The sequence below is a fragment of the Oncorhynchus tshawytscha genome, linkage group LG04 (genome assembly GCF_018296145.1).
Source record: "Oncorhynchus tshawytscha isolate Ot180627B linkage group LG04, Otsh_v2.0, whole genome shotgun sequence".
NCBI classification, from domain to species: Eukaryota; Metazoa; Chordata; class Actinopteri; order Salmoniformes; family Salmonidae; genus Oncorhynchus; species Oncorhynchus tshawytscha.
In genome coordinates this window covers 74,800,327-74,868,455 of record NC_056432.1, presented here as the reverse complement: position 1 = coordinate 74,868,455, position 68,129 = coordinate 74,800,327, and the positions used below count along the sequence as shown (strand labels likewise).

The window sequence follows — 68,129 nt, the reverse complement described above, 5'->3', positions numbered from 1 at the left end:
ATGACCAAGGCCTTTGGGACAAGGCATCTAACATTCAAAAGCTTCACAACACCAACCTTATGTATGGCCTTTTATCTAATAGAGTATGTTTGTTTTGTTCACACTACCTGCCTGTTAAGCATTGCTATAAACTGGTTGGTTCCAGCCCTGAATGCTGATTGGCTGACAGCCATGGTATATCAGACGGTATACCATGGGTATGACAAAACATTTATTTTTACTGCTCTGGATGCTGTTTACGTGCGTAAGCTGCTAGTTATATAAATAAAGTCTCATTTGAGATGGTTATTATCGGTGCATTCACCCTGGGCCGTGAAAGACGCTGCTGTGTTGAGCGTTTCTGTCGTTATAAAGCAGTGTCCCGGTGTCATTGCATTACTTATTAGTAGTGGGGAATGACAAAGCTGTCTGCTTTTTATGGCTCGGTGTTTCAGATGTAATAAACACTCAGACAGGGTATCCTTGCCTCTTCCTGATGAATGACAAATAAGAAGCAGAATGCCGGAAGGAAAATGGCTGCCAAGCTTGATGTATAGGTGAGGTATCTGCAGCGATTGGCATTGCTACAGCAAGCACCTGTCAGGGGAGAGGATGATAAATGTCACTCTGGATGGCTGGCTCACAACTACTGTGCTGTACATCATTAGTGTGGGGGAGAAGAAAACTCCTCACTGCATCATTACTGTTGGTGAGGGGGAAGAGGGTGTAGGGTGTAGGGTTAAAGTTAGAGTTAGAGTTAGGGGTAGGGGGTAGGGCTAGGGCGAGGGTAGGGCTAGGGCTAGGGGTAGGGCTAGGGGTAGGGCTAGGGTTAGGGGTAGGGGTAGGGCTAGGGTTAGGGCTAGGGCTAGGGCTAGGGCTAGGAGGGCTAGGGGTAGGGCTAGGGGTAGGGCTAGGGGTAGGGGTAGGGCTAGGGGGTAGGGCTAGGGGTAGGGGTAGGGTTAGGCATTGAGTATACAACCAACGCAACCCTGAAGTCCCTTGATGGAAAGTCAACTATCCCTCTCAATCTTAAATGACATGGAAAAGGTTCATGTTTCATGCATTATAGTGGTCTTCAGCTGGGACAAGTACTGATCATCTAGACCCTTCTATAAAACACAAGGCCAGTGAAGACAAAATACAAATACTGGTAATGGATACATGCATTATAATCAGAAAGAATTCCAAGAAAGGCTTGTAGTAAGAGAGAGAGAGAGAGAGAGAGAGAGAGACACGGAGACACACAGAGAGATAAACACAGAGAGAGACACACACAGAGAAACACAGAGAGAGTCACAGAGAGAGACACACAGAGAGACAGGGAGAGACATGGAGAGAGAGACAGAGAGAGACACACAGCGAGACAGGGAGAGAGAGAGAGAGACACACAAACAGAGGGAACCAGGTGGGTTCTGTGGACTGTGAGACCCACGGTGTCTGCCTACACCGTAAATGAATGTGTGTGTGTGTGCATGCGCTTATGTGTGTGTGTTGGTGTCCAAGCGTGCATCAGTGTGTGTGTTTTATGTGACGTGTGATAACCTGACTGCACACACCTCACCACTGCTCTTTGTCCAACCATTGATCTAACGTGATGAGCTGAGCTGTGGGAACACCAGGCTTTTAAGGAAGGGAGAGAGACAGCGAGACAGAGAGACATACATTACATGCTCGTCGAACATCTCATTCCAAAATCATGGGCATTCAAATGGATTTTCTCTGTTTGCTGCTTAAACAGCCTCCATTCTTCTGGGAAGGATTTCCACTAGATGTTGGAACATTGCTGCGGAGAGCATTAGAGCATTAGTGAGGTCGGGCACTGATTTGGGGCGATTAGGCTTGGCTCGCAGATGGTGTTTCAATTCATCTCAAAGGTGTTCGATGGGGTTGAGGTCAGGGCTCTGTGCAGGCCAGTTAAAATCTTCCACACCGATCTCAGAAAACCATTCCTGTATTAACCTCACTTTGTTCACAGGGGCATTGTCAAGCTGAAACAGGAAAGTGTTGCCACAAAGTTGGAAGCACAGAATAATCTAGAACGTCATTGTATGCTGTAGTTTCCCTTCACTGGAACTAAGGGGCCTAGACCAAACCATAAAAAGCCCCAGACCATTATTCCTCCTCCACCAAACTTTACGGTTGGCACTAATTCAGGCAGGTGTTCTCCTTGTATCCTCCAAACCCAGATTCGTCCATTGGACTGCCAGATGGTGAAGCGTGATACATTACTCCAGAGGACGCATTCCCACTGCTCCAGATTCCAATGGCGGCGAGTTTTACACTACTCCAGTCGTCGCTTGGCATTGCGTATGGTGATCTCAGGATTGTGTGCGGCTGCTCAGCCATGGAAACCCATTTCATGTAGCTCCCGACAAACAATTTTTGTGCTGACATTGTTTCCAGAGGCAGTTTGGAACTCAGTAGTGAGTGTTGCAATCGAGGATAGACGATTTTTACATGCTACTCACTTCAGCACTCGGCGGTCCTGTTCTGTGAGCTTGTGTGGCCTACCACTTCGCGGCAGAACCATTGTTGCTCCTCGACATTTCTACTTCACAATAACAGCACTTAAAATTGACCAGGGCAGCTTTATGAACTGACTTGTTGGAAAGGTGGCATCCTATGCCGGTGCCACGTTGAAAGTCACTGAGCAATTCAGTATGGGCCATTCCACTGCCAATGTTAACTATGGAGATTGCATGGCTGTGTGCTCGATTTTATACACCTGTCAGCAATGGGTGTGACTGAAATGGCAGAATCCACAAATTGAAAGTGCTTGTTGGCTACCTAGCCTACAATACAAACACAATATGTACAGAACAACCTGAACATTATCAGAGGGAAAACCAGTAAACTGAACACTATCTTGTAAACTGAACATTATCTTGGCAAGAACAGTAAACTGAACATTCTCTTGGCAGAGGAAAACCAGTAAACTGAACATTCTCTTGGCAGAGGAAAACCAGTAAACTGAAGATTATCTTGGCAGAGGAAAACCTGATTCTCTTGGCAGCAGTAAACTGAACATTATCTTGGCAGAGGAAAACCACTAACATTCTCTTGAAAACCAGTAAATGAAGATTCTCTTGGCATTCTCTTGGAGGAAAACCAGTAAACTGAGTAAACTGAACATTCTCTTGGCAGAGGAAAACCAATAAACTGAACATTCTCTTAAACTGAACATTATCTTTCTGAAGATTATCTTGGCAGAGGAAAACCAGTAAACTGAACATTCTCTTGGCAGAGGAAAACCAGTAAACTGAAAATATCTTGGCAGAGGAAAACCAGTAAACTGAACAGCTCTTGGCAGAGGAAAACCAGTAAACTGAAGATTATCTTGGCAGAGGAAAACCAGTAAACTGAACATTCTCTTGGCAGAGGAAAACCAGTAAACTGAACATTCTCTTGGCAGAGGAAAACCAGTAAATTCTCTGAAAACCAATAAACTGAACATTCTCTTGGCAGAGGAAAACCAGTAAACTGAACATTATCTTGGCAGAGGAAAACCAGTAAACTTGAGGCATTCTCTTGGCAGAGGAAAACCAGTAAACTGAACATTCTCTTGGCAGAAAATATCTTGGGAAAACCAGTAAACTGAACATTCTCTTGGCAGAGGAAAACCAGTAAACTGACCATTCTCTTGGCAGAGGAAAACCAGTAAACTGACCATTCTCTTGGCAGAGAGGAAAACCAGTAAACTGACCATTCTCTTGGCAGAAAACCAGTAAACTGAACATTCTCTTGGCAGAGGAAAACCAGTAAACTGAACATTCTCTTCATTCTCAAAGAAAAGCTCAGCAAAGTGAGTCGAAGGCAATAAGGATAAAGCTTATGTAGTACAGCCTCTTGGCTTTCATTCCTCTCAGATACAATATACACAGTCCAGTGGAACTGAAGGGGAGAGAGAGAGGTGAGAGAGGTGAGAGGGAAGAGAGGGGTGAGAGGGGAACAGAGGGAGGAGGGGGAGAGAGGTGAGATGGTTGAGAGGGAGGAGGGTGAGAGAGGTGAGAGGAGAGAGAGAGAGGTTGAGAGGCAGGGAAGAGACAGTTGATCTGAAGGCCAGAAAGGGAGGTGAGAGGCAGGGGAGAGGGGTGAGCTAAAGGGGAGATAGATGGGGTGTGAGAGAGAGGAGAATGGGTGAAAGGACGAGAGCAAGAGGACAATGGGGTGAGCTTGAAAAGAAAGTTGCAAGATGTGGAGGTATTGCACATAATAGTCAAACATAAACAACATAATTAATATCCAGTATATCATACCACATCACACCCAAAACCATCCTTTGAGCGTCACTGTCTTCCTCCAAAGTATAGTTTTGCAAGTTCAACGCGTATGAATGGCTTGAAAATCGAGAGTAATGATGATCATATTATGGTCCATCTGCTGAGAAAACGGCAAGAAGATTTAAACACACAGACATTTGATTTATTGCTGGTTTCCCTGGTGGAGATGAAGACCCATGCCCCTATACTGATGAGGCTGGTTACCCTATCTATTTTAAATGGCCCCTTCCTGTACAGCGGACCAGTGAACAACTTTCCTGTAGCTATGTCTAAATAACTACATAGCACCCAAAGTAGAGCACACTAAAACCAGAACTGACCACAAACCATTAAACCTTAATCCCTTAACCCCAACTCACCTCTCTCACTCAATGGCTTGTTCACTTTCTCTCTATTTCAATCCCTCTTTCTCTCAGCCCATTCTTTCTCTCTCAACCCCTCTCTCTGTGTCTTCGTCTCGCTCTCTCCGTCTCTCTCTCTCTCTTTCCCCTCCCTCATCTCTATCTGCGTCTCTCTCCCCATCTCCTGCTGCCATCAGAGGCTGTTGCTGAATAACAACAGCTATGCGCTCATCACACACTATCTGTCACACACACACACACACACACATTACGAGTGATAGCTGGAAAGTGTGTTAGGCTGCCTTCAGAGAGTCAGTCTGTACCATACAGTGATGTGTAAATAAATCTCCTACAACTGTCACATAGATGTCAACGTACATACGCAGATGTTGAGACAGAGCGAGAGAGAGAGAGAGAGGATGGGCTGGGCTGATTTACAGTCTTATTTTCCCCCAGGCCTCCTCTTTCCTTCATTAATATAAACCCCAAATTGTCACACCCACAAACACACACAGTCTTGAATAACTGGCCTTCTGGAGACACAATTCACAGTCCCATTCAAAAACCTATTTTCCTAACCGTAACCTGTAACCTTAAACCAAAAACCTAAACCTAACCCTAGCTCCCTAACCTTAACCCTAATTCTAACCCTAACACTAATTCTAACCTTAACCCTAAACCCCGTAGAAATATAATTTGACCTTGTGGGGACCAACAAAATGTCTCCAGTTGGTCAAAAATCCCCCCACCACACACACACACAGTGATGAAATATTAAAGTGCACGGGCCAGCAGGAGACAACTACAATGTTGAAGGAGAGATAACACACTCACTGATCATACTAATGATGAACCATATACAGTACAGCTGTGTGTGTGTGTGTGTGTGTGTGTGTGTGTGTGTGTGTGTGTGTGTGTGTGTGTGTGTGTGTGTGTGTGTGTGCGCGCACTTGTGTGCGTGTATTCTAGATGTTGATGACCTCCAGTGTACTAGCACTGTCCATAGGTAGGCTATAGGGATGAACACACAGCTCGTTGTAGTAGCATGGTGCATCAGCATGGTGATATACAGTGCATTCAGAAGGTATTCAGGCCCCTTTACTTTTTCCACATTTGTTACGTCACAGCCTTACTCTAAAATTGTTTAAATCCATATGTTTCCTCATCAATCTACACAATACCCCATAATGACAAACCAAAAACAGGTTTCCATTGATCATACTTGAGATGTTTCTATTGGAGTCCATCTGTTGTAAATTCAATTGATTGGACATGATTAGGAAAGGCACGCACCTGTCTATATAAGGTCCCACAGTTGACAGTGCAAGACAGAGCAAAAATCATGCCATGAGGTCGAAGGAAATGTCTGTAGAGCTCCAAGACATGATTGTGTCTAGGCAGAGATCTGGGGAAGGTACCAAAACATTTCTGCAACATTGAAGGTCCCCAAGAACACAGTGTCCTCCATCATTCTTAAATGGAAGAAGTTTGAAAAGACTCCTCTTAGAGCCACCCAGTCAAACTCAGCAATCGGAGGAGAAAGGCCTTGGTCAGGGAGGTGACCAAGAACCCGATGGTCTCTGTGACAGAGTTCCTGTGTGGAGGCCAGGAGAACCTTCCAGAAGGATAACCATCTCTGCAGCACTCCACCAATCAGGCCTTTATGGTAGAGTGGCCAGACGAAAGCATCTCCCAGTAAAGGCACATGACAGCCCATTTGGAGATTGCCAGGCACCTAAAGGACTCAGACCATGAGAAACAAGATTCTCTGGTCTGTTGACATCAAGATTGAACTCTTTGGCCTGAATGCCAAGCGTCAAGTCTGTGCCGGAAACGTGGCACCATTCCTACGGTGAAGCATGGTGCTGAAAGCATCATGCTGTGGGGATCATTTTTTCAGCGGCAGGGACTGGGAGACTAGTCAGGATTGAGGGAAAGATGAACGGAGACAAAGTACAGAGATCCTTGATGAAAGCTGCTCCAGAGTGCTCAGGACCTCAGACTGGGCGAAGGTTCACCTTCAACAGGTCAATGACCCCTAAGAACACAGCCAAGACAACACAGGAGTGGCTTCAGGACAGGTCTCTGAATGTCCCAGACTTTAACCCCATCATTACATCTCTTGGAGAGACCTGAGAAATAGCTGTGCACTGACACTCCCCATCCAACCTGACAGAGCTGGAGAGGATCTGCAGAGAAGAATGGGAGAAACTCCCAAATACAGGTGTGCCAAGCTTGTAGAGTCATACCCAAGACTTCGAGGCTGTAATCGCTGCCAAAGGTGCTTTCAACAAAGTGCTGGTAAAGGGTCTGAATACTTATGTAAATGTCCTTAATGAAGTTATTAGGTTTGTATAAATTAGTAAAATGTCTAAAATACTATTTTTGCGATGTCATTATGCGGTATTATTATTGCAGGTTATTGATTTATTTGTATTTTTAGCCATTTTAGAATAAGGCTGTAATGTAACAAAATGTGGAAAAAAATCAAGGGGTCTGAATACTTTACGAAGGCACTGTTTACCTGTAGCTCACCATATTTGATAATAACACAAGGTTCTTACCTCCCCTCTCCACAGCTGAGTTGGGAGAGAAGAGCAATGTTAATATGTATACGTAATTGGGAGTGGCTCTGTTGCATAAGACGCCGTTGCTCTTTCCAGTTCCATCATATCAGTTTTGCAGTGATATTATACTGCCATCTACAGGACGGATCTCTCATAGCAGGCTCTGGGTTTCTCTTGTAGCCAAGTTTAAAAGTTTAAACATATGGGCTGAACATGACATTTTCATTTTTTAAAAAGTATTCTGCAAGCAATAATTTTCCATTTTTATTATTAATCATTGACCCTAAGAAAGAACCAGCCAGAAGGACACACACAGAGTTAGAGATTCATTATGTTCTGGGCTGTGGACTGTGAATTTTGAATAATCACTACAGTTGTATGACAATAGTCTTTATTTTAACTGGCTGAAAAAAAAATGAAATGTGTGGCAGTGTATAAAGATGTGTAAAGTTCTAATCTACAATTTTTAAAGGCCCGATGCAGACATTTTTATATAAATATGAAATAATTGGGTAACAATTGGTACCAGACTGTAATAGTTGTCCATTAAATGGTTAAAAAAAAGAACTTAAATAGCTTTTAGCAGCAAAAAAGATTCTCAAGCAGAATTTTGCTAGGACTGTCTGGGAGTGGCATGAGTGGGGGAACTGAAAACTAGCCTTTATTGGCTGAGAGGTTTGGAACTCTCATTGTTATTGGTCTATTAACTCATTTACAACCTGAAACTCCATGTTTGCAAAACCTGCTGATTAAGAAGGTCCTGTAAGTTGTATTTTCAACCAGCAACTATCAGGAATAACATTGATGTTTTTCTCACACACTTGTGTGTTAGTTCCATCAGCTGTTTAACAATATGATACAAAACACAGGCAAAACTGAATTTTGAATGCACTGGGCCTTTAATAATTCTGTGATACTTGCAATTGTATTTTTATCTCCTCAGTAAGTGCACACTTTATTGACTTTGATGTTAATTATTTTGATGTTGGGTGGGAATTGAAGGCATATTATGGTGCTTACTAAACTTTGATAACCGACCCTGCCACAGGACACATGACTGAAATGGATAGGTTACTCAAGTCATGTGATGCATTGGTTGTGAAACTCACGCGGAAGTATGGCGCTGTGTTCTGTTGCTTTTATTCTTGCTTTTTGCATTTAGCCAATTTAACACCCTTGTTTTACCTGAAGGTAAAGCATAACTCCCCTAATCTGTTTGTTGTTCATATCCCGCATCCCCTTTGGACGCACACATCGATGTGTGGAGGAAGATACAAACTGAAAGCCAAGTGCAACAAGCCATGCAGTGCACTGCAGATGAAAGCAAAAGGTTTGTGTAGTTTCAAATTATCTGGATCTGGACAGTTGAACAGACTGTATTTAATAAAGCCTAATGAAAAAGAGCAAGATCATGAATTAGTCTACCAAAGAATGAATAGCCTCCTAGCCCGTCACCCGTTTAACTATACAATTCATGTACATACTACCTAGAGTGGAGACTGACCAGCCAATTGCTCCTGCACATTCGCTAACCGGGCGATGCATTGTGTCCCGCCACCCCCAAACCCTCTTTTATGCTACTGTTACTCTCTGTTCATCATATATGCATAGTCACTTTAACCACATCTACATGTACATACTACCTCAATCAGTCTGACTAACCGGTGTCTGTGTGTAGCCTCGCTACTTTTATAGCCTCGCTACTGTTACAGCCTCGCTACTGTATATAGCCTGTCTTTTAACTGTTGTTTATTTCATTACTTTCCAATTGTTCACCTAACACCTTTTTGCACTATTGGTTAGAGCCTGTAAGTAAACATTTCACTGTAAGGTCTGTTGTATTCGGTGACTTGACAAATAAACTTTGATTTGATTTATAGCGTATTACATTGCATAATACATGCAGCAGTGAAACAACAGTGACACATGCTATATCCCTAAAATGTTGCCATTGCACAGAAAAAGTGACCGTTTCAAACTTGTAACAATGTGACCATCAAAATCATAGGTCTAACTGATCATGTTTGTGTTTTATTCTTTTTTTAATGTATTCTTTTTAAAGAGGAATATCACTTCAAACACTGGATGTTACAGGTATGTGAAACTGTAAAGGCTACAATGTAAATCTGTCACGTGTTATTTTTAGGAAAGCAGATGACATACAGTAGCCTACATACCAGAGTTACTGGACACAGTCATCTTGTTCCTTCCTGTAATAAATGAAAGCAGTAGGCCAAGACCTTCCTCAAATGTATTTGCTTGTCAGTATGAGGTTGTCATCTTTAGTTGACTGCCTGCCTATACCTGTTTTTGTTATTACAGTATAATAAAGTCTATGCTCTGGAGGAGTACCACCATAGGCTATGCCTGAACATCTTCACTGGGCATAAGAGGAGAATCCACTATCATAATGCAGTTTCTGACATGTTGTAACTTTCCTTTTCCCAGTGGGACTGAATCACACGTTCTTTCAACTGTATGGCTACTGCATTTATTTATTTTTAACTATTTGTCCATTTCAGTTTTCCTGTTTTCCCAGTTTTCTCACAACTTTTAGTCTCCAGTTTTCAATGTACTTTCCTTTTCCCATAATAGTTTTCTGACATGTTGTAACTTTCCTTTTCCCAGTGGGACTGAATCAGTTTTCTGACATGTTGTAACTTTCCTTTTCCCAGTGGGACTGAATCAGTTTTCTGACATGTTGTAACTTTCCTTTTCCCAGTGGGACTGAATCAGTTTTCTGACATGTTGTAACTTTCCTTTTCCCAGTGGGACTGAATCAGTTTTCTGACATGAGCTTTGCAGAGTTTCGGAAGACTTTCCTCCTGACTGAACCTCAGGTACAGCTGTGAAATGTAATTACTAAAATGTGATCCTGTAGTTAACCCCAATTATAAGTCTACGAGCTTCCCTGATATAAGATAGCCTAATCAATAGTAATTGTTCTTACATTTATCTTCATCAGAACTGCTCTGCCACCAAATGGAGTCACATCAGCAGCCATGGGCCATATCCTGGTTCTGTGGACTGGAGAGAGAAGGGAAACTATGTGTCACCTGTCAAATATCAGGTACTACATTTCCCTCATAGGCTAAATATACTGAGTGTACAAAACATTAAGAACACCTTCCTAATATTGAGTTGCACCCCCCCCCTGTTTTGCCCTCTGAACAGCCTCAATTCATCTGGGCATGGACTCTACAAGGTGTCAAAAGCATTCCATAGGGATGCTGGCCCATGTTGACTCCAATGCTTTCCACAGTTGTGTCAAGCTGGCTGGATGTCCTTTGGGTGGTGGACCATTCTTGATACACACGGAAACTGTTGAGCGTGACACAAACTGCTCCTGGCACCTAATACCATACCCTGTTCAAAGGAACTTAAATCTTTTGTTTTGCCAATTCACCTTCCGAATGGCACACACACAATCCATGTCTCAAGGCTTAAAAATCCATCTTTAACTGGTCTCCTGCCCTTTATCTACACTGATTGAAGTGGATTTTACAAGTGACATCAATAAGGGATCAAAGTTTTGACCTGGATTCACCTGGTCAGTCTGTCATGGAAAGAGCAGGTGTTCATAATGTTTGTACTGTAGTGTATATTCACAACAACATGACCAAGTCATTTTCCGATGGATTGGCTGATTGCGGGTGAGTGAAAAAGATAAAAGAAGCTGTACATTTATGACTGTGCTGTGTTGATATCATGTTGAGTGAATGTGCTATTGTTGTGTCTAAGGGTCATTGTGGAAGCTACTGGACCTTCTCCACTACCGGCTGTCTTGAGTCTGTTACCGCTATAGCTACTGGAAAACTCCCACTTCTGGTGAGAACTAGCCCTATTTCTCTTGTATTATCTACGGTTCCACACTATGTTTCACACTGTTTTTGGCAGTCAACCTACTATGTTCCCCTGTATGGTTTCATATGAAGCGGTATAATAGAAAGACTGTAGTTGAATTGGTTGTTGAATGGTTGTTGGTAATAGCCTTATCTGTGAGTTATCGTTCTATATTTTCCAGTCTGAGCAGCAACTGGTGGACTGTGCTCAAGACTTCAACAATCACGGATGTATGGGGTTGGTAGCCTACAGTACCATCTTAAAATCACATGAGCTTATCATTTGTCCTGCATGTGACTTCTATGCCTCCTGATACATAATGTAGCTATCTGTCTGCAAAAACATCATTCAGATACTGTAATGTATTGGTTTCAGGGGACTCCCAAGCCAGGCGTTTGAGTATGTTAAATACAACAATGGACTCATGACCGAAGATGACTATCCTTACATGGGATGTATTTATGTATTTATAAATTATTCTTAGTGTAAAAAGGAAAATGTTAATAACACAAGTAACAGTGTTATACTAGTATTCAATCCTTATGACTCACTTGTTTGGATTACTCACTATATACTTCTTTACCCCCATTACTTTTTTTAGGATGGCTCTTGCAATTTCAAGCCCGAGTTGGCAGCTGCCTTCGTGAAAGATGTTGTCAACATAACAAGTGTGAGAGACTAAAACTAAATGTTTTACAACCTCTGCATCTGTTCTAAACATTGTTTTCTTGGTCAGCAATTGATATGTTGTTCTGTCTTCCGCCCTATAACAGTATGACGAAAAGGGCATGGTTGATGCTGTGGCCAGACTAAAACCCAGTCAGCTTTGGATATGAAGTGACTGATTTCCTCCACTACAAAGATGGTGTGTACAGCAGGTGAGAGTAAGCCCAGTACACTCAGTTGTTCCTTATCACTCCCACTTGACAATAAATGTTGGGTGGCAGGATTAAAGAGCTTTGTGGGAATTGAATTGTGAACCTCCAAATCTTATCAAATAATGTGTGGAAGGTAGAAGACTGTTCTTATGAGCCATACAATGTTGCAGTAGAAGACTTTCATGAACTGTAAAGCTCCTTGCCGTTCACATAAGGTATACAAACTGCACATTTGACCCTCTATTACAATGAATTAACATGTCCTCCATGTGTTTTACAAAGTATTCTTTGTTTGTATTAGCACTACGTGTAAGAACACTACAGACAATGTGAACCATGCTGTACTGGCAGTGGGATATGGTGAAAGAATAGCACTCCATATTGGATCGTGAAAAACTCCTGGGGCACCAACTGGGGAATGGATGGGTAAATACATACAAAATATTCAGTGCTGTTGAACTTCCTTTTTTACTAATGATAACTATATAGATGCTTCATGAACACAGATCAGCTATTGAACACCCAGACATTGTAGGACACGTATACGGCAAGATAGCTGACTGACTAGCTCCTTTTAGGGTGAAATTATACTGAACAAAAGTATAAACACAACATGCAACAATTTCTATGTTTTTACTGAGTTACAGTTCATAGTAAGAAATAAGTCAATTGAAATAAATTCATTAGGCCCTAATCTATGGATTTCACATGGGCAGGGGTGCAGATTTCACACTGGGCAGGGGTGCAGCCTCGGAGGGCATAGGTCACCAATTTGGCAGCCAGGCGCACCCAGCCAATCATAATGTTACAGACAGATATACATTACATAGACATTGCTGCAGTTAGCATGCCAATTGCACGCTCCCTAAAAAATATTACACTGAACAAAAATTCACAATTTTAAAAGTGGCCTTTTATTGTCCCCAGCACAAGGTGCACCTGTGTAATGATCATGCTGTTTAATAATTTTCTTGATATGCCACACTTGTCAGGTGAATGGATTATCTTGGCAAATGAGAAATTCTCACTAACAGGGATATAAACAAATTTGTGCACAGAATTTGAGAGAAATAAGCTTTTTGTGCATATGGAACATTTCTGGGATTTTTTACTTCATCTTATGAAACACGGGACCAACACTTTACATGATAAGTTTATTATTTTTTTTATTATTATTTTTTTACCCCTTTTTCGTGGTATCCAATTGGTAGTTAGTCTTGTCTCATTACTGCAACTCCCGTACGGACTCGGGAGAGGCGAAGGTTGAGAGCCGCGAGAACCCAACCAAGCCGCACTGCTTCTTGACACAATGCCCACTTAACCTGGAAGCCAGCTGCAAAATGTGTCGGAGGAAACACCATACACCTGGCGACCGTGTCAGCGTGCACTGCTCCAGGCCCGCCGCAGGAGTCGCTAGTGCGCGATGGGACAAGGACATCCCTGCCGGCCAAACCCTCCCCTAACCCGGACGATGCTGGGCCAACTGTGCGCCGCCCCATGGGTCTCCCGTTCGCTGCCAGCTGTGACAGAGCCTGGACTCGAACCCAGAATCTCTAGATCTCTAGATGCGTTTGTATTTTTGCTCAGTGTAATAGTTTTGAGGGAACATGCAATTGGCATGCTGACTGCAGGAATGTCCACCAGAGCTGTTGCCAGAGAATTGAATGTTCATTTCGCTATCATAAACCGCATCCATCATCATTTTAGAGAATGGTGTGTATGGTGTTGTGTGGGCGGTTTGCTGATGTCAGCGTGAACAGAGTGCCACATGGTGGCGGTGGGGTTATGGTATGGGCAGGCTTAAGCTACGGACAACAAATACTATTGAATTTTATCAATGGTAATTTGAATGCACAGAAATACCGTGACGAAATCCTGATGCCCATTCAGCCGCCGCCATCAACTCATGTTTCAGCATGATAATGCATGACCCCATGTCGCAGGGATCTGTACACAATTCCTGGAAATGTCCCAGTTCTTCCATGGCCTGCATACTCACCAGACATGTCACCTATTGAGCTGTTTGGGATGCTCTGGATCGACGTGTACGACAGCTTGTTCCAGTTCCCACCAATATCCAGCAACTTCACACAGCCATTGTAGAGGAGTAGGACAACATTCCACAGGCCACAATCAACATCTGATCAACTCTATGCGAATGAGATGTGTCGCGCTGCATGATGCAAATGTTGGTCACACCAGATACCAGATTTCTGATCCACACCCCTACTTTTTTTAGGTATCTGTGACCTACAGATGCATATCTGTATTCCCAGTCATGTGAAATCCATAGATTAGGGCCTAATGAATTTATTTGAAGTTGATTGATTTCCATATGAGTTTTTGAAAATGTATGTTGTGTTTATATTTGTTTGGTATACAGTGCCTTGCGAAAGTATTCGGCCCCTTGAACTTTGCGACCTTTTGCCACATTTCAGGCTTCAAACATAAAGATATAAAACTGTATTTTTTGTGAAGAATCAACAACAAGTGGGACACAATCATGAAGTGGAATGACATTTATTGATATTTCAAACTTTTTTAACAAATCAAAAACTGAAAAATTGTGCGTGCAGAATTATTCAGCCCCCTTAACTTAATACTTTGTAGCGCCACCTTTGCTGCGATTACAGCTGTAAGTCGCTTGGGGTATGTCTCTATCAGTTTTGCACATCGAGAGACTGAAATTTTTTCCCATTCCTCCTTGCAAAACAGCTCGAGCTCAGTGAGGTTGGATGGGGAGCATTTGTGAACAGCAGTTTTCAGTTCTTTCCACAGATTCTCGATTGGATTCAGGTCTGGACTTTGACTTGGCCATTCTAACACCTGGATATGTTTATTTTTGAACCATTCCATTGTAGATTTTGCTTTATGTTTTGGATCATTGTCTTGTTGGAAGACAAATCTCCGTCCCAGTCTCAGGTCTTTTGCAGACTCCATCAGGTTTTCTTCCAGAATGGTCCTGTATTTGGCTCCATCCATCTTCCCATCAATTTTAACCATCTTCCCTGTCCCTGCTGAAGAAAAGCAGGCCCAAACCATGATACTGCCAACACCATGTTTGACAGTGGGGATGGTGTGTTCAGGGTGATGAGCTGTGTTGCTTTACGCCAAACATAACGTTTTGCATTGTTGCAAAAAAGTTCAATTTTGGTTTCATCTGACCAGAGCACCTTCTTCCACATGTTTGGTGTGTCTCCCAGGTGGCTTGTGGCAAACTTTAAACAACACTTTTTATGGATATCTTTAAGAAATGGCTTTCTTCTTGCCACTCTTCCATAAAGGCCAGATTTGTGCAATATACGACTGATTGTTGTCCTATGGACAGAGTCTCCCACCTCAGCTGTAGATCTCTGCAGTTCATCTAGAGTGATCATGGGCCTCTTGGCTGCATCTCTGATCAGTCTTCTCCTTGTATGAGCTGAAAGTTTAGAGGGACGGCCAGGTCTTGGTAGATTTGCAGTGGTCTGATACTCCTTCCATTTCAATATTATCGCTTGCACAGTGCTCCTTGGGATGTTTAAAGCTTGGGAAATCTTTTTGTATCCAAATCCGGCTTTAAACTTCTTCACAACAGTATCTCGGACCTGCCTGGTGTGTTCCTTGTTCTTCATGATGCTCTCTGCGCTTTTAACGGACCTCTGAGACTATCACAGTGCAGGTGCATTTATACGGAGACTTGATTACACACAGGTGGATTGTATTTATCATCATTAGTCATTTAGGTCAACATTGGATCATTCAGAGATCCTCACTGAACTTCTGGAGAGAGTTTGCTGCACTGAAAGTAAAGGGGCTGAATAATTTTGCACGCCCAATTTTTCAGTTTTTGATTTGTTAAAAAAGTTTGAAATATCCAATAAATGTCGTTCCACTTCATGATTGTGTCCCACTTGTTGTTGATTCTTAACAAAAAAATACAGTTTTATATCTTTATGTTTGAAGCCTCAAATGTGGCAAAAGGTCGCAAAGTTCAAGGGGGGCGAATACTTTCCAAGGCACTGTAGCTTACAAAATATATTTTGTTTTGTATTTCCTCCTCAGATATTTCCTAATAGAATGAGGGAGGAACATGTGTGGACTGGCAGCCTGCTCCTCTTGTCCTCTCCCCCCGGTGTGATGTAACGGGAACTCAGAAGAGAAGAAGAGAACGCCACAGTCAATCTTCAGCTACAGTATGAGAACTCAGGAAAAACAGGATACATTTTCTCATTCAGAGGAAGGGAGTGGGCATCTCTTATTTGCATGGACATGTTTTTAAGAACTGTAGTTATACTGTTACAATGTGAGTTCGACATTTTACAAGTTACTTATTTTAAATGAATTATAACTGGATCGTATTATGAAGGTTTGTACGGTATATGGTAAGTGGCTGGTCATGGTTAAGTTAGTAGGCAACGACTGGGTAGTGAGAGTCTTTGAATCGTGTGCTTATGTAGCCACATATTGCTTCAGTTGAATGTGTAAGAGATCCTAGTTAGTACTAGGAAGCATCACCAATATTTTAGCTTCTCTTGATTTGACATTTTGGTTAGTGTTTAGAGGTTTGTACTAGGCATATTTTGTGTATATTAGACTGATGCTGCTGAGGGTTACTTTTTTTGCATGTAGTTTTGTAAAAAATAAAAATATAGTACTAGTCTGTATAAACACACACCTACCCATATCTTTATTTGTACTATTTTTTACATTGTAGAATAATGGTGAAGACAAACTATGAAATAACACATATGGAATAATATAGTAACCAAAAAAAGTGTTAAACAAATCAAAATATATTTTAGATTCTTCAAAGTAGCAACCCTTTGCCTTGATAACAGCTTTGCACACTCTTGGCATTCTCTCAACCAGCTTCATGACGTAATCATCTGGAATGCTTTTCCAACAGTCTGCGCAAAGCAGATGGGATGGCATATTGCTGTGGTAGCCATGCTGGTTAAGTGTGCATTGAATTCAAAATAAGTCACAGACAGTGTCACCAGCAAAGCACCCCTACACCATCACACCTCATCCTCCATGCTTCACAGTGGGAACCACACATGGGGAGATCATCCATTCACCTACTCTGCGTCTCACAAAGACACGGCGGTTGGATCCAAAAATCTTCAATTTGGACTTGTCAGAACAACGGACAGATTTCCACCGGTCTAATGTCCATTGCTCGTGTTTCTTGGCCCGATCAAGTGTCTTCTTATTGATGTACGTTAGTAGTGGTTTCTTTGTAGCAATTTGACCACGGAGGCATTATTCACGCAGTCTCATATGAACAGTTGATGTTTACTTGAACTCTGTGAAGCATTTATTTATTTGGGCTGCAATCTGAGGTGCAGTTAATTGCCGATTTCTGAGGCTGGTAACTAATGAACTTATCCTCTGCAGCAGAAGTAACTCTGGGTCTTCATTTCCTGTGGCAGTCCTCATGAGAGTCAGTTTCATCATAGTGCTTGATGGTTTTTGAGACTGCACTTTCAGGGTTGACTGACATTCATGTTTTAAAGTAATGATGGACTGTTGTTTCTCTTTGCTTATTTGAGCTGTTCTTGCCATAATATGGACTTGGTCTTTTACAAAATAGGGCACCCATACCTTGTCACAACACAACTGATTGGCTCAAATGCATTAAGAAGGAAAGAAATTCCACAAATGAACTTTTAAGAAGGCATACCTGTTAATTGAAATGCATTGCAGGTACCTCATGAAGCTGGTTGAGAGAATGCCAAGAGTGTGCAAAGGGTGGCTACTTTGAAGAATCTCATATATTTTGATTTGTTTAACACTATTTTGGTTACTACATGATTCCATGTTTTATTTTATATATATATATATATATATATATATATATATATATTCCTAAAGCTATACCCCCAAAGCCATTGGCACATGAAAAGCAAAATTAGAATGATCCCTGGTTAATTTGTTATAAACAAATGTGCCCCAAGCGATGTGTCTTCCTGTTATAAAAATATAGTAACCAATCAGCTGCTGTGAATTATCTTGCACAACAAAGGGAGGGGTTTATTTACAAAACACCATCGTGGCGGGAAAGGGTTTTTCCTGTGGTGCAGGATACATCAACTAGGTTATTCAAGAAAACAAACAGCTTTTCGGACCTAGCTTGCAAGCTAAATATCTGCGACTCGGTTTGCCTGATGGTTTCGGAAGAACCAAATCTTCCGAACGCGTTTGTGAAATTGTACTACATATTGCAGGTAAGATTAAGGACCATCGCATAGAACTATCCATATACAACTACCCATGAAATATTGCTAGTGAGTCACAAGTTATGTTTCCATTAACTTGTCCAGTGATATTTTTTGTTAACATTTAGAGCTCGTGTAGAAAATAGATGCGACAATTGCCTGCTAGGGTGTCGACTAAAACAGCTGAACGTAATGACGTCACGTCTGTCGAATAAAAATGTAGTTTTTGAAGCGTTTCCATTGCCCATTTAGGCAAATTGCGCAGACAGCCTGTATGCCCTCCCATCTATCTGTTTCATGTCCCAGGTAGCCAGTGGTGGAAAAAGTACTAAATTGTCATGAGTAAAAGCAAATATACCTTAATAGAAAATGACCCAAGTGAATGTCAAAGTATTTGGTTTTAAATATACTTAAGTGTCGATGTAATTGCTAAGATGTACTTAAGTATAAATAGTAAATGTATAAATCATTTCTACTTCAACCTTTGACGGATACCAAGGGCACACACTCACACAATTTACAAACGTAGCATTTGTGTTTAGTGAGTGCCAGACCAGAGTGGATGACCAGGGATGTTCATTTTGATAAGTGTGAATTTGACCATTTTCCTGTTAAAATGTAACGAGAGTACTTTTGGGTATGGAGTAAAAAGTACACCTTTTCTTTAGGAATGTAGTTAGGTAAAAGTTGCCAAAAATACAAATAGTTAAGTACAGATACCCCAAACTACTTTAAATGTATTTTTACTTAAGTACTTTACACAACTGCAGGTAGCCCGCAAAAACCAACATGGATTGAATGCAATAATTGACTAATATTTGCCATATTCTAATACATCTCATGTGCCAACGTATCGCCATGGTCCGTGCCATGGTGAAACTTGCACTCATGTAGATCTGAAATAATTGGATGGTAAAACTTGCCAGCCAAACAGAAAAGCAAAGGCGAATCAATTCAGCCATTCTTGAAAGGCAGGAAAACGCCGCTTCCATCAGATCTGTTGCAATAAAGAAAGTTTGACAGATTAAATCACAGTCCAATGGATACAAATAATGTTTAGATAATGTCTCCATCTTCCGTTTCCATTACACTTTTTTGTTGCGACATATTGCTTTTTGTCAAATACCTAGGTCAATGTTAAACCTACTTAGCTACTGATATAACTAGCTACCCCATTCAGAGGTAACTGATTTAGCGCCTATTGATGATAGTAGTATCTTCGGACAGGGGGTGTTTTGTTAAGAGCCCCAGCACTTGCTCTAAACATTAACTCATCGCTTGCGGTACGTTTTTGAAAACACAAGGAACGTATATTTCATATCGGCAAGAAAAAATAAATAATACAATTTAAATTATAACACACCTTCAAAGGGTTAGTGTTCCCACACAGCCATATGTCCATGTTACATCATTTATGGGAGACACAGGTGGCCACCTGTTCTAATTAACTATCTCGTGTTCGAGTTTAACTGGAGGGGACGTGTAGTTTGTCAACTAGAGGCACACAGCTTGTGGATCTGTTCCAAACTGCTACAGTAAGGTGTGTATTTTTCATGAGACGCTTTCTCGCTTCACGAAAGATAAGGCGCATATGTTCCGAAAACCGTTTTGAGCTAAGATTATTGAAGTTTCTAAACAATAAAACATAACATCAGCATTGTAGTTTGGATGTAGCCAACAGTGGGCGAATGTAACGGCTGAAAACACTACACACAGAAGGGTTTGCAAGAGCTAATATATAGCAGCTATCTATTGCAAACCCTTCAGTATGTTTTCAGCGGTTACATTCGAATATATCGTTAAAAGGCGCTACAGTATATCTTACCCCATTCATAGACGCAAACGTTAGTTAGTGACAAGCAATCATAACTTAATTTTACAAACATTGGGTTAGTTATGCATGGACTGGTGCCCTGGGTGAGTGGAGATCAATGAAATGGTAGGTTGCAATGACAGTAATGTACCATAACCACTAAAACGAGACCTAGGACCAGCATGCGTTGTCTTATCTAACTTATCTCTCTTCAAAAGACATCGAGAAGCAGCTGACTAGCGCCAAAGATGATCTATCGCTGACTATTTGGGTTTCCACTCTCAATCTTATTTTAAACCTAACATTAGCAGCAATGCTAACCTTAAAAACAATAAGCGATTATTATTAATTATTTTCACGGTTTTACCAATTCTGACTGCTATCTAGATGGCAGTCAGAATTGGTAAAACCGTGAAAATAATGAATAATAATCGCTTATTGTTTTTAAGGTTAGCATTGCTGCTAATGTTAGGTTTAAAATAAGATTTTAAAGGTCGACTTTGGGCACGAAAAACCATCTACCTGCCCTTTACTCAATTTGTAACAGAAATGGGGTTTGCCTTTGGTGGTTCATCGATGTCATGTGCGCAGCGACCGTAGCTAGTTCGTTAGCTATGCTAGACAGTGCAGTTAGCCAGTAACTCAGTATTTGTTTACGTCATTTCACATCAGTTGTTTTTGGATGTAAACTGTAGAGATCGATAAGAAATAACAATTCCGTAGCCGAATATCTTATTCATATGTGTTTTGTTTTTAAGCATTAAATGACCTGAATTGATGGTGAATTGACCTTTGTGGCTGTAGTAACTACTGACGACCGTCTATTCGCCCATCCGTGGTTTCCACTAGCTTCTTTAGCCACAAAGTTCCAGTCAGGATCCACAGCCACATTCAAAATTGGCTACAAAAAATGTGCTTTCAGTCATTAATTTTAAGATTAGGTATGAGGTTAGCAGTCCATGGTTAAGGTTAGTTTTAAAATCAAAATTTAAAAAGATAAATTGTAGAAATGGTCAGATATTATAACTTTGGTTATAGAAGCTAGTGATGCCCCATCTTCGTCTCTGCTAGCGCTCATGCGAGATATGTTTCCGGGTTCTGAAATTACTTTTTATGCTGTCACATTACTGTAGTGTTGTAAATTCCTCGCCCATGTGCACCTAAAGTTTCCTTGGGCACCTAACTAGCATTCTTCCCCGGACCTCCAGCATTGTCGGAGCTAGCTATCTATCTAGCTGAAGATACCACTGTGCTAAGTTTATGATAAATTATAAACCCGTTTAAGTCATTACCAAATTGAAATGCATCCCAACATTAATTGCAGGAAATGAAGCCAGCGAACACCAAGAATGGTGTCCCTGTACTCCATTCAGCAAAAGATGGGTGCAAACCCAAGAAATTCACCCCAGATGAAGTACTGGTACCAAATCCCAGCTTCAAAGAAAATCAAGGAACGAAAAGAAAGGTAAGTGTGTCCACCCATATGATGACCACTGATCCATGATGCAATTCCAAAGTGCAAGTTCAGTGAATGTATGCATGCATGATCGTTTGGCTCAATTGTGTGTATTATGGGCTATAACTGGGCAATGCTAGTACTTCACAATTAAATGCAATTTGTCTCAGAGAAAAACACTTCCTTTGAAAGTGGAAGAAATAATTGAAAAAGTCAAAGACCAGAAGGAAGACAAAGATGTAAGTGTTCATTACACACAGTATTTAGGCCAAATAACCTAGGTGTCATGTTTCATTAGGCACCAAACGAGAGACTGATTGTATAATATTGGAAACAGGGAGAGACTACCTCAAGTTGTCCAATAAAAAAATGCTTGTTTTCTTTTCGTTCGCAGGAAATGTTTGCTATAGGCGTATGTGTAAGAGGACATGAGTCGGTTATGGTTGCTCAAGGTCAGGTGATGAGTAGCCCCTCCCTGCGAGTTCAATCTATTTCAGTCTTCAGGCCAATGGGATTTCCTCTTGGTCTAACGGCTCTTATCACCAACGGGCGGCCTGATCTGTCGTGGGGCAGGAGATCAAGGGGTGACTGTAGCGGACTTGAGTCGGTCATGGTTGCTCATGGTCACGTGATCGGTAGCCCCACCTGCGACTTCAAAATCAGTCTGTTCTAGTGGCAATAGAAATTTCCTCTTGATCTAATGGTAAAGATGTTGGTTTCTTCCGTGGTAGACCCAGGTTCATATGTTACATGTGGACTAATGCAGAGGTTTTTAAACATCTCTTCGGCGACCCCAGGTATTCACGTATTTGAACTATTCCTGGGGCTGGCACCCGGTTCAACTTGTCAACAAATAATCAAGCCAATGGTCATGTTCCCCTGCTCAGACGTTGCATGCATCAACCAATGGTTGTGTGCCACGCCATCGGCTGCTGTCGGACACCAGATAGCTATAACATCATTACGTTGTTAGGTGATATGTAAAATACCGATCCAAGTGTTGTGGCATCATCATCAACATCTGAGCAGAGGCACAACCTTTGTTTAGGCAATCAGGTGAGCTAGTTCAGGGCTATAACAATACTGTGAAACGTCTGTGGATCCAAGAGGAGACATTTGAAAACTGCACAAATGAATACAATCCTGTTGGTGATCTCACTTTACTCTTTGTTTTACATTTCAGATGCAACCTGAAGTTTATCGATATATGAATTGGAACGGTTGGAAAATATCAGACAAAACCAAGTGTTCCTGTCCTCCATAAAACTGCTTGAGGTTAGTTTGTTGAAGAACAGAGTTTAAATGGTATCTACTTATGCATATTTTACTGAAACTCCTTGTGTGGTGAAATGAATAACATATATTATTGTTTCCTCAATAGGCCAAGCAGGATTTGAAACCAGAAAAAACACAGCGAGGTCTCAAGAGACAGAACAAGTAATGACAGATTCAACATCTGTACCAATGACTGAAAATATTTACTTCAATGTTTCCATGTATGTGCTTACATTGGTCAGTCGAATTAGGTCTCCGTACAAAGTGAATGAGCTTCCGTTATACATACTCAATCCCTTTAGGACATAAGGCCCATATGAGCTTCTGTAGCGTATGGCATACAGAATGTATTTATTATGGCCAGCTTGGATAGAGAATGTCAGTGTGACTCGTTTCTGTTTCTAACACAATGTAACTAATGTCTTGGCTCACTACAGTAAGGTAGCCTGGACAGAGATACTGCCTCCTCGCACCAAGTCCTTGAGAATCCAGAAGAAGGAAGCAGAGCGACTCCCCCTGCCCCTGGAACCACACAGGATTTATTATGAAGTCGAACGAGTAAGTGACTGATCAATAGCAAAATGCGACGTGAGTAACTGACCATAGGATATGCTCTTATGTTAAGAAATTGTACTTAACTACACAGAAAAGCCTACTTCTCACATTTGTTCGATTTTAATCTTGAAACAATAGTTTATTTCTCATGATAATGGTTTGTTTATGTTGATGTGTATTTACTAAAGATTGAACATGCCAGGAAGCCAGAGGGTCCAATTAGTATGGAGCCAATCAACATGGAGGAGGATAGTTCACTGCCACCTGAACTTCTCAAGCTGTGGACAGAGGTTGCACATTTGTTCACCATGACCTACTTTTCTCTAGCACAGTCCCAGATCTGTTTGTGTGATCTAGCCAACTCATTTGGCATGAAAATGACCATAACATTTGGCAAGACCACACAAACAGATCTGGACAACTAACTCTTCAGTCCTATGTTCAGCATAACTGTTTGCAGCTTTGCTGTTCTTTTACAGTTTCATTTTATTACACAGGATTTAATCAAAGAAGAAAAGGAGGAGTTGAGTCTGGAAGAGTGAGTTTCATTTTGAATGTTAAGGAATTTGGCCTTTTTTCTTAACGTTCTGTGACAAATGTATATATTTGTAGTATTTGATGGACATCCTGTATTGATTTGAATGTATAGATGTGTAAAACCCTAACCTGTGCCAGGCTGACATTACATTGGATATGTTTCCAGGTACCGTAGTACTCTGAAGAGCATGGAGCTGAGTGAGATTGGAGGAGTAGCTAAGGTGGTGAAGAGTCGTATCTTCTCTGTTGCCTTCCACCCGTGTAGCAGTCGTCTGCTCATGGCTGCTGGGGACAAGTTGGGTGGAGTGGGGCTGTGGAACCTCGTGAGTACATACAGTGAAACTGGATGCCGTAGAGTTAATGTGTGACTGGGCTTTTTTGGGTTTTGTTGTTCTTTCAGGAATCTGGTATGGGTGATGTCGTGCTGCCGTTTGTTGTTTTCTCAGGACTCTTGCTGTGTTCAAAACAACTGGAAACTCAGGAAAAAATAAGTCCAAATCATGACATCAGTGATCTTCAGGTCGGAGCTCGAGAAAGAGGCCGGAGTTGGATGATCGTTCAAATCAACAACAAAAAAATCAGTCTGATCAGTTGTTTTGAACGCGCTGAAGTCGGAGGTTTCCGAGTTCCCAGTTGTTGTGAATACGACAACGGCGTGCTGCTGTTTGTTTCCTCGGGACTCTGATATGGGGGATGAGGGCGTGCTGCTGTTTGTTTCCTCGGGACTCTGATATGGGGAGATGAGGGCGTGCTGCTATTTGAGCCACACGTCCAGCCGGTGGCGTGCTGCATGGCCTTCTCCAGGTCACATCCTACAGACCTGTTGACCCTCAGCTATCAGTTGTTTGACGGGACGCTACGGAGCACAGACGTGGAAAGCTGTTTTTGATGAGGTACCATGCATAATTCAGTGATGATAATATATGGCATTTAGCAAGCTTTTCCAAAACAACATAAAACGATGAATGTATTTTCATGTGACCCCAGTGGGAATTGAACACACATATCAGACTTTAGATTGCCTGTTTGGTCTTTGTTACGTTATCTCTGTCCTTTCTCCAACTAGGTGTATCGGATCAAGGATGGCTTGAGAACCTTTGACTTCCTGTCACATGACTGTTCGCTACGCTGGTCACCGGGGGACTGGTACGGAGACGTTGCCATCGTTGACAGGCGGACTCCAGGGTAAAAGTAATGTCATTTTGATTTTCTGTCTGTACAAGTCAAAGCTTATTGCTAATGCCCTATTAATGTTGGTCTGTCTCGTTTTACTCAGAACCTCTCATGAGTCCCTCCATAGCCTGGATACCAAGACGGTTCGCTGTGTTCACGTCCACCCTGTTCAGAAGCAGTACATCATGGTGGCTGAGAACAGGTACAAAATGGGAATCAGTGCTTTGATGTGCAATATGTCAATCTCTATACAAGCCTATAGACAATCCTATGGTTTAATAAGTTGATTGATGTATTTTGTCAAGTTTGCAAAATTATTACTTATAGTATAGTCGCATTACGGAAATCCACTTTCTATTTCATTGATCTTTTATGTTGCTAAAACTGATATTGATGTGTTGATTTTTCTCTAGTATTGTGAGCATTTACGATGCTCGATGTTTGAAGGCGTCGTCAAGAGAGCCAGTCTCCCAGCTCTATGGTCACTCAAAGAGCATCTCAAGTGCCTACTTCTCTCCTGGCACTGGCAACAGAGTAGTGACCACCTGCCTAGACAACAACATCAGGTGAGTCTGCATGCCACCGTAAGATGTTAGTACATTAAAATATGTAAAGAGATAAAAATGTTAAATGACTGAAGTTCAAATAAATAATTTGCTTATGTGCTACGATAAGGGTTTTAAAAGTTGCACTAAGCTTATTGTCCAATACTTGAAACATGAAATGTTTAGCAATTAAATATACTTTGTTTTTCAGGATTTATGACACCTCGGAACTAACCTCCAGAGCTCCGCTACTGACCTCCATCCAGTAAATTCATTATACTATCACATTTAGAAAGTGAAACTGACCAGGTCTTTTTGACAAATAGTTTTTATCTCATGGCAAAATAAAGATGAAATAAAAAAACATTGGAAAGATCCTGCAACCTCTGTTTGCATTGGTTTACTCTCCAATGCCAGTGTTATTTCTAGTATGTGTGCTTTATACCAATAGACATCAGCCAGCAAATCCAGAAGTATTTGTAATAGTGTCTTTGTATAATGTTGATGAATCCATTTCCTTTGTCCCTCTTTGCAGACAGAACTTGTACACAGGGCGCTGGCTGTCCAAGCTGCAGGCGATGTGGGACCCCAAGAGGGACGACTGCTTCGTTGTGGGCAGCATGCAGCGGCCTCGCAGAGTCCAGGTATAAGCACTCCTTTGTTCCCACGTCTATCATCGAACCTCAACAACAATAAGTAAGATCTGAGGTCGTGTTACTATTCCCCATAACAGAATGTGTAAGGTCAGTGTGCAAGTTATATGGCTATGCATGGTATGGGTAACATTTTGTATACAGGGGCACTGTGTCCAAGACAATTTTCTCCTCTGGGACAATAAAGTATATCATTTTCTATCCAGGTGTTCCATGAGAGTGGGCAGCTCCAGCACTCCTTCCAGGACCCAGAGATGACCACTGTGCTCTCAGTCACAGCCTTCCACCCCACCAGGAACGCTCTACTGGGGGTAGCGCCTCCCGGGCGGCTGTACGTCTTCACTGACTGAGAGCAGGATGCCTGTATGTGTTCGCTGCCTGAGAGGAGAAACCTGGGCCATTGTTCACAAAACATCTGAGTAAGAGTCCTGATCTAGGATCAGGTACCCTCCCTATTATTCATTATGATCTGGAAGGCTAAACTGATCGTAGATCAGCACTCCTACTCAAATGTTTCATGATACGGGCCCAGAACACATGCTTAGAATAAAAAACTTAGTTGTTTGGTTTTTTTCCGTTTTTCTGCAAGCTGCCTTTGCTATTGTTGCACATTGTTTTCTATCAAATTGTTGATGTTTTGTTAGTTTCTATATTTAGCTGAAGTTGTGCTTTTCATGTAGTTTAGTTCTTTCATTGGCTGTATTGTACCCGCAGTGAATTTTGTGATTGACGGTTTTAATCTTTCAAATAAAAACTACCAGAATTCAGTGGCTACAGCCCTACAATCAATAAAATCATGGCTAAATACCAGTGTGTTGAAAATGTGTCCTATGTCAGGCAACTCACTCTTCTGTGTCTAGGCTAATTATTTTCTGCAGTTTTTCCTCATCACCAAAAATAACATTACAATGTAACCCAACTCATGTGTAGGCCTACCTTACTAAGCTATGCTATTAGACTAGTAGGTTTCTGTGTTATGGTTTTAGTGAGAAGTGTTATGTATGTTAGGCTGTTGGGGAAATTTCAGAAATAGTTTTCAAAATGATAAAGCAATAATCTTTGTTAATAATATGACCACCCTACCTTCAGTTATTGGGCTTAAATTACTGTAATCATGTATTCTGTACTGGCTAATTTGTTTTAATTACATTTGTACTTTGATTTGAATCATCTTTGTTCTACATCAGCCCTGAAAATGTCACGCCAATTGAGCACCATCTTTAGATATTTGATAAAACTTGTTGAATTAAGACAGGTGATTTGGACAGTTCTACAATGGCACCAAACACCTAAGGAGTGGCCTTTTTAACCTTTCCCATCACTTACTGAGATCTCAGCAATGGTAAGGCCTGTCCTCGTGAAATAAAGTGTGTGTTCCTGAGAAGCGTCTCTATCATTTTATTTAAAATGGTCTGAGAAGAACAATGCTTGCAGAGCCCTGCCAACGCAAGGTCAATATTCGTTGATAAGGGACCATTTGAAATTGACTAGGGTGGGGTGGTCCAAAATAGGAGAGGGTTGTAAAAACTTTGGGGGAGGGATATGTTTTTTAATTGCCACAGGGAAGGTTAGTTTATTTTTATTATATACACTTCTGGTCAAAAGATTTAGAACACCTACTCAAGGGTGTTTATTTTTTTAAACTATTTTCTACATTGTAGAGTAATATTGAATACAACTATGAAATAACACATGGAATCATGTAGTACCCCAAAAAAGTTAAACAAATCAAAGTTTTATTTATATTTTGACATTCTTCAAAGTAGCCACCCTTTACCTTGATGACAGATTTGCACACTTGGCATTCTCTCAACCAACTTCACCTGGAATGCTTTTCCAACAGTTGAATGAGTTCCCACATATGCTGAGAACTTGTTGGCTGCTTTTCCTTCACACTGCGGTCCAACTCATCCCAAACCATCTCAATTGGGTTGAGGTCGGGTGATTGTGAAGGCCAGGTTATCTGATGCAGCACTTCATTACTCTCCTTAGTAAAATAGGCCTTACACAGTCTGGAGTAGCATTGGGTCATTGTCCTGTTGAAAAACAAATGATAGTCCCGCTAAGTACAAACCAGATGGGATGGCGTATCGCTGTGGTAGCCATGCTGATTAAGTGTGCCTTGAATTCTAAATAAATCCCAGACCGTCACCAGCAAAGCACCCCCACACCATCGCACCTCTTCCATGCTTTACGGTGGGAATCACACATGCAGAGGTCATGTGTTCACCCACACCTCGTCTCATAAAGACACGGCGGTTGGAACCAAAAATCTCCCATTTGGACTGCAGAACAAAGGACAGATTTCCACCGGTCTAATATCCATTGCTTGTCAAGTCTCTTCTTATTATCGGTGACCTTCAGTAGTGGTTTCTTTGCAGCAATTAGACTATGAAAAACAGATTCACAGTCTCCTCTGAACAGTTGATGTTGAGATGCGTCTGTTACTTGAACTCTGTGAAACATTTATTTGGGCTGCAATTTCTGAGGCTGGTAACTAATGAATTTATCCTCTGCAGCAGAGTAACTCTGGGTCTTCCTTTCCTGTGGTGGTCCTTATGAGAGCCAGTTTCATCATAGCGCCTGATGTTTTTTGCGACTCCACTTGAAGAAACGTTCAAAGTTCTTGAAATGTCCCTATTGACTGACCTTCATGTATTAAAGTAATGATGGACTGTCGTTTCTCTTTGCTTATTTGAGCTGTTATTGCCATAATATGGACTTGGTCTTTTACCAAATAGGGCTATCTTCTGTATACTATGTTCTACCTTGTCACAACACAACTGATTGGCTCAAATTCCACAAATTAACTTTTAAAGAAGGCACACCTGTTAATTGAAATGCATTCCAGGTGACTACCTGATAAAGCTGGTTGATAGAATGCCAAGTGTGTACAAAGCTGTCATCAAGGCAAAGTGTGGTTATTTGAAGAATCTCAAATATAAAATATATTTCGATTTGTTCAACACTTTTTTGGTTACTACATGATTCCATATGTGTTATTTCATAGTTTTGATGTCTTCACTATTATTCTACAATGTAGACAATAGGAAAAATAAAGAAAAACCCTTTGAATGACTACGTGTTCTAAAACTTTTGACCGGTAGTGTGAATATATATATTTATTTATTTATATATATTTATATATTCACAGTGCGTTCAGGAAAGTATTCAGACCCCTTGACCTTTTTCCAAATGTTGTTAGGTTACAGTTATATTCTAAAATGTATTACATCGTTTTTTCCCCTCATCAATCTACACACAATACCCCATAATTACAAAGCATAAACCAGATTCTGGAAAAAATAAAATAACATTTACACAAGTATTCAGACCCTTTACTCAGTACCTTGAAGCACCTTTGGCAGCAATTACTGCTTAGAGTCTTCTTGGGTATGACGCTACAAGCTTGGCACACCTGTATTTGGGGAGTTTCTCCCATTCTTCTCTACAGATCTTCTCAAGCTCTGTCAGGTATGATGGGGAGTGTTGCTGCACAGCTATTTTCAGGTCTCTCCAGAGATGTTCAATCGGGTTTAAGTCTGGGCCCTGGCTGGGCCACTCAAGGACATTCTGGGCCACTTCACCCCAGTTTGAGGTCCTGAGTGCTCGGGAGCAGGTTTTCAACAAGAATCTCTATGTACTTTGTTCCGTTCATCTTTGCCTTGATTCTGACTAGTCTCCCAGTCCCTGCCACTGAAAAACATCCCCACATCATGATGCTGCCACCACCCTGGTGCCATGGTGCCAGGTTTCCTCCAGTCGTGATGCTTAGCATTCAGGCCAAATAGTTAAATCTTGGTTTCATCAGACCAGAGAATCTTGTTTCTCATGGTCTGAGAGTCTTTAGGTGCCTTTGGCAAACTCCAAATGGGCTGTCATGTGCCTTTTACTGAGGAGTGGATTCCGTCTGGTCACTACCATAAAGGCCTGATTGGTGGAGTGCTGCAGAGCTGGTTGTCCTTCTGGAAGTTTCTCCATTCTCCACAGAGGAACTCTGGAGCTGTGTCAGAGTGACCATTGAGTTCTTGGTCCCCTCGCTGACCAATGCCCCTCTCCTCCGATTGCTCAGTTTGGCCGCATGGCCAGCTCTAGGAAGAGTCTTGGTGGTTCCAAATTTATTCAATTTAAGCATGATGGAGGCCACTGTGTTCTTGGGAACATTCAATGCTGTAGAGAAATTTTGGTACCCTTCCCAGATCTGTGCCTTGACACAATCCTGTCTCTGAGCTCTACGGACAATTGCTTGACCTTATTGCTTAGTTTTGCTCTGACATGCACTGTCAACTGTGGGACCTTATATAGACAGGTGTGTGTGTGCTTTTCCAAACCATGTCCAATCAATTGAATTTACCACAGGTAGACTCCAATCAAGTTGTAGAAACATCACAAGGATGATCAATGGAAACAGAATGCACCTGAGCTCAATTTCCAGTTTCATAGCAAAGGGTTTGAATACTTATGTGAAAAAGGTATTTCTGTTTTTTATTTTTAATACATTTGCAACATTTTCTAGAAACCTGGTTTTGCTTTGTCATAATGTGCAGATAAGGCGGGGGGAGATTTTAATAAATTTAAAAATAAGGCTGTAACATAACAAAATGTGGAAAAAGTGAAGGGGTCTGAATACTTTGGTCGATGACCCTTCGCCCCCAGTCTGAGGTCCTGGACGCTCTGGAGCAGGTTTTCATCAATTATCTCTTTGTACTTTGCACTGTATATAGATAGATAATTGACTTTTATACAATTTCATTAATTGTCGCAGTCGACAAGACTGAGTTATGCAGAATGCACAGTTGTTTTGCGCTGAGACTCAGCAATATGACGTTGCGTTGTACAGCAGGAGGAACCATAGATATTTCAGATGAGCGTTATTCAAGACGATTCCCTCACAGAGTATCTGCATGTGCTCCAGTACACTTCACTGCTGCGGTGTGATAGCTACAGGACAACAACGGCAGAGAAGTTTAGCATTGCGCTTTGTACTCTAGGCTAACTACACCGCTCACGTCGCGTGTGCGAGCGTTGCAAAATAAATGTAGAAATCTATATTATTCAATTATTGCACCCACACTGCTCACACACGCCAACGAGCATCTGCGTTGCCGAGGGATTAAATAGAAGTCAGTTCTATTTATGACGCAGATGGCGCTGCAAGTCCTGCCTCTCCCATCTCCTCATTAGTTATACCCACGTGGGTGACTGAAGGACGAACGAAGTCAGTGGTGGTAATGCACCTAATTTATGAAAGTAGCCAATCGCAATATAAAGCCAAGAGAAGAAAACGCGTTTTATGTGTGGATTAATTGTCGGAGTTGTCACGTTCTGACCTTAGTTCTTTTGTTATGTCTTTGTTTTAGGGCGTGAATTGGGTGGGTTGTCTATGTTCTTTTTCTATGATTTGGGATTTCTGTGTTTGGCCTGGTATGGTTCTCAATTAGAGGCAGCTGTCAATCGTTGTCCCTGATTGAGAACCATACTCAGGTAGCCTGGTTTCACTTTTGAGTTGTGGGTGCTTATTTCCTGTTTAGTGTTTTTGTCTTTCACCTTACGGGACTGTTTGTTTGTTATGTATTGTTTTGTTCAGTGTTCTAGTACGTCATTAAAAGCTATGAACACTTACCACGCTGCGCATTGGTCCTCCTCTCTTTCTCCCAACGACGAACGTTACAGGAGTAGAGGACCTTGTGCATTTCAGGTAAAATAACAACTCAATGTTTATATCCCAGGACAAATTAGCTAGCAACAGCAAGCTAGCTAAAAATGACAAATTAAGCTAGCTAGCTAAATTGCCATAAATAAAAATAAACATTTATGGCAATTTAGCTAGCTAGCTTGCACTAATTTGTCATTTTAGCTAGCTTGCAGTTGCTAGCTAATTTGTCCTGGGATATAAACATTGAGTTTTACCTGAAATGCACAAGATCCTTTACTCTGCCAATTAATCCACACATAAAACGGTCAACCAAATCATTTCTAGTCATCTCTCCTCCTTCCAGGTTTTGGCAACTTTCATAAATTAGGTGCATTACCGCCACTGACCTTATTCTTCTTTCAGTCACCCACGTGGGTATAATCATTATTTAACTAGGCAAGTCAGTTAAGAACAAATTCTTATTTTCAATGACAGCCTATGAACAGTGGGTTAACCGCCTGTTCAGGGGCAGAACGACAGATTTGTACCTTGTCAGCTCGGGATATGAACTTGCAACCTTTCAGTTACTAGTGCAATGCTCTAACCACTAGGCTATCCTGCTGTCCATGAAGAGATGGCACGTGGGTATCTGCTTCTACAAACCAATGAGAAGAGGCAGGACTTGCAGTGCAATCTGCGTCAGAAATAGAACTGACTTCTATTTTAGCTCTTGGCACCACAGACACTCGTTGGCGCGCGCAAGCAGTGTGGGTGCAATAATTGAATAACATATATTTCTAAATGTATTTTGCACCGCTCGCGCATGCGACACATGCAGTGTAGTCAGTCTGTAAGTTGTGGAAGTCAACCCATACTGCTGTTTACTTGTGCATTGCTGACTCTACCATCAAGACATTACTTTACAAACACAACCCAAGAAACGACATACACTTGAAAGGGTCTTGGCTTATAATAATTTCAGCTTAAAAGTCCCATTTAGTTAGAGTCTGATGGTATGTAGCACATTTATTCATCATCATGAGCAAATCTTCTACTGTATGTTCAGAGCTGTTTACAGTTCACTCTTCTCACTGATCATTTACTGTTATTTATTTTATTCCACAGGATTCAATCGAAGAAGAAAAGGAGGAGTTGGATCTGAAAGAGTGAGTTTATTGCTTGCCATATTTGCACTTTTGCTTTTCATTAGGGAGGTTAGGCATTTAGCCTTTTTCTAAGTGTTCTGTGACAAACTACATTATTGTATTAGTATTTAATGGACGTCCTGTATTGATTTGAATGTATAGATGTGTAAAACCCTAACCTGTGTCAGGTTGACATTACATTGGGTACGTTTCCAGGTATGGTAGTACTCTGAAGAGCATGGAGCTGAGTGAGATTGGAGGAGTAGCTAAGGTGGTGAAGAGTCGTATCTTCTCTGTTGCCTTCCACCCGTGTAGCAGTCGACTGCTGATGGCTGCTGGGGACAAGTTGGGTGGAGTTGGGCTGTGGAACTTTGAGCGTAGTATCTCACGCAGCCACACAGCTTTGTTTTTGTGAATTTCCAGGACTTATTGGAGAGTAAAAATGTGTTCTTATTCAAAATCATAACTTTAACCTTAACCCGAAACCTTGTCAGGACATTCTGGTGACTTATCAGAACATTGTGGCCCTGATCCAGGCTGTATCACATTTGCCTATAGCAAAAGTGCCTATGATTGAGAGTTTCGTCGGGGTAGGCCGTCATTGGTTGTTTTTATGTTGTATGTTTTATCTCCAAGACACTTTTGCTATTGTTTTGTAAGTAAATAAAGTTATAGCTGAAGTTGCACTTTTCATATAGTTTATTATTTTTCAGTACAGAGGCTGAGGCAGACAAGTCATGTTATTATAATGTTGTCTAATGAGAGCCATACAAAACCCCCAAGTGAAGATCTAGTGCCAGTGTTTCACCTCTAGATGACAGTGTTGTAATACATTCACAACAACTACACTGAAGTCATACTAGCACTGGTTAAGGAAAGGGGGATGATACCTAGTCAGTTGTACAACTGAATGCCTTCAACTGAAATGTGTCTTCAGCATTTAACCCAACCCCTCTGAATCAGAGCCTTAATCGACATCCAATTCTTCAGCGCCCGGGGAACAGTGGGTTAACTGCCTTGCTCAGGGGCAGAACGACAGATTTTTACCTTGTCATTTCGGGGTATCGATCGAACAACCTTTAGGTTACTGGCCCAATGCTCTAACCCTTAAGGCGTCCGCAAACATAGATTTGGTTTGCTCCTAGCAGAACTTGGCTGGCCGAAGCGAACGTCTGTGCTCGCACATTCCCTAAAAAAAAAGCGGCAATATTACTGTTTGTCCTCTTGAGCCACCGTAGCAACAACATAGCCAGGAAAATAGATGGATAGAGGAGACGTCTTTATATCTGTGCCATCATAGTGTCTGTGCCAGCATGGGCTGCACCATTGAGGCTACAACCATACAAATCCCCACCTAGTTGACTACTTTGACTATTTTTTAAATGCTGGAAGAGCTCAATGGCCCTTCACTGGTATACTATTATTTCCAAAGCCACTTTGGGTTTACTAACATTTTATTTGGCCATTTTTATTGTTTAGAAATGTGGTGGGTACTCTCTTCATTCGCAGGACTTTATCCTGCTAACTGTTCCAAACGTCTGAACTGAATTTGGTAAAAGGGCTTCTATGTACTCTGCTCCATCAGCTTGGAACGCCTTACAAAATACTTTTAAACTGGAAGAACTTGTCCTGATTGGTGTTTTTAAATCACTGATGATGGATTTTGAGGCTGATTCCCTGATCTCTCAATCTTTTAATTCGCTGTTTTATGATTTTGTTATACTCCTGTGAATTCTATGGTTTTTACTAGATTATTTGTAGTTTTTCATGTCTGTCTTTAATTGTGAAAATACTTGGTGCTGCCTATCATGGCCAGGATGCCCTTGAAAAAGAGATTTCAAATCTCAATGAGCCCTTGCTGGTTAAATAAAGGTTAAATAAATAAAATGGCTCTGCCCAGGCTAAAACTGCCTTTTGACCACTAGAGGTCTCTCCGCTGCCAGAAACAGTTCTTTAAAATAGTCCAAATTAATCTAAAATCATGAAATCTGTCATAAATGTATGTTTTTGCCGAGGTCTTATTCGCGTAAATGTACATCTAACTAACCTTTTTGGTGCTGTATTTCTCAAGTGAAAATATATGCATGAAAACGAGTCGTCTCTCGTTCAATGAAAACAACCACTTAATTGAAGAATCCCGTCCATATTGTTGACAAATCATTGACGAAGGGAGTAGACTTCGGCTACCGAACTTGGATTTGCATGGAAAAAATATTTCTCAAACAGCTGAAAAAAATACCTGCCCGAACAACAAAGCAAAGTCACAAAATTGTCACAATATACAGAACCAGCCAAAAGTTGGACATACCTACTCATTCCAGGTTTTTTACAACGTAGAATTATAAAGACATCAAACTATGAAATAACACATGGAATCATGTAGTAACCAAAAAAGTGTTAAACAAATCTAAATATATTTTATATTTGAGATTCTTTATAGTAGCCACCTTGATAACAGCCGCTTGATGACAGCTTTGCACACGCTTGGCATTCTCTCAACCATCTTCATGAGGTAGTCACCTGGAATGCATTTCAATTAACAGGTGTGCCTTCTTAAAAGTTGAATTGTAGAACATCTTTCCTTAAGGTGTTTGAGCCAATCAGTTGTGTTGTGACAAGGTAGGGGTGGTATACAGAAGATGGTCTTTTACCAAATAGGGCTAAGTCCATATTCTGGCAAGAACAGCTCAAATAAGCAAAGAAAAACAACAGTAAATTATTTCTTTAAGACATGAAGGTCAGTCGATCCGTAAAATGTCAAGAACTTTGAAAGTGTCTTCAAGTGCAGTTGCCAAAACCATCACGCACTATGATGAAACTGGCTCTCATGAGGACTGCCACAGGAAAGGAAGACCCAGAGTTACCTCTGCTGCAGAGTACAAGTTCATTAGAGTTAACTGCACCTCAGATTGCAGCCCAAACAAATGCTTCACAGAGTTCAAGTAACAGACACATCTCAACATCAACTGTTCAGAGGAGACTGCGTGAATCAGGCCTTCATGGTCGAGAGACTGAAAAACAGCTTCTATCTCAAGGCCATCAGACTGTTAAACAGCCACCACTAACATTGAGTGGCTACTGCCAACACATTGTCAATGACACTGACTCTACTCCAGCCACTTTAATCATGGGAATTGATGGGAAATGATGTAAATATATCACTAGCCACTTTAAACAATGCTACCTTATATAATGTTACTTACCCTACATTGTTCATCTCATATGCATACGTTGATACTGTACTCTATATCATCGACTGCATCCTTATGTAATACATGTATCACTAGCCACTTTAACTATGCCACTTGGTTTACATACTTATCTCATATGTATATACTGTACTCGATATCATCTACTGTATCTTGCCTATGCTGCTCTGTACCATCACTCATTCATATATCCTTATGTACATATTCTTTATCCCCTTACACTGTGTATGACAGTAGTTGTGGAATTGTTAGTTAGATTACTTGCTCGTTATTACTGCATTGTCGGAACTAGAAGCACAAGCATTTCGCTACACTCGCATTAACATCTGCTAACCATGTGTATGTGACAAATAAAATTGGATTTGATTTGATTTGAATTGCTGCAAAGAAACCACTACTAAAGGACATCAATAAGAACAAAAGAAAAACATGAGCAATGGACAATAGACCGGTGGATATCTGTGCTTTGGTCTGATGAGTCCAAATGTTAGATTTTTGGATCCAACCGTGAGACGCAGAGTAGGCAAACAGATGATCTCCGCATGTGTGGTTCCCATAGTGAAGCATGGAGGAGGAGGTGCGATGGAGTGGGGGTGCTTTGCTTGTGACACTGTCTGCGATTTATTTAGAACTCAAGGCACACTTAACCAGCTTGGCTACCACAGCATTGTGCAGCGATACGCCATCCCATCTGGTTTGTGCTTAGTGGGACTATCATTTGTTTTTCAACAGGACAATGACTCAAAACATACCTCCAGGCTGTGTAAGGGCTATTTTACCAATGAGAGTGATGGAGTGCTGCATCGGATGACCTGGCCTCCACAATCCCCCGACCTCAAACCCAATTGAGATGGTTTGGGATGAGTTGGACCGTAGAGTGAAGGAAAAGCAGCCAGCACGTTCTCATTATATGTGGGAACTCCTTCAAGACTGTTGGAAAAGCATCATGAAGCTGGTTGAGAGAATGCCAAGAGTGTGCAAAGCTGTCACCAAGGCAAAGGGTGGCTACTTTGAAGAATCTAACATATATTTTTATGTTTTATTATTCCATATGTGTTATTTCACAGTTTTGATGTCGTCACTATTATTCTACAATGTAGAAAATAGTAAAAAATAAAGAAAAACCCTTGAATGAGTAGGTGTGTCTAAACTTATGAATGGTACTGTATGTGCAAACTGTTTAGACTGGGAAGCATATGGTAAGGTTTACAAGGAACCATCAGAAATAACAAATATTGTATAGTATTTTATACTGTTAGAAAATAAGTGTTACAATGGTTGAGATGGTATGAGTAAAACTCACGAGGTGAAGGATACGGCACACACATTTAAGAATAAATTATATTTATTGATAAATTAATCATTAAATACACCAGTCTTCATTCTGTGATAAAAATATTCAGTCTTAATTGGGAGTAACAACAGAAATACAGAAGACATGCTTACAGAGACCGATCCATATGCATGGCCATGAGACAGTAAGGGAGCTAACAGAAGGACATTGCAGAGGCTGTCTGTGTGTTCCTAACACTGGAGTCATTGGGGACGTTCCAGGTCGTCTTCATTGCAGTCACATGCTCAGATTGTCAGATCTTACCACCTGGGTCGCTAGTATTCATTAGTGCACACACCGTAGGAAAATGTCTTGCAAAGAAAAAATTAAGTTAAGGTAGTCCCTCCCTGTTTGTTTCTTCAGTTAAGATTCTAGTGAATACGACCCCTGGAGACATGTTTGCACATCTCCGGAACCACACTGATATGATATTGCTATTGATTTATAGCGATCTTTTGAGATGTGCAGCATGACTGCAACAACCTGGAACGCACCCATTGCAATCAACACTGAGCTGCATGTTACTGCTACACCATCTTCTCATCATCATCTCATCCCATGCATTAAGAAGCTAGGTTCACCAGTATAACGGTAGGTAGGCTAATCATGAAAAACATGTCACTTGAATATCCAGTGATCCTATATGGAAAGACGGGAGAACACATCAAAACATACTGAAAAACATCACTTACTTTTTCTGTCTGTAGCTGCCCACATTGATTTCAACATTGAATTATTTTCAAATGTTTTCATTATTGCTCAAATAAGGTTGTATTGTTTGTCATACACATTGAACTGAAATTCAAAGTTGCGATCTGAGGTATAAAATCTAAATCTTCTGCCTTGACTGGCCTTCCACAACTTCAAACAAAATCAATCACTTTAATCTAATACACCAATCAGGGACCAACCACTTATCGTTATCTTAATATTGCTGCATAGCAGACCACATTAATTCATAAATCAATATTATTTATTAAACCCACCATACACTAGTCTACTGAGGGATTATAACATTAAAACAATATTATGTCTGATAGGATTGTACTGATGCAAAACCAAATGATGATGTAGAAATATATTTTTTATCTTGTGTCTACATAGGATTGCAAAATTTCAGATCACTTTACCAGAATTCCAGAATTCCTGGTACGAGGATTCCAGATGTTCTGCTTATTCCCTCCCGCTTCCAGTAATATTCCAACTGGGATTCCTGGAAAGCATGGTAATTTGGGGACATTTTCCAGAATTTTTCAACCCTTAAGTCGATGCAATTCCCTCTCTCAACTTGTTTATTCTAAGCCAACAGAGAGAGTGCCGGCTAAGGACAATACAATAGAAGCTTGCAGTGATTATCATTGTCCTGTTCTGCAGCTCTTCACTAGTCAACTCTCTCCCAAACCCTCCTCAGGAACTCTAGATCTCATGTGAAGTACCACTGAGGCTGCAGAGAGGTATCTTTGGTAGACATGTAAAGACAGTGTGAAAATGAGAGGGTATAATGCTCCCTTAGGTGGATTTGGAGGTAAACGTGACAAAAACGTTCCCTGGCCCAGATTAAACCGATTCCTAGACTACAAAGCACTTTGAATGGAGATGCACCATTAAGGATGCCATAGCTCAGGTGTAGGCTTAATATGGGTCCGGGAAACCGTCCCTGAATCTTTACCTACTTTTCTTTGAATTCTAGTCCTCATCTGAATCACTGCGCAAAAACAGTATCATTGTCAATGATAAAAAATAACATTAGTTCAGTTAAAATAGGTTATACAAGGAAAACTCTAAATATAAGGAGACTCTACTTTGTACAAAATAATTCAGCAGGACTTCAATATATTCAACATTTTAAAATAACCCAATGCATTAGCACAACTACAAGTTGAAATGTATTTTTCACCTAGGCATGTTCACAGCAGGCATTTTCATTTTCTTATACCTTTGGAAAATAACCAGAATTATTTATTTCAAAGTGCACATTTAATAAACTAAAATGTACCATATCCAACTGTAAAATACTCATAGTTTTTATCATTATAGTATTGCACATCTAGTCAGTGTTTTCAAGAGGTTGACCACTGTGTTCTACCCCCTACTGTACTTTCCAGGTCACATGATAATAACAAAGAACACCATTGCATCTAGTTTGATTGAAAGTTGTTTTTTTTAAACTCATGATTGCTAGTTTTTATACATTGATTAAAATAATTGGTAACAGTATTCTATCTGATGCCATTTGAAATCAGAAAACACAACAATTCCATTCATTTGGTTTATAGTTTTGATGTACTGTATGACTGTCTCTTGATTGTTCCATGCCAATTTGTAATGATGTTTAACTAACAAACAAACTATAAACCAAGTTTAGGACACCCACAGTCATTACACAGATATTTTTCAACATTCTTACAAGACAGTATAGTACACTGAGTGTATAAAACATTGAGAACACCTACTCTTTCCATGACATAGACTCACCAGGTGAAAGCCTCCCTTATTGATGTCACTAGTTAAATCTACTTCAATCAGTGTAGATGAAGGGGAGGAGACAGGTTATATAATTATTTTTAAGCCTCGAGACAATTGAGACATGGATTGTGTATGTGTGCCATTCAGAGGGTGAATGGGCAAGACAAAAGATTTAAGTGCTTTGAATGGGGTATGGTAGTAGGTGCCAGGCACACCAGTTTGTGTCATGAACTGCAACGCTGCTGGGGTTTTCATGCTCAACAGTTCCCGTGTGTATCAAGAAGGGTCCACCACCCAAAGGACATTCAGCTAACTTGACTGTGGGAAGCATTGGAGTCAACATGGGCCAGCATCCTTGTGGAACGCTTTCAACACCTTGTTGAGTTCATGTCCCAGTGAATTGAGACTGTTCCTAATGTTTGGTATACTCAGTGTATATGTACAGTACCAGTCAGAAATGTGGGCATATGTACTCATTCAAGGGTTTTTCTTCATTTTTACTATTGTCTACATTGTAGAATAATAGTGAAGACATCACAACTACGAAATAACTCATGTAGTAACCAAAAAAGTGTTTTACAAATCAAAATATATTTTAGATTAGATTCTTCAAAGTAGTCACCCTTTGCATTGATGACAGCTTTGCACACTCTTGGCATTCTCTCAAAAAGCTTCACCTGGAATGTTATTCCAACAGGAGTTCCCACATATGCTGGGCACTTCATGGCTGCTTTTTAAACATTCTGCAAAGGGTGGCTACTTTGAAGAATGTAAAATATATTTTTATTTGTTTAACACTGTTTTAGTTACTACATGATTCCATATGTGTTATTTCATAGTTGTGCTGTCTTCACTATTATTCTACAATGTAGAAAATAGTAAAAATAAAGAAAAACACTGGAATGAGTAGGTGTGTCCAAACCTTTGAATGGTACTGTACATTCAAAAACATACCTTTTTACATCTTCTATTGAATATCATATCTTTGTTTCTTTTTCAGACTCCAGTACTCCTGCCAGTAGAAATGTTTCTCCTCCAATAGCAGCCCAAATGAAAGTTTCAGCAGCATTAGAATGATTATCATGGATGTTTTAGATGTTGACCCCAAATGAGTAAAAGGCATGGTTTTTCATCTCTCTCGCTCATCCTTTCTCAGCTCAAACAGTACACAACTCAACACTTCACACCTCTGTTTTTATATCAATGTCCATCTAATATATTTGTATCCATCTTATTATTATACCGTTTTTTTCTCTCTTACAATTGATGTTCATATGAAGTAATAGAAAATAAAGGCAACTGTTGTTGTTCTGTTGGTTGAATAATATGTGTTTCCTCCCAGGCCTATAACAGACCTCAGATGTCTCATTTTCTGTCGTTTTATAACTCTGTTGCCTTGTCTCTTGGTAAAAAATAAAGTACCTTGAAATGACCTGAATTTCCAAAGTAAAACATGAGCTCAGAAAATGTCCTCCGTTCAGTCTGATGGTTAGAAAAGGGAAGAGGGTCAGCGAAGGGGGCGGTCCTTGGCTTGTAACAGGAAGTGACTTGTGGGAGAAGCTTGAAGGTTAATTCCCGTTCAGATGGAGCAGCCCTCCCTTCCTGTCTACAGCCTTCCTTGACTTCCTCCTATCCTCCCTCCATCCTTCGCGTACGTCCTCTCAGAGGCCTCTTTTTCATTCACTCCTCTTTCTCTCCCTCCATCGCTCAGTCATTCTCACTTGTCTATAAGGAAGCCTCCCATCCAGCGGAACTTGCAGGCAACCCACCGTCTGAGAGGGCAGAAATACTCAAAGTGGAACTGCTGGAACTCAGGCGTCTTGCGTATGTCCCGGAGGAAGGCGATGTCCAGGTCAGACTCAGTCAGCATGATGAGGAGGGAGAGCAGGGCAAACAGAAGTCCCATGGTCACCAGGAACATACGCAACACACTCAGGATGAACTTATGTAGCTCCTGCACCTCCTTGTTAGGGAGAGACTTCCTGGTCCGACCCAGCCGAAGCACTCTGCCGTCGGGGCCAAACTCAGCCACCTGTCCCTCAGGAGTCCCGGCCTCCGACTCCTCCTCTTCGATGCTGCAGGGGGCTCCATTAGGGTGGCGCGCCACGGCTAGCTCCAGGCTGTGTTCGGCCATGGGGGTGGGCAGCACACTGTCTGAGGGGCAGTAGGCCTCGTCAGAGATGACCCGCTGGGATGACCCGCCCTCGCCGGCATCTGTTGTGTGGTGACGGTGTCGCGGCATGAAGGAGTCGCCGTGGGAGACGGAACGCACGGGCGTGGAGTGGGCGGAGTCTCGTAGGGACTCCAGGCCTGAGAGAGATAGAGATAGTAGAAGAAACATCAAACTCAGAGCTGTGAAAATGTATCCCATCATAAAGACAATGAGCAACAACTCCTATTACACAAATAGTGAATCCACATAACACATGTCAGTGTACCATGGAACAAAACTACACATTGGGGCAGAGATATTGTGTCTCTCAGTTCAGTGTTCAGATCTAGTTATTCATGTCAATCCCTGAGTCAGGAGACCTTTGGGATTAGAGGCAGGATCTCCTCTGTAACCCAGAGTGTTAATGTGAAAATAGAGAGCTCAGCCAGCCTTTAAAACGATCCAGGGGAGAATCAGAGTCCTCATGGAGGATCATAGGTTTCACTCTCACACACATTCGCTGTAGGTTGTAGATACTACCTTGTCCTGCTAAATAGAATATGTTCCATTGATCAAGTCAAACACAGAGGAACAAAAGTGTTCTAATCCAGTAGGCCCCTCTGACCTAGATATTCATAGGTTTCACCTCCATCACTTGGTCGCGTCATGCCATTGTTATGAATGTTCTCAATTCGGCCTCCATCAGTAGCGCCACAGTGGTGCCCTAAAATCCTGTTATACCCAGTCATTCTGGACAGAGGCTAACAATTGTTTAGTCTAAATTACACTATACTGCTTAGAAATACGCAGATATTGCTAAAGTAGTCAAATGTTTAGTAGGAAACAACTTTTCCAGCATTATTATGTTGTCAAATTTACTTTAGACATGGCAATGTTGTCATTAGTTAGCTAAGTTCATCAAACATAGCTAATAATGCTAACGGTAGCTAGCTAAAACCTGGTGTCCACTCAATCTTAGCTAGCTAGCTAAAGCTATACTACAGTCACGGCCAAAAGTTTTGAGAATGACACAAATATCAATTTTCACAAAGTCTGCTGCCTCAGTTTGTATGATGGCAATTTGCATATACTCCAGAATGTTATGAAGTGTGATCAGATGAATTGCAATGAATTGCAAAGTCCCTCTTTGCCATTCAAATGAACTGAATCCCCCCAAAAACATTTCCACTGCATTTCAGCCCGGCCACAAAAGGACCAGCTGACATCATGTCAGTGATTCTCTCGTTAACACAGGTGTGAGTGTTGACGAGGACAAGCATGGAGATGACTCTGTCATGCTGATTTAGTTTGAATAACAGACTGGAAGCTTCAAAAGGAGGGTGGTGCTTGGAATCATTGTTCTTCCTCTGTCAACTATGGTTACCTGCAAGGAAAGACGTGCCGTCATCATTGCTTTGCACAAAAAGGGCTTCACAGGCACGGATAATGCTGCCAGTAAGATTGCATCTAAATCAACCATTTATCAGATCATCAAGAACGGTTCAAAAGGAGAGCGGTTCAAAATTTGTGAAGAAGGCTTCAGGGTGCCCAAGAAAGTCCAGGAAGCACCAGGACCGTCTCCTAAAGTTGATTCAGCTGCGGGATCGGGGCACCACCAGTACAGAGCTTGCTCAGGAATGGCAGCAGGCAGGTGTGAGTGCATCTGCACGCACAGTGAGGCGAATACTTTTGGAGGATGGCCTGGTGTCAAGAAGGGCATCAAAGAAGCCACTTCTCCAGGAAAAACATCAGGGACAGACTGATATTCTGCAAAAGGTACAGGGATTAGACTGGGGACTGGGGTAAAGTCATTTTCTCTGATGAATCCCCTTTCCGATTGTTTGGGGCATCCAGAAAAAGCTTGTCTGGAGAAGACAAGGTGAGCGCTACCATCAGTCCTGTGTCATGCCAACAGTAAAGCATCCTGAGACCATTCATGTGTGGGGTTGCTTCTCAGCCAAGGGAGTGGGATCACTCACAATTCTGCCTCGAACACAGCCATGAATAAAGAATGGTACCAACACATCCTCAGAGAGCAACTTCTCCTAACCATCCAGGAACAGTTTGGTGATGAACAATGCCTTTTCCAGCATGATGGAGCACCTTGCCATAAGGCAGAAGTGATAACTAAGTGGCTCGGGGAACAAAACATCGATATTTTGGGTCCATGGCCAGGAAACTCCCCAGACCTTAATCCCATTGAGAACTTGTGGTCAATCCTCAAGAGGTGGGTGGACAAACAAAAACCCACAAATTCTGACAAACTCCAAGCATTGATTATGCAAGAATGGGCTGCCATCAGTGTGGCCCAGAAGTTAATTGACAGCATGCCAGGGCGGATTGCAGATGTCTTGAATAAGAAGGGTCAACACTGCAAATATTGACTCTTTGCATCAACTTCATGTAATTGTCAGTAAAAGCCTTTGACACTTATGGGATGCTTGTAATTATTCTTCAGTATTCCATAGTAACATCTGACAAAAATATCTAAAGACACTGAGGCAGCAGACTTTGTGAAAATTAATATTTGTGTCATTCTCAAAACCTTTGGCCACGACTATACATCTAAAGTCCATCTGGCAACATCAAAATGATGAAAAAATGTTTTCCTACTAATTATTTGCCTAATTTTGAATGGCATTGTACTTCCAAGCCACTTTTGATGAAATCTTCATCATCACTCATTGACAATGCATTGAGTAAATTGCTTAGTTAGGCATTAGTCCCAAAAAAAACATTCAAAAAAATATTGTGATGAAACATGCAACCCATGAATACCAGGTATACCCCAACCAATCCTCTACAAATGCTCCACTACACTGCTACACAACAGACATGCAATGCAGCCACTGATGTCACTCTACAACACTACTAACATGACCTTAAACCAAATCAACTCAGAATCAAAGCCGTTGGCCATAACATTTACTCCAGACAACATTTCGCACAACACCAGACCCAAAACAAATACTTCCATCTAGCCGCATGCCATCGTTCCATCCCTAATGGAAACAGGGAATCTGAGAAGGAAGAGGTTCCTCGAAGGCTTCTTGTGTTACCCCAGACTCCAGGGTCATGGCTTCCAAAGCTGTTTCAAAGCAATGTTACTAAGATCTGTAACACTAGATGGAGGATTCTGTGCCATGATGATGTACTTGCTCTTTAAGATGTGTAAGTGTAACCCTGGATGGTTTAGTAAGGGATTCTGGATCCTGTGCCATGATGATGAGGTCCTTTACCTTCGGAGGAGCTACCTGGCCTGTTGGAGCCATAACCAGGAGGTGTTACGCTCAGCCTGGACGAAGCCCAGGAGGCCTCTGCGGACCCAAATCCGGAGGCTGAGGGTGCCCCAGGGAGGGCAGGGAAGATGGGTATGGCCCCCAGAACCTTGCCCATGAGTCTGGGCCCCAGCTGGAGGACGCGGACCTTCATATCACGGTAGCAGTGGTTGATCATGCACAGATGCACATTCACCTTGGTCTCGATCCGGATCAGGCATTTCACCATGGTGGCTGTTGAAGGAGTGAATAAGTGCACTCTACCGGCGTCCAAGTTACCACTGTCCTACAACTGCCCTACTAACGTCCTACCACTGTCCTACAACTGCCCTACTAACGTCCTACCACTGTCCTACAACTGCCCTACCACCGTCCTACCACCCTACTCTTCCCCTGTGTCTGTCCGCTCTACTTTTGTCCCTAGTCCCCTGTCTGCTGTTGTCCCCTTTCCCTTTGTCCTTGTGACTGGCGATGGCTGGCTACACTACACAACTCTGTCTCTATGACAGCCAGGCAGGCTGGGAGAGTGACTGGCAGCATCCTGAGATCAGGAATGTGGCCCAATTGCAGTGTGGTTATCCTACCCCCCACCACCACCACCACCCCCACCCCCTAAAACTGTTACCCTTCTAACCATATACTCCATAGTGACATACATGGAGAGGCCCTGACAGGAGGGCTATTTTTAGGCTGGGTATTATTACCACTGTAGATTCCAATGAAGAACAGGAAAGGTTTGGACAGGGTTGGAGGGGTTCAATATCAGGACCTGTCATTGTACAATACAATGCAACCGACATCATGTAGGTAAGTTGCTACTTCACGTTCCTGTTTATACTGTAAAAGGGACTGTGAATGTTCTTTACAAACCAGCAAGGTGACTTCCTCCTGCCACAATAATACCTTAGTCACAGCAACTCTTGAGAGAATTGCAAGAATGACAAAGGAGAATAGATAATTGGTGCAGCCTTTGGTGTGTGTGTGTGTGTGTGTGTGTGTGTGTGTGTGTGTGTGTGTGTGTGTGTGTGTGTGGATTATGGATAAGCCTGAATGACACACACAACTGTTGCTCCGCTCTCATAGCAAAGGTACTACTCAGGTTACTGCTCAAGCTGTGTGCAGTGTGTGTGTGTGTGTGTGTGTGTGTGTGTGTGTGTGTGTGTGTGTGTGTGTGTGTGTGTGTGTGTGTGTGTGTGTGTGTGTGTGTGTGTGTGTGTTAAAAGCCCCCAGAATAGAGGCACTGTAAGAGGCACCATTCAGACACTAAAGCAGTGAAGTACCATAGCAGCATAGATCTCAGACACGTTTAAATCTTATGGCAGCTGCTTTGTAAGGCACTTCTAAAGTAAATGTAGGGTTTAAAGTAGCTCTGCTAGCGGTGCAGATGCAATCTGGGACCAGTTTACTAATGGACTAAAATGCACTTTCAATAGAGATTATTCATTGAGCATACTTTTCAGTCCAGGAGTAGGCTTTATCTGGGTCTGGCAAACCAGCCATCTGTGTGCTATAACGTGTTGTTACACACATGAGTAGACTTAATCCAGCCCTATCTATGTCTACTGTAAATGATTGTAACTGCTGTGTGTGGAGAGGGGCCAGTGTGTGTTTTACCCTCCATGATGGAGATGTGTACAGCTCGCCGTCTTTGTCGGGGGACACTGGTCAGCCTTGGCCCGTGGGTGATGGAAGGACAGCTCCTACTGGGTACCAGACCAGCCCTGTGGAAACGTGTTACATGTTGGGGTTACAGGCATATGCTCTTAGAAAAAAGGGTTACAAAAGGGTTCTTCTGCTGTCCCCATAGGAGAACCCTTATTGATTCCAGGTAGAACCATTTTTGGTTAAAGGTAGAACCCTCTGTGGAAAGGGTTGTACATGAAACCGAAAAGGGTTCTATCTGGAAACAAATAGTTATTCAAAGAGTTCTCCTATGGGGACAGCTGAAGAACCCTTTTAGGTTCTAGATAGGATGATATATAGTGGAGGTAATTCAGCTGACAGTTTTATCCAAAGGGACTCACAGTCCAGCAACATATAGTGTATATTCAGTATGTGGGCCATGTGGGAATTACACCATCTAGAGTTGTAAGCAACATGCTCAAACTAAGTGCCATGGGTAGCCCAATTCTGATATTGTTTTCAATAATTGGTCTTTTGACCATTCAGATCAGATCTGAAAAAGATCTGATGTGATTGGTTAAAATCCAATGAGTGGGAAAAAGATCAGAATTGGGCTACCTGTCTAAACACAGCCATGGTGTAACTCAGACATCAAACTAACTGCCATTGTGTAACTCAGACATCAAAAGCACCAAGGCTCACCTGTGAATCTCTGGAGGTTCCCGTTTTATTTTGGCACTTTGCTCCATCACTTCCTTAGCAACCCTGCCACTGAGAGCCAACACAGAGGCAAAACATAACACTCAACCGTGCATTATCACCAAAAACTGAACTGAAGGATCCTCAAAACGTTACTTATAGCCAGTACATGTATTTACCTGTATCTGAATCTACTTCCTTTGAAGAACAGATTACTGCTGGACACCGTTCTGACCTGGCTGGACTTGTCCAACCTGTGATTGAACAGAGACAAAGAGATTTAGCAATGTAATAACATTGTAATAATAGCACATACACTACCGGTCAAAAGTTTTAGGACACCTACTCATTCAAGGGTTTACTTTATTTTTTTACTATTTTCTACATTATAGTGATGACATCAAAACTGTAGTAACCAAAAAGTCTTAAAAAATATTATATTTGAGATTCTTCAAAGTAGCCACCCTTTGCCTTGATGGCAGCTTTGCACACTCTTGGCATTCTCTGAACCAGCTTCACCTGGAATGCTTTTCCAACAGTCTTGAAGGAGTTCCCACATATGCTGAGCACTTGTTGGCTGCTTTTCCTTCACTCTGCAGTCCGACTCATCCCAAACTATCTCAATTTGTTTGAGGTTGGGGGATTGTGAAGGCCAGGTCATCTGTTGCAGCACTTCATCATTCTCCTTGGTAAAATAGCCCTTAATGAGCCTGGAGGTGTGTTGGGTCATTGTCCTGTTGAAAAACAAATGATAGTTCCACTAAGCACAAACCAGATGGGATGGCGTATCGATGCACAATGCTGTGGTAGCCATGCTGGTTAAGTGTGCCTTGAATTCTAAATCAATCACAGACAGTGTCACCAGCAAAGCACCCCCACACCATAACACCTCCTCCATGCTTTACGGTGGCAAATACACATGCGGAGATCATCCATTCACCCACATCACGTCTCACAAAGACACGGCAGTTGGAACCAAAAATATCCAATTTGGACTCCAAAGGACACATTTCTACCGGTCTAATGTCCATTGCTCATGTTTCTTGGCCCAAGCAAGTCTCTTCTTATTACTGGTTTCTTTGCAGCAATTTGAAAATGAAGACCTGATTCACACAGTCTCCTCTGAACAGTTGATGTTGAGATGCGTCTGTTACTTGAACTCTGTGAAGCATTTATTTGGGCTGCAATTTCTGAGGCTGGTAACTCTAATGAACTTATCCTCTGCAGCAGAGGTAACTCTGTGTCTTCCATTCCTGTGTCGGTCCTCATGAGAGCCAGTTTCATCATAACGCTTGATGGTTTTTGCAACTCCACTTGAAGAAACTTTCAACGTTCTTGAAATGATCCGTATTGACTGACATTCATGTCTTAAAGTAATGACGGGCTGTTGTTTCTCTTTGCTTATTTGAGCTGTTCTTGTCAGAATATGGATTTAGTCTTTTACCAGATAGGGTTATCATCTGTATACCCCCCTACCATGTCACAACACAACTGATTGTCTCAAACACATTAAGAAGGAAAGATATTCTACAAATTAACTTTTAAGAAGGCACACCTGTTAATTGAAATGCATTCCAGGTGACTATGAAGCTGAAGCTGGTTGAGAGAATGCCAAGAGTGTGCAAAGCTGCCATTTTGAAGAATCTAAAATATAAAATATATTTTGATTTGTTGAAAACTTTTTTGGTTACTACATGATGTGTTATTTCATAGTTTTGGTGTCTTCATTATTATTTTACAATGTAGAAAATAGGAAAAATAAAGAAAAACTCTTGAATGAGTAGGTTTTCTAACACTTTTGACCGGTAGTGTACATTGCATCATATATTGATTGATTGATTAAATTACTGATAGTCAGTGTAACTCACTTGTAGAAAGCCTGATTCTCAACTCCACACTTCCACAGGTGTTTACAGGCCTCAGGTGTAGGTGCAAAATATGTCAAGATGATCTTCTTGTCCTGCAGTGAGTATACACATGTAGGTATGTGTATGCACATCTGAGTATGACAGAGTATGCACATCTTGTATTTCACATCTTCTGACTTGGCTACCAAAACCATAGAAATAGAATGAATAAAACGGGTTTGGAAGCTCTTACCCTGGCATTTGACTGGTAAACTCATGGGTACACTTGCAATGGCTGCCTGGTATTGGGATGCAATAATTGACATGGTATTTTGAAATGTTATATAAACTGAGGATGGATTGCCATGGTAATGCAGAATGTTCATTCAAATTATGCTAACTGATGTGGCTTGTGCAATGGAATACATTTTTTGTAATGCCAGTTGAGTTGACTCAAATCCCAGCACAGATTGAAGGGTACACTTCCTGCTTTTACTTTCTGGCATGGGTACACACAAAATGGCTGCCAGTCCACCAATTAAGCAATCATTGACTTGAATGGAGACACCACTTCTATTCATTCTATTTCTATGAACGAGACCACAACAAGTACACATTTATCTATCAACAATGGACCCACATCTTATTTCCAGATAAGTCATTAACTTCTCTATTACGGATAAATTACACCTTCTCCCCAAAGGTCATTTCCAATGCATAAAACAGGTTTATCTACATGAATTTCACTGTGTAATTTCAGAGCAGAAAGGAAACCATTTTAATAATGCATGTCATGGAACCCACCTCTTTCTGATTTGCATATATATGGAATGTCTTTGCCTCAAACTTCAGCTTTGTCACCTCGTCCCTACCCACCAAGACAAGACAAGACCAGTCAAAACCGAACAGAACAGTAAGAAGCGTTGAAATATTCTTTGTGACCAACTGGCAGATTAGAACAGCTCTGTTTTCTAGTCAGGAGGAGGGACAAATAGGTTTAGGTCTGAGACCGTGGGATTCTGGACTGCCAGGTAAAATAGAACAATTGCTAACGACAGGCAAGCCAAATGTCGCACATTTTATGCAACAACTACACACTTAAATCTCTTACATTTTATGCAACTATTTCTGTCTGTAAAACAAGGAAGGCTTGACAAAAGTTATGACTATGCTAACCATATTATTACTCACCAATTGAGGAAATGGACTCTCCTGTTCCCCTGCAGGACAGTGAAGCCAAACGGAGTGAAGGCCAGGAAGGCAGGGTTCCCTGACACATCCTGACACAGACACAACACAAGTATTGAATACACGGTATATGCTGTTGTACAGATGTCGGATCTTAACTTGATCACTCTTTTGTCGCAGAGAATTTTCCTGCTACATCAGGAAATTCAAATGAGCCTTGTGAGTCCCTGAAAAATAGCAGTTGAGTCAATGGGATCAGGACAAGCTATCAAAATTATTTTCTCACTCGCTCAAAAGCTAGGTCTAGGTCCTATTACTGCAACATTCAAATGTACCAAAATGTATTTGAAATGCAACCATACACATCAACAACCACCATCTTATATAGCTTAAAAACACAAGATAGATTGGTCTCCACTAGGCTACGACATACAGTACAAGGGTCAACTATATCCTCAGCTTATGAATGAACTGTCAAAATTTAGTTCAATTGCAGGCTGCGTCCATTTATTATAATCCACACAAGACACGCTATAGCCGGCACGTAGCCTACATAAGGTATCCTGTAGGTAAGGTACTGTGTTGTATACAAACACCGCTTCCAGCTGTCCCCTGGCGGAGATTTTAAATATTTCTTCATTATTCAAATCATCCTGCTGCAGGATTATTTTCCTCCTGCGACGAAAGGTGTCAAATTAAGATCCGATATCTGTATGTAATGTACAACTGGCCTCACAAACAGAATAGCAAAAAAACATGTTGTATTAAACGAGGTTCAGGCTGTACTGGAATCAATAGAGAGCTAAAAGGACTCTGCCAGTGCAGAGCTATAATGGACCCTCCTCTTATCAAGGTTTTGGTACCTTGCAGGGGTGAGGGTCCACACCATACGTCTCCAGCTCCTGGGCCTTCTGCAGGAAGTTCAGCTCGGACTCTTCTGGAGTCTGTCCTCTGGGAGATGAGGACACAACAGACAGATTACTGTGGGCTGTGTGGTGATGGATGGAAAAGGTTCCAGCGGTAAGCTAATGATTTGTAAAGGGAATTTCCTTTCATTCATTTCAGTGAGTGAAAGATGAGAGAGACCAACACTAGAGGGCAGCAGAGGTAAGATCCCATAGGTGGTCTACAGTAGTAGAGTCTGTATATATGGATACTGCATATACTGTGAAGGGGGAGGGAGAGAGAGAGCCTCTTGAGGGTGATGTGATGTTCAGCTGACTGGCAGAGTTGTCCCAGGTTGCCACAAACTAATGACACAGCAGTACAGTACTGAGAAAAACACACACCCACACACTCACCCGTACACACGCACGCACGCACACACGCACACACTCTGAAGGTCACTGCGGTCCCTTCACCCACTATCCATAAGCAGGAAGAGTTGGACAAATAGCAGCTAGGAAAATATTGTATATTCAGCATATGATGTGGATATGAAATTGCATATCTACGGCTAAGCTAGGGTCATGCATAATATATCTCATCAACATATCTATTTTCATCATGGCTGTAACATTCTATCTAGGAGAGATAGGATGTTCTTGTATCAAGTTAGGTCCACAATCATCATGCTGATGATGACACTATATTCAATTACAAGCGCTATGTCAAATATCATAATCATCTGGTAGAGAGAGAGAGAGAGAGAGAGAGAGAGAGAGAAAGGAAAGAGAGGGGAAGAGAGGGGAAGAGAGGGAGAGGAGGCTAGTGGGATGGATGATGTCTATGTTCAGAATCAGGTGTACATAGAGACTACAGACAGAGACTGAGTGAACTATGTGTCAAATAAAATCACAATGCGGTGTTTGACAGGTGTCACCTTACATTAGTTCTGTCTTGTGGATGTCAGAGATGCGTCTCTCCAGCTTCTCTGAGTGTTTAGGGAAGAACTGGAACTTGGAGCTGTAGCCCTCAGGATGCTTTCCAGGATCATAGTCACCAACCTCAGCTGGGGGAGGATGGAGAACACAGGAGACAACAGAAACAACTTTACCTGTGATGTCTGCAACACACACAAATACATTACTGGGAAGACCTATGTAACCCATATGACATAAAGCATAGTGACCTGGCTGTTATAAACCACATCTATTGTAGTCATGGTACATGCCGTCAGAGCTTCTCTTCTATATCTCTGCTATAGGTTAACCTGGCTGTTCTACTGCTGTTCTTTTTACAGCCCTGAGATTCTGTAAGAGCCAGGCCCAGACAATCAGACAATGGCGGCCTTGTCTCTGTGTGGCAGGGGAGCAGGAGAGCTAAGCCTTAAATCAGCTGCCTGAATGCCAATGAGGATGCTGCCACAGTGCTGGAGGCTACAGTCTGAGCTTTAGACCTATACCTCCACCACACTACCTCAACTCACACACTCACATCACAATGAAAACAGTAGGTGACAGTGGTATTTCTCCATTAAGTCTTATAACAAACACCTTTATAAAACCCTCTTAGGCCTCACTCCCCCCTATCTGAGATATCTACTGCAGCCCTCATCCTCCACATACAACACCCGTTCTGCCAGTCACATTCTGTTAAAGGTCCCCAAAGCACAGCACATCCCTGGGTCGCTCCTCTTTTCAGTTCGCAATTTCTTCATTCAAAGACTCAATCATGGACACTCTTACTGACAGTTGTGGCTGCTTTGTGTGATGTATTGTTGTCTCTACCTTCTTGACCTTGACCTTTGTTTTGTTGACCGTGCCCAATAATGTTTGTACCGTGTTTTGTGCTGCTACCATGTTGTGTTGCTACCATGTTGTTGTTATGTTGTGTTGCTACCATGCTGTGTTATCATGTGTTGCTGCCTTGCTATGTTGTTGTCTTACGTTTCTCTTTATGTAGTGTTGTGATGTGTGTTTTGTCCTATATTTATATTGTCCCCGCAAGAGGCCTTTTGCCTTTTGGTAGGCCGTCAATGTAAATAAGAATTTGTTCTTAACTGACTTGCCTAGTTAAATAAAGGTTCAATTAAAAAAATAGGCAAGAAATACATGGGTTTGCTGTGGTCCATTTACCTTGTAGTATGTAGGCAGCCAACATGGCAGCATCCGACGTCTTACACAGGAGACGACCATGGTACAGATCTCTCTTGATCTGTAGGAAGACTAGATATCTGCAAAGGAACATCAGAAACAGTGTGTTTTTTGGTCCACTCCAAACAAGCAAAGAGATGTACTGAACCTAAATGATTTGTTTTCAATTTCTTTCATTGCATTTGTAGCTCCATTTAAAGGGATGAGTGGCTCATACAGACGGCCCAAGAGAGCCCTGATCTTACATTCCCAGACGATGTTCTTCACTTAACTCTGTTCGTTTGTTGGTTGCTTGGAAAGGGTTTGTAGAGGAGAGTGTTTGAGATAGACCGTGTTTGGTAAAGGAAGGCCTGAGGCGAGTAATGGCGTGTCTCTCTGAGTCCGTCTCTGCTCCTTCCTGCCTCTAGCCTACAGGGCCCAGGAGACCATTCCATACCCAGCTAAAGCACAGCCACTTCCACCTCCCAACACAGAGGGGACTTCACCTTATCTGGCCCTTCTCTTAATTGGATCCTTTTATCTCTCAGGTTGAGGAGATAGTGAAGAATTATCTCACTTTCACTGCTTCTAGAAACCAGGATGATGAAATAACTTTTCCACTTCTACTAGTTTGAGTCAAACAAACAGTCCCCTGGTTGCTACTGGGTCGTTCTACACAGGATGACAAAACAACTTCCCGCGGAGAAGGCTTCCTCTCCAATTCAATGTCAAATAGGTTGGAATCCTGCTGGAAAGTAAACGGCACAATAGATAAAACTGTCGACAGGCAACTCCATGTGTCCAGGTGTGTTAAGACATGAGAGGAAAAGAGCCATTGTCAGGGATGTTTTGGTGCAGGAATATCAGCATTCAGCAGGTTTACCAGGTTAGCAGCATAAGCAATATAGTGTCTCTATGCAACATAGGCCCTTTGCCCCACTAGGAGATGAAAGGAATAAGTAATGCAATAGAGGTTTAATTCTGTGACCCAAGCTTGTTTGCGTGATGAGTAGCCTAACCTTGCCTGAGACCTGAACACGTAAAGTCAGATAAGTCACAACTCTATACTCTGCCTTCACATCTTCTCCTCCCTGCAGAGTGCTGCTGACTTCGCCTGGTGCAACATACTATACCCTCTAGCTAATAAATATATGGAAAATCAGTCGGTGTCCCAAATGGCACCATGTCCCCTAACTAGTGAACTACTTTTGACCAGGGCTCTGACAAAAAGTAGTGTACTTTATAGAGAATAGGGCGCCATTTTGGATTCACCCAGGCTTTTAGTTCCCATCTCCCCATCATTAATACATAACCCTGTCCAGTCTCATTCAGAACGTGCTCTGTTAACCACATCCTTACCTCCTACACTGCAGTACCATCCTCCTCTTCAAACAGAACTTCACTTACCATGATCTGAGTGGATCTGAGTGGATCTGAGTGGATATGTGATGATTGTCTTTCAACCTGGCTCTGTCCTCTATGATTTCACATATCATCTGTGATTTAGTTATGATTTGAGTTATAATTAACTCCTTGTGATCTACTGGTCTAACTGTAGTCTTCTGTGACAGACTGTTACTTGGCCAGCACACAAGAGATGTGGTTTTGGGTTTACAGATCAGTTTAGCTGTGGTCCATGGAGAGTCCTTCAGTCTTCTGGTTGAGAATGTGATTGTTATTCAGGCTCTTGCAATTCATGTGAAAGTTTCATGTGAGATCAAGTTGCCTCAGACTGCAGCCCAAGAAAACGCACATTTCAGAATATTTTACCCAGCATTAATTTCACACACCAGTGGCTTATCTTCTCTAAGAGCAGATTTGATTTGATTTGAGCAGTAACGCAATAAATACCATTATTAATCATACAGCAAAATGTCATAAGTGTGTGTTTGTGTGTGTGTTAGTGTGAGTGAGTGTGTGTGTGTCTAGTCTTTACAGAAGGTGCTGCTGGCAGCGTCACCAGATGGTGGAGGATTGGGAAGTGGTTCTCTCCCTTCCTAGCTCCGACTGGGGTTATGAGACAATGGGAAGCAGTGGAAAGGGAAAGGGGCTAGATTGCATGATGACGAGACTAGGGTTACGTCCCAAATGGCACCCTATTCCCTATATAGTGCACTACTTTTGACCAGGCTCTGGTCTTAGTGCACTATATAGGGAATAGGATGCCATTTGGACACAGACTAACCTCCTCCTCCCTCCTTCCACCTCCACTACACCGTAGTTTGACTGTCAGAGATAGAGTACCGCATTGTGCAGGCAGGGTGACCTGACATTGCAACTTAAAGAAAGAGTTATCTCGTCTAAATACTCCTACAAATGTATTCACTGTAGGGTTTTGATACCCCTACAATCAGCTTGTGCTCACTCATTCATGCCTGTGGTCTACCATTGATATTCTAGATGTGTGTAATATTCAGCATTAACATGAGAAATTTCATTCAGATGAAAGAGATTGATTGCCCACAGTTGGAAGAATCCAATGTAATTTGGACCATTTGGACTAAACCAAGTCTTTCAATCTATTGCACCCACTGTAGGCAAAATCCACACCATCTTTTCCTACCACCTATCCCTCCCTCCCTCCCTCCCTCCCTCCCTCCCTCCCTCCCTCCCTCCCTCCCTCCCTCCCTCCCTCCCTCCCTCTCCTCTCTCTCTCTCTCTCTCCCTCCCTCCCTCCCTCCCTCCCTCCCTCCCTCCCTCCCTCCCTCCCTCCCTCCCTCCCTCTGAGTTGGGTTGACAGCAGTGCATGGCTGGCACCCTAGTATCCTCTATTATAAGCCCACTCCATTCTGCCTGTCAGACTGTCTCTAGTCTCTTACCTTGTGATTTCCTCTTTCAGGGCAGCCGGGTCAGGAGGGTAAAACTTGACACGTAAACACATGGTGAATGGAGGCTGGGCTGGGGGGAGAGGTCACATGTTAGAACAGAGGCTTTTTCTAGTAGTTACTGTGACCTAACTAGTAGTAACTGCCAACGACTCAATCACCCAATCAAATTCACAACTGCATGTCATCATGCATAATTCAATATCCATACATGGTCATTTATTCATGTACTTACATTTCATTTGTTTGGCAATACATTTTGTAAACCCCAACCAGTGCTGAAAGACAAACAAAAACAAATCAGTCAAAAACGGTGTTTTCTAGGCGCTATAAATACCTGACTGCAATCCCTCTGCCTCTACTCTAGACATTAGTGACAGACTACATGGTCTGATTGCTCTGTAGTTCTGCATTCTGACTTGTTGTCTAGAGCTGGAGGGCATTCTAGAACAGAACTCCACTGAGCACCCTAATGCTGTGTTCTCTCTACTTTACTGATGTTTATATTTTCTCTCTCTCTACACATCCTCCTCCCTCTCTCTCTCTCTCCTTCACATCCCCCCTCTCTCTCTTACCCAGTGACTCTTATAGAGATGAAAGAAAGGAAAGTGTCTGTCAGCTCATAACCATTTGGAGGAGAAAAAAATATCTCTGGTGAGTTGAACAGATGTTATCTCAATTAATCTGTATGAATAAAGGTTGAATGAAAAATGGAATACATTAAATGAGTGGGGAAGACACTACACCGGTGATACTGGCCTAGTTTGTTGATGTTAATCATATCTCCCAGACTTCACCTGTCACTCCCCTGGCCTCGAGGTTCTACTCTGGAGAGGAGGGCTTGGTTGAGTGCTTCACTGATAGACTGTGACAGAGTTGTGTCTATCAAAGCCTCATATACCCTCTACAGTCCTTCCATCAAATCCTGAAACACTGCTCTAACTACCTGCCAATCTGAAAGGTATATAGAAGAGACTGACAGTGAATACAGACTGGGTTAAGTACTCTGACTCTGACTGAGGAAGGCACTAGTGGCGTGTATTCATGGATGCCAAGAGAAGCCAGGCTTCCCCAAAATATTGATAAATATATATATTTTAAATGGACTATTCGTTTCTCTGTGTTTCATAATTTTCCTTCAATTTGCAAGGCTGAATGTATCTCACCGGAGAAAGCATCCGAGTGAGCGAAGCAGCGCCCCTCTGTCTCTGTATGTGTAGGTGTCACGCCCTGGTCAAAGTATTTTGTGTTTATCTTTATGTATTTGGTCAGGCCAGGGTGTGGCATGGGGTTTTTGTATTGTGGTGTGTTTGTCTTGGGGTTTTGGTGGTGGTATTGGGATTGTAGCTTAGTGGGTTGTCTAGCAAGGTCTATGGCTGTCTGGAGTGGTTCTCAATCAGAGGCAGGTGCTTATCGTTGTCTCTGATTGGGAACCATATTTAGGCAGCCATATTCTTTGAGTTTGTCGTGGGTGATTGTCCTTAGTGTCTTACTTGTACTCTTAGTTTGCACTAGATAGGCTGTTTTCGGTTTTCATTACGTTTATTGTTTTGTAGTGTTTAGTGTTTAGTCGTGTTTAGTGTTTAGTCGTGTTTACGTTTTGTTTAATAAATATGGATCGCAATCGACACGCTGCAGTTTGGTCCGACTCTCCTTCATCACCACTAGAAAACCGTTACAGAATCACCCACCACCAACGGACCAAGCAGCGTGTTAACAGGCAGGAACCACAGGAGAGGCAACAGAGGCAGCAGCAGCAGGAGCAGCAGCAGCTGCAGTGGGAGAGGCTGCACCACCTGGAGAAATGGACATGGGAGGAAGAACTGGACGGTAAAGGACCCTGGGCTCAGCCTGGAGAATATCGCCGCCCCAAGGAAGAACTGGAGGCGGCGAAAGCTGAGAGGCGCAGATATGAGGAGGCAGCACGGCGTAGCGGATGGAAGCCTGAGAATCAGCCCCAAAAATTTCTTGGGGGCTCAGGGAGAGTGTGGCAGAGTCAGGAGTCAGACCTGAGCCAACTCTCCCTGTTTATCGTGAGGAGCCAAGGAGGAGACCAGAACCAGAGACTGTGAAGGAGTTAATGGGGAAATTGGAGGAGAGAGAAATGAGGGAGTTGCTGTGTTGGTGCTTTTGCATGGAATTCGCCCGACGGAACGTGTTGGGGATTTGATGGCACCTGGGTTAGCGCTCCATACTCGTCCTGAGGTGCGTGTTAGTCGGCTGGTGAAGTTGGTGCCAGCCTCACGCACCAGGCCTCCTGTGCACATCCCTAGCCTTGCACATCCTGTGCCAACACTGCTCTCAAGATCTCCAGTACGCCTTCACGGTCTAGCCCATCCTGTGCCACCTCCACACTCCAGTCCTCCGGTAGCAGCTCCCCGCTCCAGGCTTCCTGTGCGTGTCCTCGATCCAGTACCACCAGTTCCAGCACCATGCACCAGGCCTTCAGTGTGCCTCGCCTGTTCAGCGCAGCCAGCGCTTTTCTCCTCTCCTGCGCTGCTGGAGTCTCCCGCCTGTTTAGCGCAGCCAGAGCCTTTCTCCTCTACAGCGCTGCCGGATCCTCCCGCCTGTTCAGCGCAGCCAGAGCTGCCAGCCTGCATGGAGCAGCCAGAGCTGTCAGTCCGCATAGAGCAGCCAGAGCTGTCAGTCTGCATGGAGCAGCCAGAGCTGTCAGTCTGCATGGAGCAGCCAGATATGTCAGTCTGCATGGAGCAGCCAGAGATGTCAGTCTGCATGGAGCAGCCAGATATGTCAGTCTGCATGGAGCAGCCAGAGCTGTCAGTCTGCATGGAGCAGCCAGAGCTGCCAGTCTGCATGAAGCAGCCAGTCTGCATGGAGCAGCTAGAGCTGTCAGTCTGCATGGAGCAGCCAGAGCTGCCAGTCTGCATGGAGCAGCCAGTCTGCATGGAGCAGCCAGAGCTGCCAGTCTGCATGAAGCAGCCAGAGCTGTCAGTCTGCATGGAGCAGCCCGAGCTGCCAGTCTGCATGAAGCAGCCAGTCTACATGGAGCAGCCAGAGCTGTCAGTCTGCATGGAGCAGCCAGAGCTGTCAGTCTACATGAAGCAGCCCGAGCTGCCAGTCTGCATGAAGCAGTCAGTCTACATGGAGCAGCCAGAGCTGTCAGTCCGCATGGAGCAGCCAGAGCTGTCAGTCTACATGAAGCAGCCCGAGCTGCCAGTCTGCATGAAGCAGCCAGTCTACATGGAGCAGCCAGAGATGTCAGTCTGCATGAAGCAGCCTGAGCTGTCAGTCTGCATAGAGCAGCCAGTCTGCATGGAGCTGCCAGTCTGCATGGAGCTGCCAGTCTGCATGGAGCTGCCAGTCTGCAAGGAGCTGTCAGTCTGCAAGGAGCTGTCAGTCTGCACGGAGCTGTCAGTCTGTAAGGAGCTGCCAGTCTGCAAGGAGCTGCCAGTCAGCACGGAGCCGCCAGAGCGGTCAGTCTGTAAGAAGCCGCCAGAGCTGTCAGCCTATATGGAGCAGCTAGTGCCGCCAGTCTGCCCAGCATCGCCAGTCTGCCCAGCGCCGTCAGTCTGCCCAGCGCCGTCAGTCTGCCCAGCATCACCAGTCTGCCCAGCGTCGTCAGTCTGCCCAGCGTCGTCAGTCTGCCCAGCGTCGTCAGTCTGCCCAGCGTCGTCAGTCTGCCCAGCGTCGTCAGTCTGCCCAGCACCGCCAGTATGCCCAGCACCGCCAGTCTGCCCAGCGCCGCCAGTCTGCCCAGCGCCGCCAGTCTGCCCAGCGCCGCCAGTCTGCCCAGCGCCGCCAGATCTGCCAGTCAGCCAGACTCTTCCAGATCTGCCAGTCAGCCAGACTCTTCCAGATCTGCCAGTCAGCCAGACTCTTCCAGATCTGCCAGTCAGCCAGACTCTTCCAGATCTGCCAGTCAGCCAGACTCTTCCAGATCTGCCAGTCAACCAGACTCTTCCAGATCTGCCAGTCAACCAGACTCTTCCAGATCTGCCAGTCAACCAGACTCTTCCAGATCTGCCAGTCAACCAGACTCTTCCAGATCTGCCAGTCAACCAGACTCTTCCAGATCTGCCAGTCAACCAGACTCTTCCAGATCTGCCAGTCAACCAGACTCTTCCAGATCTGCCAGTCAGCCAGGATCTGCCAGTCAGCCAGGATCTGCCAGTCAGCCAGGATCTGCTGAAACCACCAGCCAGCCAGGAGCTGGTAGATCTATCTACCTGCCTGAGCTTCCTCTCACTCCTGAGCTTCCTCTCACTCCTGAGCTTCCTCTCACTCCTGAGCTTCCTCTCACTCCTGAGCTTCCTCTCACTCCTGAGCTTCCTCTCACTCCTGAGCTTCCTCTCACTCCTGAGCTTCCTCTCACTCCTGAGCTTCCTCTCACTCCTGAGCTTTCTCTCACTCCCGAGCTTCCCCTCAGTCCCGAGCTGCCTCGGTCCCGAGCTGTCCTTCAGTCCCGATCTGCTCCTCAGTCCAGTGGGGTTCTGGGTGGGGACTACTAGGCCATGGTCGGCGGCGAGTGGACTATCCAGGGACGAAGGGAGAGGGGACTAAGACATTAAAGGAGTGGGGTCCACGTCCCGCGCCGGAGCCGCCACCATGGACAGACGCCCACCCGGACCCTCCCTATTGTTTTGAGGTGCGTTCGGGAGTCCGCACCTTAGGGGGGGGGTTCTGTCACGCCCTGGTCAAAGTATTTTGTGTTTATCTTTATGTATTTGGTCAGGCCAGGGTGTGGCATGGGGTTTTTGTATTGTGGTGTGTTTGTCTTGGGGTTTTGGTGGTGGTATTGGGATTGTAGCTTAGTGGGTTGTCTAGCAAGGTCTATGGCTGTCTGGAGTGGTTCTCAATCAGAGGCAGGTGCTTATCGTTGTCTCTGATTGGGAACCATATTTAGGCAGCCATATTCTTTGAGTTTGTCGTGGGTGATTGTCCTTAGTGTCTTACTTGTACTCTCTGTTAGTTTGCACTAGATAGGCTGTTTTCGGTTTTCATTACGTTTATTGTTTTGTAGTGTTTAGTGTTTAGTCGTGTTTAGTGTTTAGTCGTGTTTACGTTTTGTTTAATAAATATGGATCGCAATCGACACGCTGCAGTTTGGTCCGACTCTCCTTCATCACCACTAGAAAACCGTTACAGTAGGCCATATATTTTATGCTGTCTGGTCAAAAAGAGCATGACATTGCTGCCGCCTGTAGCGTTGAATGCAAGGGCAGCCAGCAAGCATTTGGCCTCCATTCATAAAAATGTATAAAATAATAGCCAAACAGTGTTGAAATAAACTGAGTGAACTCAACTGTAAATGATCCTGGTGCACCAAAAACATGTGTCAAGGGAAGCCAGTTTGGATTTGGCTTCACTCCAATCACATCACGAGAGCAATACGTCATACACAGAAATAACTTGAATTGTTGCAGCTCATGTTGTTGTCCTCCGGTGGCTAGCTAGCTAAAATGGGCCCTTTCCTAAATTATCCATGGATGGAGACAGGGATTTGGAGTTGTGGTTTTACTTAATTCTCTGTACTGGCCAATGATGGTGATTCTGATCCAACCATAAATTCATATGTGGTGCCCTAATCTGAGAGAATGGAAGTTCAATATGTAGCTAGATGTAGAAGGCTAATGTTAACTAGCTAACATTGCCCATGATAGGAAGTTAGGCTAGTGAGCAAGCATTTTAGCAAGGTAGCCTAGGACAACAAAAAATAAAACCTTGTACTGTATGACAGAGTCACAGACCATTTCATCAACATGAAAGAGAGGAGGATGGAATTGGCATTTCTCTACAAGTAGGGTGAGTCAACATGTTTTTTCTACTTGCATGGATGCACGCACGCACGCACGCACGCACACACACACACACACACACACACACACACACACACACACACAGAGAGAGAAATCAGAACAGCCACATCATATTTAGCGTACGTTGATTGGACTCATTTGTGTTTGGTATCTTTTAGTTTATCTTTTAGTCACTGTGTTAAACTAAGCATAGGTGATTTGATGATGGTGAAATGTTGACATTGAAATGGTGCTGGGTTAGTGGAGGCAGTTCCTGTTTTCTTTTGTGACTTGCGGTAACTCTCCCCGGTTCTAAATCAATAGTTGTTTAGTATTCCGAAAATGTCGTAAACATGACCTTGCTTGACCATGCTGTAGGTCATGTAACTGTTTGTTTCATACAATATGCTTTGTGGACTTCACAGGACAGAGGTTGCTCTCAGGTTTTGTGATGAAACACAGGTGTGGTTGAATTTATTCTGCCACTGTGTCTTCTTATTGTCTCGGCCTTAGGCCTATATATCACGGTCACAAGGCATATGAACTAGCCTGTATCACATCCGGCCGGGGTTGGGAGTCCCATAGGGCGGCGCACAATTAACCCAGCGTCGTCCTGGGTTGGCCGGGGTAGGCCGTCATTGTAAATAAGAATTTGTTCTTAACTGACTTGTCTAGTTAAATAAAGGTTAAATCCAATTTGTGAAATATATATATATATATATTTCACATTATTGCATCAGCTCCTCAACAATGTGATTTTTGATACTCGTGTTAAGAATAGATCATTTTTAAACTGATATAATTATATGTGTACTGTAACTAATTAGTCTGTCAAGGTAGAATGATGCTTTATTACACATAAAGTACACCTGACAAAAGCATTTCCCACAAATCAGGGTGAGGGAATATGTCTCCAAGTAAGGTCCAGTTCAATACTCACAGTAAGAAACACCCAACAGCTCCAATCAGAGTTCCTGTCCAATCTGTCTGTTTGACAGCAGATGGCTGTCTTCTTCTGGTTAGTTTATGGGCAGAAAGATGTGCTACCACTTTCTCCATCACTCTGTAAATCCCCCTCCCTCCCATCAAATGTTTTTTCCTCACAACAACAACAACAACAACACAAGTATCTCTGAAAGTGTTGAGACAGAACAGGAACTGATTCTGATCGGCACAGAACCATTGTTCCTATGGGATTAGGATCTGTGTGTGTGAGCGCGCGTGGGTGTCACGTGTGGGTGTGCGTGTGTGTATCAGGCTGTGCAGACAAGAGCGTTAACACACAGTAATAACCTCAGGCTGTGACGCAGTAGAGTACGGGGTTGGGCTCTGCTGCAGGCACACATGAAAGAAGGAGAGAGAAGAGAGGGAGAAACTGTAGAAATAGCCTGCTCAGTGGTATATGTGTGATGTCATGGGAAAGAGAGTGAGAGAAAGAAAGAATGAAAGAAAGAGAAAAAGAGAGTGGAGAGGGAGGAAAGGAGAGAGAGTGTGAAAGTGGCAGCAAGGGAGAGGTAGTTAAGAGAGAAACAGTCAGAAAGAAAGAGAGATAGACAGACATAAACAGAGAGAGAGGGAGTTACCCCTCCTCCCTGTCGGTTGACACCACCCACCCTCTGTTTGTCTGGGTCCACATATCTGATGCCAAAGTAGTCCTTCTCCAGCAGGTTAAGATGGTGACAAATGAGATCAAACAGGTACTGTCCTTTTGCATCGCGCTGTAACACAAGACATAAGAAAACACTACATGAATAACTGAGGAGAGACAACTACTGTCACCAATGTAGGGGTGACAGAGGTGACACCAGGTAGAGGAGATACCAGGTGATGCATACAACCGTGAAAAACAACACTAGTTAGAAATGTAGGGGTGACAGTGGTTGGTAGCCAGGCAATGCCACAGACAGTGACTGACAAAGAGCTAAGGAGGAGAGGGGTGAAGACATGAACAGACACCATGTATAAAGATTTTGGGCTCAAAAGAAACAAGATTTCAATAACACCAGAACATGGTTAATATTTCACCAACCCTGGGGACATATCTGACGAGAATCAAATATTAATATGCAGAAACAGCCATCTGTGATGTCTCGCTGAAACCTCTACTGCAGAGGAAAAGACATGATGGAGAGAAGCAGTACGGAGAGGTAGACAAGGTGGAAAATGGAGTGGAAGTGGAGCAATGTACACCTGGTGCAGACAGTGATGAGGAGGAAATGTAGAGAGTGAGAAATTCAATTGGCCCTTCAGTGTAGAGCTGTGAGTGGGAAATGGAATATGCCCTGCTGTGCAGTGCAGTGAATAAGAAATGGAATCTGTAGTGCAGCGCATGACAAATGGAATGGTCCCGCTTCTGTAGACTTTTCAAAGAGCGAGAAATGGAATATGCTCTGCTGCTTACTGCCTGCTCAGACATAGGTGGTCACTGGGTGACTGGGCTCAGCCCAGCCTGTCTGTTGATGTAATCAGTATCCACCTCAGCCCAGCCTGTCTGTTGATGTAATCAGTATCCACCTCAGCCCCAGCCTGTCTGTTGATGTAATCAGTATCCACCTCAGCCCCAGCCTGTCTGTTGATGTAATCAGTATCCACCTCAGCCCCAGCCTGTCTGTTGATGTAATCAGTATCCACCTCAGCCCCAGCCTGTCTGTTGATGTAATCAGTATCCACCTCAGCCCCAGCCCGTCTGTTGATGTAATCAGTATCCACCTCAGCCCCAGCCTGTCTGTTGATGTAATCAGTATCCACCTCAGCCCCAGCCTGTCTGTTGATGTAATCAGTATCCACCTCAGCCCCAGCCTGTCTGTTGATGTAATCAGTATCCACCTCAGCCCCAGCCTGTCTGTTGATGTAATCAGTATCCACCTCAGCGCCAGCCAGTCTGATTATGTAATCAGTATCCACCTCAGCGCCAGCCAGTCTGATTATGTAATCAGTATCCACCTCAACCCCAGCCAGTCTGATGATGTAGTCAGTATCTACCTCAGCCCCAGCCAGTCTGAGGATGTAGTCAGTATCTACCCTCAGCCCCAGCCAGTCTGATGATGTAGTCAGTATCTACCTCAGCCCCAGCCAGTCTGATGATGTAGTCAGTATCTACCTCAGCCCCAGCCAGTCTGATGATGTAGTCAGTATCTACCTCAGCCCAACCAGTCTGATGATGTAGTCAGTATCTACCTCAGCCCAGCCAGTCTGATGATGTAGTCAGTATCTACCTCAGCCCAACCAGTCTGATGATGTAGTCAGTATCTACCTCAGCCCCAGCCAGTCTGATGATGTAGTCAGTATCTACCTCAGCCCAGCCAGTCTGATGATGTAGTCAGTATCTACCTCAGCCCCAGCCAGTCTGATGATGTAGTCAGTATCCACCTCAGCCCCAGCCAGTCTGATGATGTAGTCAGTATCCACCTCAGCCCCAGCCAGTCTGATGATGTAGTCAGTATCTACCTCAGCCCCAGCCAGTCTGAAGATGTAGTCAGTATCTACCTCAGCCACAGACAGTCTGATGATGTAGTCAGTATCTACCTCAGCCCCAGCCAGTCTGATGATGTAGTCAGTATCTACCTCAGCCCCAGCCAGTCTGATGCTGCAGTCAGTCACTCTATGCCAGGCCTGGGCAATTATTTTCCATGGAGGGCTATATTTTTGCCATCGCGGGCCAGAATCATATTACAGGATTATACATCATGTGTATGACTGTGTTGACAGATCTACTGTAAATCATATATCTAATATCTACTGTAAATCACATCCAGATATGCTACTTATTTAACTTTTTTAACATGCACAGAAAAAAACCACATCCATGTTCTCCTTTTGGTAGGTACTTTCATTATTAAACATGCAATGAACTACATGGACGGAAAAGTACAGTTTCTGATGTCGCTATGCGAAGGATTGCTGAGAGGTGAGGATCAGTAAGCGATGATCTGTTCCTTGACTTGTTATATTTCATCACTGAAAATGTCTGTTCACATACAGTTGCTTGAGAAAGTATTCACCCCCTTGGCATTTTTCCTATTTTGTTGCAGTACAACCTGGAATTAAAATTGATTTTTTTGGGGGGTTGTATAATTTGGGGGTTTGTATAATTTTACACAACATGCCTACCACTTTGAAGATGCAAAACAAAAAGTGAAACAAAGTACAAAAAAGACAAAAAAACTGAAAACTTGAGAGTGCATAACTATTCACCCCCCCAAAGTCAATACTTTGTAGAGCCACCTTTTGCAGCAATTACAGCTGCAAGCCTCTGAGGGTATGTCTTTATAAGCTTGGCACATCGAGCCACTGGGAATTTTGCCCTTTCTTCAAGGCAAAACTGCCCCAGCTCCTTCAAGTTGGTTGGGTTCCGCTGGTGTACAGCAATCTTTAAGTCATTCCACAGATTCTCAATTGGATTGAGGTCTGGGCTTTGACTAGGTCATTCCAAGACATTTAAATGTTTCCCCTTAAACCACTCAAGTGTTGCTTTAGCAGTATGCTTAGGGTCATTGTCCTGGTGAACTTCCGTCCCAGTCCCAAATCTCTGGAAGACTGAAATAGGTTTCCCTCAAGAATCTCCCTGTGTTTAGCACCACCCATCATTCCTTCAATTCTGACCAGTTTCATAGTCTCTGCCATTGAAAAACATGGTTTCTAGGGGTGATGAGAGGTGTTGGGTTTGTGCCAGACATAGTGTTTTCCTTGATGGCCAAAAAGCTCAATTTTAGTTTCATCTGACCAGAGTACCTTCTTCCATATGTTTGGGGAGTCTCCCACATAATATGCCTTTTGGCGAACACCAAACGTGTTTTCTTATTTTGTTCTTTAAGCCATGGCTTTTTTCTGGCCACTTTTCCATAAAGCCCAGCTCTGTGGAGTGTATGACTTAAAATGGTCCTATGGACAGATGCTTCAATCTACGCTGTGGAGCTTTGCATCTCCTTCAGGGTTATCTTTGTTCTCTCTGTTGCCTCTCTGATTAATGCCCTTGCCTGGTCCGTGAGAGTTGGTGGGCGGCCCTCTCTTGGCAGGTTTGATTTGGTGCCATATTCTTTCATTTTTTTAATAATGGATTTAATGGTGCTCCGTGGGATGTTCAAAGTTTTGGATATTTCTTTATAACCCAATCCTGATCTGTACTTCTCCACAACTTTGTCCATGACCTGTTTGGAGAGCTCCTTGGTCATGTTGGTACCCCTTGCTTAGTGGTGTTGCAGACTCGGGGGTCTTTCAGAGGTGTATATATACTGAGATCATGTGACACTTAGATTGCACACAAGTGGACTTTATTTAACTAATTATGTGACTTCTGAAGGTAAATGGTTGAACCAGATCTTTTTTAGGGGCTTCATTGCAAAGGGGATGAATACATACAGTTGAAGTCGGAAGTTTACATACACTTAGGTTGGAGTCATTAAAACTTGTTTTTTCAACCACTCCACAAATTTCTTGTTTGTATTTCAAGGCCTACCTTCAAACTCAGTGTCTCTTTGCTTCACATCATGGGAAAATCAAAATAAATCAGCCAAGAACTCAGAAATAAAATTGTAGACCTCCACAAGTCTGGATCATCTTTGGGAGAATTTCCAAACGCCTGAAGGTACTACGTTCATCTGGACAAACAATAGTACGCAAGTATAAACACCATGGGACCACGCAGCCTTCATAACACTCAGGTAAGAGATGCGTTCTGTCTCCTAGAGATGAACATACTTTGGGGTGAAAGGTGCAAATCAATCCCAGAACAACAGCAAAGGACCATGTGAAGATGCTGGAGGAAACAGGTACAAAATGATCTATATCCAAGGTAAAATGAGTCCTATATCGACAACCTGAAAGGCCACTCATCAAGGAAGAAGCCACTGCTCCAAAACCGCCAT

At 42.7% G+C, this 68,129-nt stretch overlaps 4 protein-coding genes and 4 long non-coding RNA genes across 8 annotated transcripts; 7 read left to right on the top strand and 1 right to left on the bottom strand.

Annotated features, from left to right (window-relative positions):
• Positions 1-8,281: 8,281 nt before the first annotated feature.
• LOC121846395 lies at positions 8,282-9,530 on the top strand. Its single transcript, XR_006083304.1, has 3 exons — positions 8,282-8,358; positions 9,230-9,261; positions 9,490-9,530. It is a non-coding gene; the product is annotated as an uncharacterized LOC121846395 (long non-coding RNA).
• A 237-nt stretch (positions 9,531-9,767) lies between these two features.
• LOC112247472 (pro-cathepsin H) lies at positions 9,768-11,816 on the top strand (the record flags this gene model as incomplete). The annotated part of the gene is made up of 7 exons (XM_042321227.1): positions 9,768-10,007; positions 10,133-10,237; positions 10,909-10,995; positions 11,192-11,247; positions 11,386-11,461; positions 11,612-11,680; positions 11,784-11,816. Coding segments are annotated over exons 1-7 (474 nt in total), but the record flags the coding sequence as incomplete, so codon positions are not given.
• An 11-nt stretch (positions 11,817-11,827) lies between these two features.
• LOC121846394 lies at positions 11,828-16,544 on the top strand. Its single transcript, XR_006083303.1, has 3 exons — positions 11,828-11,888; positions 12,190-12,314; positions 15,933-16,544. It is a non-coding gene; the product is annotated as an uncharacterized LOC121846394 (long non-coding RNA).
• Positions 16,545-19,230: 2,686 nt separating this feature from the next.
• On the top strand, positions 19,231-21,366 carry LOC121846427. Its single transcript, XR_006083316.1, has 2 exons — positions 19,231-19,628; positions 21,226-21,366. It is a non-coding gene; the product is annotated as an uncharacterized LOC121846427 (long non-coding RNA).
• A 419-nt stretch (positions 21,367-21,785) lies between these two features.
• LOC121846324 (WD repeat-containing protein 76-like) lies at positions 21,786-24,455 on the top strand. The gene is made up of 8 exons (XM_042320198.1): positions 21,786-21,814; positions 22,554-22,632; positions 22,739-22,794; positions 23,070-23,190; positions 23,376-23,477; positions 23,685-23,725; positions 23,891-24,047; positions 24,402-24,455. Exons 1-8 carry the CDS (start codon positions 21,786-21,788, stop codon positions 24,453-24,455), a joined length of 639 nt encoding a protein of 212 aa, XP_042176132.1.
• Positions 24,456-24,514: 59 nt separating this feature from the next.
• Positions 24,515-26,641, top strand: LOC121846323 (WD repeat-containing protein 76-like). The gene is made up of 7 exons (XM_042320197.1): positions 24,515-24,595; positions 24,791-24,909; positions 25,001-25,099; positions 25,311-25,463; positions 25,654-25,707; positions 25,978-26,086; positions 26,302-26,641. Exons 1-7 carry the CDS (start codon positions 24,515-24,517, stop codon positions 26,443-26,445), a joined length of 759 nt encoding a protein of 252 aa, XP_042176131.1. The 3' UTR covers positions 26,446-26,641.
• Positions 26,642-40,759: 14,118 nt separating this feature from the next.
• LOC112247297 (FERM domain-containing protein 5-like) lies at positions 40,760-63,980 on the bottom strand. Its single transcript, XM_042321226.1, has 13 exons — positions 63,879-63,980; positions 56,745-56,787; positions 56,504-56,582; positions 53,688-53,785; positions 52,498-52,621; positions 51,534-51,621; positions 50,674-50,762; positions 50,287-50,350; positions 49,504-49,595; positions 47,815-47,889; positions 47,639-47,707; positions 46,928-47,034; positions 40,760-42,193 (listed from the first exon to the last, which is right to left on the bottom strand). Exons 2-13 carry the CDS (start codon positions 56,749-56,751, stop codon positions 41,601-41,603), a joined length of 1,485 nt encoding a protein of 494 aa, XP_042177160.1. The 5' UTR covers positions 56,752-56,787; positions 63,879-63,980; the 3' UTR covers positions 40,760-41,600.
• On the top strand, positions 46,040-51,828 carry LOC112247298. The gene is made up of 4 exons (XR_006083302.1): positions 46,040-46,120; positions 49,542-49,614; positions 50,335-50,395; positions 51,541-51,828. It is a non-coding gene; the product is annotated as an uncharacterized LOC112247298 (long non-coding RNA).
• Positions 63,981-68,129: the final 4,149 nt, after the last annotated feature.

Coding starts and splice junctions, on each gene's coding strand:
- LOC112247297 (XM_042321226.1), bottom strand. Junction 52,622..53,687: donor GGCTGCCTACATACTACAAG/GTAAATGGACCA, acceptor ATCCTCCCCCAG/CTGAGGTTGGTGACTATGAT. Junction 42,194..46,927: donor ACACATCTCCATCATGGAGG/GTAAAACACACA, acceptor TATCTCTCTCAG/GCCTGGAGTCCCTACGAGAC.
- LOC121846323 (XM_042320197.1), top strand. CDS start 24,515: ATGGCCTTCTCCAGGTCACATCCTACAGACCTGTTGACCCTCAGCTAT. Junction 25,100..25,310: donor ATCATGGTGGCTGAGAACAG/GTACAAAATGGG, acceptor ATTTTTCTCTAG/TATTGTGAGCATTTACGATG. Junction 25,464..25,653: donor TGCCTAGACAACAACATCAG/GTGAGTCTGCAT, acceptor TTTGTTTTTCAG/GATTTATGACACCTCGGAAC.
- LOC121846324 (XM_042320198.1), top strand. CDS start 21,786: ATGAGTCGGTTATGGTTGCTCAAGGTCAG. Junction 22,795..23,069: donor GGTCTCAAGAGACAGAACAA/GTAATGACAGAT, acceptor GGCTCACTACAG/TAAGGTAGCCTGGACAGAGA. Junction 23,478..23,684: donor TTCTCAAGCTGTGGACAGAG/GTTGCACATTTG, acceptor TTTATTACACAG/GATTTAATCAAAGAAGAAAA.